Here is a 62032-nt window from a genome sequence, read left to right on the forward strand (position 1 = left end):
CGACGGCATGCTTCGGCATGTGTAACAGTAGAACTCCTCCTGGTGGGCCTTATGGCAAGCCCGGAATTGCTTGTGTTCCTGATGGGTGCCAATGCACGTACTGCAGCTAATGGTTTGCAGAAATCTTCACAGCCGGGCCATGTAGCCTAGAGCATTAATATAATCAATAACTTTGTATGGATGAATTACTGGGCATATTGATCTGTTTTTTTTCTGCCTTTTAAACTGACAGATAGGCTAGGAGACATAATACAAACTCTTTTTTTTAGTAGATCCTCCAATGACCAATGCAAATTCTCATGCTTACAAGTAGGCTTGAAAACTTAGACTGCACTGAAAACATTCTGCTCATTCTGAGTATCAGCGTGTCCACAAGCCGATTCAGTGGAACTTCTAGCATCAACATGCCTGTAAAACTTCTTGTGTATAAAATTGAGGCCACATCTTTTATGAAAAGCCACTTTACCTAAACTAGTTGTGATGTAGCAGTTGTTGATCAACCGAACATACCCTTTGTCTCCTATCCAGCTTGTCTCAATCGGAGATGGTGAATTTTATTAGAGCTTGGCTCCTTAACAACCACAGTTTGTTTTTCTTTGTGGGACTATTAGGACACAGTATCCTTTACTGCCCGTGTTGGATAATAATAAGTTGAAGATCAGATCATTTGTTTGGATGTCCACTCAATATCATTATTGATGTTCTAAACATCCCCTCCGCTTCTTTTAATTCCTTTTATAATTTTAAAATTTAATTTTGTAGTTTTGACTAACAACTGCGCATGTTTACTGTACAAATAAAGAGATGAGTTATGTAACAGTACTATCTGATTTCAAAATGTTTGGCCACACCATGAAGGCATGAACAATGCCTGTAAAAAGTTATTGCATACATGTGTTTGCAAAACAAGAGAATGTGACGTTGTAGTCTGCTCTAGGTACTTCGTTCCTTTGAGTGCATTATTTGTTGTATGGGTTATCCAATTTCTTCACATTGTGCTCTGTTTGATTCCCCATCCTACGCAGATGCATTATATTCAGGAGTTTCACAGTTTAGAACCAGCAAGCCAACGGCTGTAGAAAGCCAATGCTTCCTTTGGTTTATACTCAGGAACTGTGTGCCCAGCACCCTGTGAAAGGAACAACAGATAGTTAAAGGCAACTTAATTGCAAAAAGCTTTGGTCGTGTTTTATTAATGTATTCAATCATAAATCAATGCACCACTAGATAAAGTTTGAAATAATGTTCACCTTAATAGTTGCAAAAGTGAGACCATTTTCGTATACTTGGGTGTACCTGAGGAGTGTAGGGAAATATGTGAGTTACATCTCCTTTTAAAAGGAAAATATGTGAGTTATTAAGAGATCATTAATTATCTGAAGATTTGCCTGACAAAAGAAATTGTAACTTGTTTATGAATTCATATCTATGAATAATCTAATCTCTAGGATATAGCAAATCAAATATCATCGGACAAAAATTGCTGAATCATTGTTTTTACAAATACCCAGAAACTTCTTCATCGACGATCCATGGTCGCCATGAATCAATGACTCCATAGCCCAAAGATGCAGTCCATGCTTCGGTCCCAGTGTAAGGCACACACATATCATGGTCACCGCTGAAACAAATGGAATTAAATATATAATTATAATATCAGCTTCTTCTAAGGGTTGATTTAATGTTGCAAGGGCTTAAAAGGATATTATAGGTTTGTAAAGTCAAGTACCTGTAAATGAGAGCACGATAACCCTGGCTTGTAAGGTTCTTGTGATAAGTGACCATACTCCCGGCATCATGATCAAAATTCAATAATGCATTTGTGCATAAGACCCATGGTCCAATTGAACTGACCTGACATGTGAATGGTAAACTATGGTTAGAGAAGACGGATAGTTTTGAAACTCGATGTCTTTAATGCAACATGGTTAATATATGACTATCATACTGGCTCGGCATGAATTGCAGATCTGACGCTATCATTGTTCAACCATGCTGTTGCAACTTCATCATTCTGAAAATTTAAGCAAACGAGATACGATAAGAATTGGCACAAAATGAATCATGCTTCTCATGGGAGTAAAATTATCTCCTATGCATTTCAAGAATAAAATCCATGCAATGGAATGGGAACTGGATAAAAACCACATAAATCTTTTAGTTGGACAATGTGCATTTTTCATGCATGATAACTATAGAAGATAAAATAACTCGACCCATATGAGAAGACAGCCTAGCAAGCCACCAATGACTTCTGTTAAGGAAGTGTGGAGTGTAAAAGATCTAGCACATTTTTGTAGTGCAGAAATAGAGCAATATAATATCTCCAGAAGACTAACACTCTGACAGATCACAAGAGACAATAGAGCTAATGAAAGGGTGCTGCGCCTGTGCTCACCGTACACGGAACAGTAACGGCAAATTCCTGCCATGATGGAACACGCCCGGCTCTTACAGGAGCTCTCAAAGGCCAGGCCCGTCCAAGCATTCTTGTTCTTACTGGAAGGGGCTTGTCAGTTACACCAAGATCTTTGAAACTTTGAGGCGTTCTGCTATTTTGTGGGGTTACTTTTTTGGTATTTTTGCTGTGGTAGCATGGCTCAAGAATGTCATAAATATTTAATCCCGCAATTGCCTACACAAGAACATAGGATAAGTTACAAGAATGGCACTGATTTTTACCAGATAGTGTCACTGGTTTACCGCATTGACATTCAACAGTGCTGTTTGGCATTTAGCACTGCTACAGTCATTCCAGTAATTTCCTTGACATGCAGAACTGGCATCCTGCATTGTGAATAATAAAATTGGTGGTGAATTCAGTAGGCAGTTCAAACCGAAACCAATGTTCTTGGCATTTTTTTTGAAAACAATGTTCTTGGCATTGTTGATTATATTTTTTCTATTTGAAAGAACATAGCCACAGGATGATATTCTAAAAAGTATACATTTACATTAGAGGTGATAAGATATGATTGTATCACTAAAAATCCATGGTGGAAGGAAAAAAAATTGGTACGGGGATTTCAGTTGGAGTACAGACGCACCTTGTACATATCATCTGAAATCAGGCCCATTCCGTGTGCGAATGGTACAAGAGCATTACCATCAAAGACGGTGTCACATACACCATTGCCAACCATGTAGCCCTACAATAAGAGTACAGAATAAAACATCAAACTTTAGATTTCCTTGGTACACGCAGGCAGCATTATAAGAAAATTCCTTAATAACCTTAAAATTTATACTTGGCTTGACTTCTTTGTGAATTCCTGTGTAACATTTTGTCAGCAACAAGAATATGAAAACAATCAAAGCTGTTTAACGGTGATTACGATCCCAAAGCAAACACCTTTGACAACTTCATGTGAAAGGGTAGGAACATAAATGCCGGCGTATGATTCTCCGGCTATGTAAAATGGATTTGTCTGGAACTCAGGGTAGAGCTGAAACCACTGGTTTAAAGTAAACAAGAAAGAAAAGAAAAATAACTCAGTTTCTTGTTCCACAAAACAGATGATAAAAATTGACATCACCAAACATGATGAAGCTCTATATATACCTTGAGAAGAAAAGTATGAGAATCATTAGCAGTCCGAAGGTCGCCAGTTGTATAAGCTTTGGACTTATCCTTAGCATATGACAGACCAACACCAACAGGGGAGTCCAAGTATATCACACTAGACACCTAAAGTGAAATGAAACATCATAGCTCTCGTTCAGATTGAATGAACAGATGGTTTATGGTTATTATGTAAATGGATCCAACCTTGGACCAGCTATAAGGGTTGAGATGAAGCTTTGGTAGGCTTCCAGCTGACCCTCCTGACTCAAAGTTGAATGGCCCTGAAACCAGTGATGTAATGTGTCTCAACATTGAACAATAAGATGAAGTGTATGAAAAGAACATCAAGTTCAGCACATCCAACGATAGAAACTGGCCCTTCAATATCTCTGATTCCACAGGAAAAAAAAAGAATGTACTTATAACTGAAAACCGCTACAGTAATGAACAACACTCCTCTGCAATCTTAGTCGTTTAGAATAACAAAGTACCAGTAGTGTGCTCATGAGTCATGACCTTTGTCACGACAAGTAATGGACGCACCGTGCTCGTAGACGAAGCCGTCGAAGCTGGAGCATCCTGGCCCGCCGTTGAGCCAGAGCACGAGGGGGTCGCTGGCCGGGTCGCGCTCCGACTCCACCAGGTAGTAGAACATCCTGCTCCCGAGCTCCTCGTCCACCATCACGTACCCGGCGTAGTGCTTCGACGGGAGCCGGGCGCCCTCGAACCCCGGGAGGCGAGTCACCAGCGCGTCCGGCGGCGCGGCGCGGCAGCAGCAGGCGAAGGATGCCAGCAGCTGCAGGAGGACGAGGGCTGCGGCCGTCGGAGCCGACGACGACAGAGCAGAGGCAGACCAGGCCATTGCTGCCGGCCGGTGTCGGAGAAGACTCGGAGCTCGGCGTCGACGGATGATGTGGTCGAGCCCGGCCGGGCGCGTGCTTAAATAGAGCTAGCTCTGCGTGCCTGCAGATACTGCACAAGGGTCAAGGGATGTGGTGGTGCCACTGACACGGCCGCAACGCCTGCACTGTCTCAGGCTCTCAGCATACCCATTACCATTAATGCTCCAAGAAATATGCAATCTCAGGTGGATATCCCGAGATTTCTCAGGATCTGACAGATACGCCATGTTTTGGAGTGGGATACTGGGATCCCCTCAAAATCTACAGGGTTTAATTTAGTAGGGAAATGTATTCATGACGGTACCTAGGCCGCGTTTAGTTCCCAAAAATTTTTACCCAAAAATTTTCACCTCCCCTTTAAACACATGTATAAAACATTAAATGTAATTAAATAATAAAACTAATTACACAGTTTGGATATACACGACGAGACGAATCTTTTGAGTATAATTAATGCATGATTAGCCATAAGTGCTACAGTAATCCACATGTGCTAATGATGTGGTCAAAGGCCTCAAAAGATTCATCTCGCGGTTTCCAGGTGAGTTCTGAAATTAGTTTTTTAATTAGTGTCCGAAAAACCCTCCCGACATCCGGTCAAAGGGATGATTTGACATCCAAAAATTTTTGCCTGGGGAACTAAACGCCCCCCCTAATGGGATTTTTTTTTAAAAAAGGAAAGTTTCCGACCTCTGCAACAGCACACAGTCAATTCTTACAGCAATCTCAGCTCCGAAGCTAATCACAAATAATAAGTGAAAGTGTACAGCAACTAAAAGAAGTAATTAAAAGCAAATTCTCTTATTGTTTCTCTATCCATTTTTGGTGAAGATATCTAAAGCGATGACCTAAAAGGATTGGATGATCTGTTTGACTGTTTCTAAAAATGAAATCATTAGGTTGCAAACAATTTGTTGGTCACACCCTTTTTGCCAAGCCACTTGACGCTGCTAGTTGCCTTAAAGTTGTTGATCATCCAAGCATACACTTTTGGTGCCTACTGCCAACTCAAGCTTGCCTCGAGACTAGTTGCAGTTTGTAGAGGCTCGCTGGAGCTTAGGGCCGTGCTGGCGTAAATAGGGACCAACTCTAAAGTGAGACATAATAAACTAGTGAAATAAAATAATTAAATATTAAATATAATACTACCTATTATATAGGAATGAAACATATAAATAATAGTATCTATTTAATCTTAGTTGCATATATAATATTTACTTAAACAACTTTATTTCTATCTTGTTCTTTGAAATAAAATCTTCAACATTTGGACCAACAACTGACAAGACTCGAGGGTAATTGAGCAAGCTTTTAATCAGGAGCGCACGTCCAGCGTATGTCAGGTACATTTAGACTGGCCGGTTAGAAACAACATGCTCCATCAGTCTCATGAAAAATACAATTCTATGTTTGAAATATTTTTTCCCACAAAGACTAGCTAAGTGGTGAGATTTGATTTGCATGCCAAGACTAACCGCATGTAACAAATAAATGAGAGTATAAAAATACTTTCAGACATCACTAATCTGTCTGAAAAACTAGAATTGCACTATTTATAGAATGAGTAGGAGCTAAATAATAATTTTTGGGCTAATGGTCGTGATCGTGATGAATTTTGGGGGCCCAAAAAATGAGGGCTCTGTGCTGCCGTACGGGTAGCACGCCCTTCCGCCCAGGCCTGCTAGAGCTTCTCTCCTTTGCAATCATAGTACTTTTTTTTCTTTGTGGAAATATTAGGAGAGCATCCTTTACAACTCTAGGTGCATAAGTTGAGATGAACATCATAGGAAATTGAACCCCTTTTTAAGTTGCTTTGGCACTTTCTTCAACCATCTCTTCGACCAATCAGCAAAAGAAAAGGACCTCATGTTAGGGACCAGAGTTCCAAAGTTCAGAGGTTATAAAACTTGAAACAAGAACGAATTGTCAGGCGAAGACACATGTAGTGAGGATGTGCTGGATTGTCTCATCCTCTTGGTCTAGAATTAGAGCAATCCTGTTGTGCATGATCCATAAACTCTTTGAAGCCTTCAACAACAAGATGTTGTGACCTGATATGAACAAAAAGAATCATCAACATATGATCAGCGAGCTGCAAGCTATTACAATCATATAATGTTGAGAAGAGTGCAAGGCAAACTTCTAGAGTGTTCTTCACAATGCAAGAATGAGATATTTTCTATAGAGCACTCTAGAATTAGTAATAAATAAATCTAAAAAATGTTAAGAATGTTTAGAAATTCTCTAGAAGAGGACATTTATCTCAATATCATATTCCGTCTACAAATAGAGACATCCTCCCTTGCCATGGCATCCATCCATGAGCATTAGAAGAGAGGTGGTAGTGCTAGGAGAGAAAGGTGGGTGCTAGGCTAGCCACTAAAAGAAGAGAGTGTTGTATGCTCGTGTAGTATTGTTGTGTTGCAATAAAATCTTATTCTTATAAGTGTTAGTCTCCCGGTTAAGCCATAAATTACATAGTGCATAAGTTGTGATCCATCGAAGGTTGGCTCTGTCACCCGGGATCACAAAGGGTTTGGGCTTTATTGTTGGTTGGATCTGCCACTCGGAAGCCAGCTTCATCTATTGATAGGCTCTACCACCCGGAAGTGAAAAGGCGGCTCTGCCGTCAAAAGGACCCAATACACTAAGTAACTAGAAATTAGTGAGTTGGTGTGTCATAGGTGTGGGTCCTCAGCTAAGTGGGTATTAGGGCCACCTCAATTAGCAACATATAATTCATGACAGAGATCATACATATTTTATTTCATTCATTTATTGGGTGTTTATTTTCATATTAGTAGCTACACAAGGTCACTCCAAGACATAAAAATAGCTTCTTTAGATAATTATAACTACCAACTCCAAATCACGAGAAATGCCAAACGAGGTTGCTTCTATTAGTTCTGACTCACCTTCCTAAATCATTAACAACAAAGTCTGCTAGCTCCGGGTTATTTGATGGCATAAGAGCATACTTTTTTAAGTGTTGAAAGTTCAAACGAATCTTGGAATTTACATTTGCAGCCATGGCCAAGAGCTGTGCCTCATAGAAGGGCATCATATCACAGGCGCCCTCTTTGTACCTAATCAATAAAAAGTAAATGTGTCGGTAATACAATAGAAAACAGGTAGAATAAGGAAACACATTACTCACAAAACACTTTTATGTATAGCTATTTTAGCCTCATACATACAGATAATTTTGAGACAATGTACTGTATGGTGGATTATAACTCAGGTGGAATGTTGATATTAGCCACCTATTGTTTTGGATCAGAGCAAAGGGCTCATGACAACCTCTTTTTGATAGTTCAAGATATACAACACATTGGGCTGCTTAAAGATCAGATTGCTGATGAAGATTGCCTGCCATTGAATTAAATTGATCTTATAAAAGTGGAATATGCTGGCTCGTGATTATCTTGAAAAACCTGATGCTGGTAGAGAAATGAGGAGTTGTTTGTTAGAGATGAAGGTTACTAAGAAAAAGACATATATTGATATACTTATAAGCAAGAATGAACTTGTGAAGTTCATAAAAGACAAAATTAATCAGTAAGGTACGCTTATAACAAAGAATGAACTTCAAGTTCACTGTCCTTTATTTAGTTGTGATCTTTTCTTGTTCTATAGTTATGAGTAATCAAAATGTTAAGATAGACCTTGTGATCACCTAGTTACAGGAAGTCTTGGGTGACATGCTCATCCAAAGACTTGGCATCTTGTTGTATTTTATTTCGTCTATAATCATGCTTGTCTTTTCTTTGTATTTCATCATCAAACATTTGTTATTTAGAGCTCCTAGCTTTACTATGTTCATAGTGTGGTCATCGTTGTCTCTATTGTCAGCAGCCTAATTATCTCTATCTTCATAGTCATCTTTTCTTCGGTTATGTTTGTCATGTTGCTTCTCTTTTTGATGAAAGAATCAACTTAGTAACATATAGAAAAAAGGAAACCAAAACATATAGGGAGACATAATAGAAGCATAACTACATTTGAAATCCTTACTAGGCCACAAGTTAATGTGTTGCATAGACATGGAAATTCCCTTTCGTGAACTTAGTTCTTCCTCCTTATGCATAAGCTAGACCTTAACAGTGAGCAAGAATAGTGGGCTTATGTTGATCCTTCTATTGGACTTATTAATTGTTCATGCATCTATAATCCATCAATTTGTTGGTCACACCCTTTTTGCCAAGCCACTTGACGCTGCTAGTTGCCGTAAAGTTGTTGATCATCCAAGCATACACTTTTGGCGCCTACTGTCAACTCAAGCTTGTCTCGAGCCTCACTAGAGCTCAGGGCCGTGCTCGCGTAAATAGGGACCCACTCTAAAGTGAGACGTAATCAACTAGTGAAATAAAATAATTAAATATTAAATATAATACTACCTATAATATAGGAATGAAACATATAAAGAATAGTATCTATTTAATCTTAGTTGCATATATAATTTTTACTTAAACAACTTTATTCCTATCGTGTTCTTTGAAAGAAAATATTCAATATTTGGGCCGGCAACTGAAAAGACTCAAGGGTAATTGAGCAAGCTAGCAGGTGGCCGGCCTTTTAATCAGGAGCGCATGTCCAGCGTATGTCAGGTACATTGAGACTGGCCGGTTAGAAACAACATACTCCATCCGTCTCATAAAAAAAATGCAATTCTATGTTTGAAATTTTTTTCCCACAAAGATTAACTAAGTGGTGAGATTTGATTTGCATGCCAAGACTAATCGCATGTAACAAACAAATAAGAGTATAAAAATACTTTCAGACATCACTAATCTATTTGAAAAACTATAATTGCAATATTCATATAATGGAGAGAGTAGGAGCTAGTTAGTAATTTTTGAGCTAATGGTCGTGATTGTGATGAATTTTGGGGGCGCCAAAAAATGAGGGCCCTGTGCCACACGGGTGGCACGCCCTTCCGCCCAGGCCTGCTAGGGCTTCTCTCCTTTGCAATTGTAGTACTTTGTTTTCTTTGTGGAAATATTAGGAGAGTATCCTTTACAACTCTAGGTGCATAAGTTGAAGATGTGACATTTTTGTCTGAACGTCCACTTTACATCAATATTTATTGGCGAAAGGGCATCTAGCTTACTTTGTTAGATGGCTTCGGTAGCACTGCTTAGGTCTTGAGTTTGACTTCCGGTAGAAGCGAATTTCATGATGAGGTAAAAAAAATCCCCCCCACTGGCTAGAGAAGCTGGGTTCAGGGGGGTTTCTGGGTCGGGAAGCCAAAACTGCTTCCTCTCACTGAAATATGGTGGGGCCCGTCATACCTCGCTTGAGTTTTTTCACATCACTATTTATTGATGTTATAAATATTTCCCCTGTTTACTTTTATAGAGCATCATAGATTTTGCAAAGAAAAATCAAACTTCATAGTATTGTCTGGCAAATACCAAATTCCTCTCTAGGGGCTAGCTGAAAGTGATCGGGTGCTCTAACCTAAGAAGAGAAGAGGGTGAATTAGGCAACTTAAAAACTTAACCTAAGGCTCCAACTAATTTTCACATAAATTTAAACTAAAATATGCTATCTAGATGTGCAACTACGGTTCTTCTAGTGTAAAATCCTCATCCCAAAAGAGTTTTGCAACCTATAGCCAATCCTAGCTTGATCTACACTAAGAAAGTAAAGGCACACAAGTTGCAAAATGAAATGCGGAAACGTAAAGAGAGGATGAGAGGAAGCAAACTCTCGACACGAGGATTTATCCCGTGGTTCGGCTAGCCACGAAGGCACACCTACATCCACATTGTTGAAGCACTCACGAAGAGTATTTCTTCCGGCAATCAAGTCTCTTCCGTGAACACAATCACGGTCACCTTGACACTGCTTTCCACTAAGGAGCTTCTCCACAAAGGGTGGGGGTTCTCCACGTCCCCCGCATAAAGTCGTCAACGCGACTCCACACCAAGCCGGAGGATCGAAGACATGATGGCGAGCCACCAAGACTCCAAGGAGGCCGGCGCACCGAGATACAATAGTGGTTCACTCTAGAACCAGCTCACAAGGCACAACACCTTGCTCTCACACTCTCTCAAGAGCTAACCTAGCACTAATACTCTCAAATGTGTGCTAAGGACTAAGGATGTGATCACTGAGCACTTGGGTGGCTTGGAAAACTTCTTTACTGTGTCTAAGACTTCACTTGGACTCCAGCAACTCCAAAATGGCTGGGGAAACTCATATATATAAGCCACCAACTTGAACTAGCCGTTTGTAGCCGTTGTCCAATTTTCTGCGTAGACGTTGGTTCATCCGGTGGTACACCGTCAGTTAAACTGGTCTCTCACAGCCCGAAACTAGCCATTGCCCTTCTGACGCACTGTCCGCAGCTGACTTAGTACTCATTGGTTAAACCGATGCATTGCACCGACGCCCCGTCGGTTCAACCGGTGCTAAAGACACTGTTGTTGTGCCCTTGACATGCTCTTTGGGCAATAGTTTGGTGCATGCACCGACGCCCTTTGTTGTACCGTCGGTTCAACCGGTGCTGAAGGATCTTCTGCAGTCCACAAAAAATGCTCTCTGGACAATGCTCCGATGAATGCACCGACACCCTTTTTCTTCACGTCGTTCAACCGGAGTCACGGAGTTTCTTCACTTGATTCCGTCTGCACAGCCATATTGGGCCAATGACTGGGCATCGGTGTATCCGATGACCTTCGGATGCACCGACGGCTAGGCTTCGGTGTATCCGATGACCTTCGGAAGCACGGACGGCTGGGCGTCGGTTTAATTAGTGCAACAGACTATGCTTTGGCATCTCGATGGTGGATTGGACTTATCATCTCGACGATGGATTGGACATGGCGTCTCGACGGTGAATTGGATATGTTGAATTATATCGATGGGACGTAAAAATTCTACAAATGTGATCTCACAAACTTGTTAGTCCCATTGATTATGTTCTCACTCAATCACCAAAATCACAAATAATGGCTTAATGGGGCCATGTTCCTTACACCAGCACAACAATATACTTTTTCTTTTAAAAAAATCAAGTTCTGTGCACGTTTATGGTACAATCTGTCAAAAGATCCGTATTCCACATATCTTTTATTGAGATTTGGCACCACAGCTAGAAATCTTGTACGGATCAAAACAAAATAGTATACATTGATACCTTTGGGATTTCAAAATGTTAACGAATTTTTTCACAAATGTTTGTCACCGCGAAGGCATGAAAAATGCATGTAAATAAAACAGCTGCGTTGATGTAATATTTGCAGAAAAGAATACAACACTGTCCAAGGTTGGCGCTAGGAACTTTGATCCTCTGACGGCCTTATTGTTCCATGGGTTATCCAATTTCTTCATGTTGTGCTTTGTTGCACGGAAATATGCCTCCCATCAGCAGCAGCATTCATGACTCAAGAGCTTCACAATTTAGAACCAGCAAGCCAACGGCTGTAGAAAGCCAATGATTCCTGTGGTTTATACTCAGGAACAGTGTGGCCAGCACCCTGTGAAATGAATGAACAACATGATAGTTAAAGGTTACTTAATCTCGTTTTTTTTTGTGCGGTGTTTCAGTAATGTATTCATATCATTAAACATATTTTATTTTTGATTTGGAAGGCTACAATCCTGCTTATTTGCAAATTATAATGGATTAACAGACATAGTTAGAAACTGTGTTTATACCTTAATAGTTGCAAAAGTGAGGCCCTTTTCATATCCCTGGGTGTACCTGATGAGCATAACAAGCAAAAAAAGATGAGGCACGTTTCTTTATGGATAACATTTAAACAAAAATTTGAAATCATGAAAAAAATGTCATCCTATTGATTGTGAATACATAAAAAAGAATAATTTAATCTCTAGGATAAAATCTTACTATTACTAATTGGAGGCTCCTTTTGAAGCCTCCAGGTGAAGCCACCTAGGATCCTAGGTGGACAGTCTAAAAAAATAGAGAAATTCTACAAATTCTCACAAAAATCAAAAACATCCGGTCATCAATTGGGCAACTCTAATCATAATAGCCATTGGATCTGTTCTCTTTTTTAATAAATTATCCACTTTTGCCATTATGAAAATAGACTAAAGTAACCCCCTAAACATGTATCTAAATTACCCACCTTTGCCATTATAAAGAATTAATCTAAAGTAACCTCCTAATCTTCATGTAAATTATGCCATTATAAAATAATATCAAATAACTCCCTAAATTTTTATATATATTATCCAATGATAACATAATAAAAAGTTAGAATGAACTCCAAATCTGAATCAAAATTATGTTATTATAATAAAATTTTAAAGCGCATCAATATAAAATTCTAAATTACTATTCCTATCATTATTAATATATTATTTATATAAATATACTAACCATAATGTGTTTGTCACCATATATTCATGTATAAGAAAAGAGATAAGAATACCAATTTTCATGTTGTTCACATAGCTCAACACAAAGTATTCAATTACATGTGATGTGAAGTGAGAATAAACTGTTAGTAAATAAACCTATCATATTTATTACAATTACATAATGATAAATATATATCTTGCAGTATTGGATTAGAATATTTAGTTGGTTAAATAGAGTGTGAGATAAATAATTATTAGATATCTCTAACTAGCCCGTGCGAAAGCACGGGTTGATAGACTAGTGATTAATAATCTAGGACAAAAAAGTGCGAATAATTTTTTGTTCAATACCCAGAAACTTGTTCATTGGTGAACCACGGTCGCCACGAATCAACGACTCCATAACCTAATGATACGGTCCATGCTTCACTCCCAGTGTAAGGTACACACATATCATGGTCGCCACTGAGACAAATGAAAAATAAATATCATTGATAATATCAGCTTCTTCTGAGACTAATTAAAGAATGTGAGAACCGAAAGAATATTACACTTAATAATGTACCTGTAAATGAGAGCACGGTAGCCCTGGCTTGTAAGGTTCTTGTGATAACTGATCATACTCCCAGCATCATGATGAAAATCCAATTTGTCTGTGCATATGAGCCATGGTCCTATTGAACTCACCTAACATTGTAAGGTTAGAAGATGGAAAGTTAGAAACTTCGATCAATCAAATACAATGCGATCACTATATGACTGTCATACTGGTTCGGCGTGAATCGCAGATCTGACGCTATCGTTGTTCAGCCATGCTGTTGCAACCTCATCACTCTGAAGATTAAGCAAGCAAGACGCAATAAGAAATAGGGCAAAATGGATCATTCTTCACTTGGAAGAAAAAATAACTCCTATATATTTCTAGAAGAAAATGCATGCAATGGAATACAAACCAGATAAAATTGAAATAAATCTTTTAGTTGGAAGAAGTGGCTGCATTATAAACGAAATGAAAAAAAAAGTTTTGGCGCAATTATTAATTAGTATCAGTGTATTACTACACTAGCATACACATATGATGAATTTTAGCTATGCAATCTTTTGTCTATAGTAGATTGTTTGACACTGATGACTAGTAAATATAGAAACATACCTAGATAGATTAGCCACATCATTCCTAGATTCATGATGATTTTTTTTCACTGCTTTAATATTTTTGTAGCTTTCAGTATTGTGATAAAAACTGCTGGTCAAATCTGTAGATAAAGATGATGGAAACGACCAAAGACTTCTGTTAAGGAAATGAGTGAGCATAAGAAATCGAGCACATTGTTTTAGACATTTCGTGAAGATAATTAGCAATCTCTCCAGAAGATTAACATTCAGACAGATCACAGGAGAACACAGAGCTAGAAAAAGGGTACTGCGCTTGTGCTCACCATACACGGAACTCCACCGGCAGCAGCAACGGCAAGTTCCTGCCATGATGGAACACGCCCATCTCTTACGGGAGCTCTCAGAGGCCAGGCCCGTCCAAGCATTCTTGTTCTTACCGGAAGGGGCTTGGCAGTTGCACCAAGATCTTTGAAACTTTGAGGCGCTCTGCTCTTCTGTGGGGCTACTTCTTTGATACTTGTGCTGTGGTAGCATGGCTCAAGAATGTCATAAATATTTAATTCTTCAATTTCCTACACAAGAACATAATATAATATGAGAACAGCACTGACTTTTACCAGATAGTGTCACTGGCTTACCCTATCGACTCTTGATAGTGCTTTTTACCAGATAGTGTCACTGGCTTACCGTATCGACTCTTGATAGTGCTTCTTCGCATCTGGCAGTGCTACCATTCCAGTAATTTCCTTGACATGCAGTATTGGCTTCCTGCATTATGAATAGAGACGGTAGTTAATTCAGTTGGGCTCTTCAAAGCCATAGTATTTATCCTTCCAGTATATATAGTTGATTCTATTTGAAAGAACATAGCCACGGGTTGATATATACAGATAAACATTTCAAAGGCCTCATGATCTTTAACAGATATTGGCTACTTGATATTAATAAAATTTCCCTTTTTGAAAAAAATAAAGTTTAACAAATACTACGCATAGTCTTAGGGTATCAAGGAAGCATTCTAATTTCATTATTATTAGGAAAAAGTTTACTTTACTCCCCTCAACTATAGCCAAAGTCTGGATAACCCCCTAAACTATAACTTGATTCAATTTAACCCCTAAACTATGTCATTTAGTTCATTTTACCCCATAATACAATTTGTCTTTTTTATTACTCCATACAAAAGTTGTATTTTAATTTCAAATTTTGCAGGGTAGTAGTGGACATCACAATGAATATTTAGAAAAAATTTATAATTTTTTACATTAGTTTTAATATGATTTTGAACTCCAATGAATAATTTATTATTAAATATTCTAACCTATCAAAATAATGATAAAAATTTGTGATATATTTTTCTAACATGCGTTATGTTGTGTACTATTATCTTGTAAAATTTCAACTTAAAACTCCACCTATGTATTGAGAAATAAAAAAGACAAATTTTATTAGGGGGTAATTTGAACCAAAAGTCATAGTTTGAGGGGTAAAATGAACCAAATAATAGTTTAGGGGGTTATCCAGACTATGGCTATAGTTGAGGGGAGTAATTTAGACTTTTTCCTTATGTACTAAAATTTTGTGATGGAAGGATACTTCAGGTCGGTGATTTCAGTCGGCGTACAGACATACCTTGTATATATCATCTGAAATTAGACCCATTCCATGCGCAAATGGTACAAGAGCATTACCGTCAAAGGCGGTGTCGCATACACCATTGCCAACCATGTAACCCTGACATGAGAGTAGAGGACAGAACATTAAACCTTAGATTTCCTTGGCAACCATGTTCAGAGTTCTCATGGAGGGCAGCAATAATATAAGAAAATCTACTAACCTTAAAATTTATAGTTGGCTTAACTCCTTCGTGGATTCCTGTGGAACAATTTGTAGGTAACAATAATGGAAAGCAATTAACGGTTGTTTAAGGATAATTGATTACAATCCTAAAGCCAATACCTTTGACAACTTCATGTGAAAGGGTAGGAACATAAACCCCGGCATACGATTCTCCAGCTATGTAAAATGGATTTTTCAGGAACTCAGGGTAGAGCTGAAACCACTGGTTAAAAGTAAAAAAAAAACTCAGCCATGTGTTCCACAAGCAAATGATAATTCACTGCACCATCATGACAGAACAACTATAATATACCTTGAGAAGAAAAGAATGTGAATCAGCAGCAGTCTTAAGATCGCCGGTGTCATAATCTGAAACATTCTTCGAGTATGACAGCCCAACACCAGCAGGGGAGTCCAAGTATATCACACTAGACACCTACAAGAATAAAATCATTACTCTCAATTTTGATAAAATACCAGATAATTTTGGCTTATCATGTAGGACCAATATTAATGGAAATGTCCAACCTTGGACCAGCTATATGGATTTAGATGAAGCTTTGGCAGGCTTCCAGCTGACCCTCCTGACTCAAAGTTGAATGGTCCTGAACCAAAAAAAAAACACGCATAATATTAATTGGCATGAAAAAGGTAGCCCACCTAGCTAGGATATTTTGCGCAAATGATTAATAATATCTAAATTTTGGACTATCAATTCTCTTCAACTCTTTTTTTTTCCTCTAGACTTTTGCATCACCGTTCCAGTGCCAGACAATCTGTTGCTCCCAACGCTACTTCTTCTCGTCGTCATATGTAGGTGGATCCATAGGTCAATGATACGTGGGGCCCCACTGCACTTGGGTCCACATGTCAGCGGGTGAGTCCTTGCAGTATTATTGCAGAGGAGACTCATCCCTGGGGAAGATTCTGATCTCGTCGATGTTCGGACAGAATGGCCAAATTGAGTGAGAAAAAAGAATGAGGTGACGAAATGGAGCAGGAATAATGTCTTGTTATAGTAGATTAGTAGTTCGCTTTCCCAAGACAAAATGGGCGGAAAGACAGCGACGGGGCTCCTTTACGCGGTGCGTAGAAAGCAACAGCGCAGCAGCCAACAGGCGGGCCTAGCTTCTTGCTCCGCCGCTCTCCCAGCCCAACCTCGGCCACTCTCTCCGTGGTCCGGCGACCGGCCGGCGACAGCAACTCAACAGAGACCAAGCAACGGCGACGATGGTTTCGTTCAATTCCTTGGGCAAATAAAGAAGAAAAATTCGCGGAGAAGAAAAGGATCGGAGCTAGTAGGGGGATGGGATCAACGACGGCGGAGGATCGGACGCGACGCACCGTGCTCGTAGACGAAGCCGTCGAAGCTGGAGCAGCCCGGGCCGCCGTTGAGCCAGAGCACGAGGGGGTCCCCGGCGGGGTCGCGTTCCGACTCCACCAGGTAGTAGAAGAGGCGCCGCCCGTGCGCCTCGTCCACCGTCACGTACCCGGCGTAGTGCTTCGACGGCAGCTGCTGCTGGGCGAACCCCGGCACGCGCGTCACCAGCGCCCCCGCCGGCGCGGCGAGGCAGCAGCGGCAGGCGGCGGAGGCGGCCACCACCACCGCCACCAGCAGCAGGAGCGCGGAGGCGGAGTGGCCGCAGGCCATTGCTGCGGTGCGTAATTATAATTAACGGTGGTGGCAGCTCTAGGCTGTAGCTAGCTCGATCATCGGCGGCGGAGGATATATATGGCCGGGACAGGGACGACGACGGGCGGGGGCGCCGTGTCTATATAGAGCTGAGCTGCGTGCGAGATGGGAGGAAGATGCCGGCGGAGGCGTGGAGTATATGATGTCGTGGAAGAAACGCATGGCTCGGTGACGCCCCGACGTTGACGGCAAAGCAAGCCGGCCGGCCGGTGTGGAGTCTCGGTCTCGGCCGTAGTGTGTATCAGCCTACCGTACCCGTCCCACTCAAACCAAAGCGCCCAATCAACGCTCATGGCAGGGACACATACATGGATCGTGTTCTTTCCTTTCCCCGGCCCCTTCATCAATCGTGTTCTAGTCTTCTAGATATATGTTTTTTTTCTTGCATTGAATCGTGTGCCGGATATTTCACACTGTGTTATAGAGGCCGGAATATTGAAATATTCTTTTATCTAAAATATATGTTGACTGCTAATGAATGAATTATATTCCTCGCAAAAAAAAGGAGAATGAATTATATAGATTAGCAAGGGAGGAATCAATCAGTTGAAATTTAATTTATTTGTATCATTTATATATATGGATTCATTATCTTCTCCGGAGAGGTTAAGCTTTGGTGGATAAAAAGATTTGGCAAATATTTAGCCGTAGAATTCTTGTGGAACGATCCTGAGCAGAAAAAATAAAAATAAAAAGTTGGATTGGAGATGCGAAGAATTGAACCCCGAACCTCTAAGAAGCTTATCTTTAGTGCTCTACTAGTTGAGCTACATCCCAATTTTTCATTAAATATTCATTGTAATTATTTTTATAATTTATTATCATCCTTTTATATGTTGACTGCTAATGAATGAATTATATAGATTGGCAATGGAGGAATCGATCGGTTGAAGGTTAACTTAAGGTTTGGTGGATAAAAGATTTGGCAAACATTTAGCCTTCAAATCCTTGTGGAAAGATATCTTGAGCAGAAAAAAAGAAGTTTGGTTGGAGATGCGAGGAATTGAACCCCGTACCTTTGATAAGCGTATCTTAGTGATCTACCAGTTGAGCTACATCCCCAATTTTTTGTTAGAAATTCATTGTAATTAATTTTGTAATTTGTTATCATCCTTTTAAAACCAAAATCGGTACCGGAACAAATCGGTTGAAATTTAATTTATTTGTACCATGTAAGGCTACATTATCTTATCCAACGAGGTTTATTTGTACCACGTAAGGATACATTATCTTCTCCAACGAGGTTATGTAAGGATACATTATCTTCTCCAACGAGGTTAAGGTTTTGGTAGATAAAAGGTTTGTCAAATATTTAGAAAAAGTTTGACTGGAGATGCGAGGAATCGAACCCCGGACCTCTAAGAAGCTTATCTTTAGTGCTCTACCAATTGAGCTACATCCCCAATTGTGGTTAATTAAATATTCATTGCAATTAATTTTATAATTTATTATCATCCTTTTAAAAACCATAACATGAAAATGGACACTGTAGCAAATCGTGTGCGGTGCATCAAGAGTGTGCCAATTAATGTTGTTACTTCATTATTACTCTCTTCATTTTCACAATGTATGCCTATGGCATCTGGAGTACCATATATATGATGACCAATTACTACTGTATGTTGTTTTTCGGAATTGGCAAGAATTAAGCTACAAGAATATACTAGGAAATCATTTACTAAGTGACTGTATTATTGCCTACCTAAGAAGGCTCTATTTAGTATGAAGGGAAAGTAATCATGATACTAATTAAATCATGTTGAATAATATCTCAATTTGTTTCTATCTGGCACAATTTTTTGGGCCGCAATACTAAGTTGACCAGATTGCACTTTCGCAGATTCCTTAAATATGCATGCGGCCTCGGCATATATATGTTTCACAGATTCCTCTTTTTTTTTTGCGATTACACGATACAATTCGGACACTCACAATACATGCACACTAACCCCTATAAACACATGAACGTAAACCTACCCCTATAAAAATCTTCGAAAAGGGAGCTGGCAAATCCTCTCGTTTGACCACAAGCAACCCATATGTCCAGTTATACAATGCCTTCAATTCTATTTAAGATTAGCTCCTAAATTGTTCAAGGGCGCTCAACCTCGGCAGAATTTGCTACTCCATCTAGTCATCAATACGTTCTATACAAACATAATTTCTTGTTTAGTTCAAGGCCTTGTTTAGTTCGCAAATTTTTTTTGGGTTTTGGTACTGTATCAATTTCGTTGTTATTTGGCAATTAATGTCCAATCATGACATAATGAGCCTTAAAAGATTCATCTCGTCGTTTACAGTTAAGCTGTGTAATGAGTTATTTTTAGCTATATTTAATGCTCCATACATATGTCCGAAAATTCGATGTGATGTGTACTGTAGAATTTTTTTTGGAAACTAAACATGGCCAAGTAAAACATTATTTATGACTTGAGGGAGTATTTTAGCTTAGGCAATCATTTATTATTGCTACTCTACCAGTTCCAAATTATAGGTCGTTTGACTTTTTTGACCCCAAATTTGACCACTTGTCTTATTCAAAAAATTGTATAACTCAGGCTTGATGTTTAAGTTCTATCATTTGATCAAATAATTTGCATGCTACTTGAAACTGTACCCATTCATGAATCATGAGCACTGTGTGGCATCAGGAGAACGACCTCGCCCAACCATATCGTTGAGTTGAACCATACAAGAGCAGTGCTCATATCTCCTGTCTGACAATAAGCTGACATGAGATCGGTATATGAAACCACATCAGGATCAAGTACACTGGAGGTGTTTGATAGTTCCTCCTCGTTGCATATGCACGAATGAATTACCAAGAAATTACTTGAAATCCCCCAAATCTGAATTACTTACCGTGTGTTTGGTTGGAGAGCGGAGCGAGCCGGGTCGGAGCGGACCCGTCCTCGCGGCTGTTTGGATGGAAGACGAGTGGGTTGGGTTGGCTCCAGGAGGGAATATTCCGCCCAGATGTGAGTTGGCTCCGTCCTCCGAAAAATGGCGGACAGAGCCAACCCAGCTGGGTTCCGTCCCTCGCGCGTCGTCGTCTCCGTTTCGCTAGGACGTCTCGGCTTCTTTTGTTCCGAGCTCTAGCCATGGAGGGTGGGGGAGGGAGCGGAATCGGTGGACGTCGACGCCCGTGCCTGCCAACCATCCCCGCCCGCCCCCAGGCCCCAGCGCACGCAAGCCCGCCCGCCTCTCGCCGCCGCTCCACGCGACCCCGGCCCGTGCTCGCCGCCGCTCCAATGCCCGCCCAGAAGCGCCAGTCCGCGCCCTCCCCCTCCGCGGCCGCTGGCGCCGGCTCGCCCCCTCCCGCGTCCTCCCCGCCGCCGCCCGCGGCCGAGTCCGCGGAGAAGAAGCCCAAGCGTGAGGAGAACGGCGCCGAGGCCAACGGAAACGCCAACGGTGAGCGTGCCCCCCGCCCCGCCCCGCCCTCTCCGCTCGCCGACGGCGTCCTTCCTCCTCGATCTCGGCGCGCTGATTCCGGCGCGAAGGCGGCGGCGGCGGCGGCGGCGGAGTCGGAGGCGGCGGACGCCGTGAACCAGGGGCACCCACGGGCAGCTCGCAGGGCGGCGGCGGCGGCCCACGGTGGCCCGAGCAGGGAAGCTCACGGGGCAGCGGCGGGCGGGAGGCCGGGCCGGGGCGGGCGGACGCCATGGCGGGCGGAGGAGACCGGGGTGGAGACTTCGACGGAGAGAAAAAAATAAAAAGAAAAAGAAAAAAGTGAGAGGTTGACAGGTGGGGTCCATTGGTGGTAAGTGGGACCCTCGTTAACGGTGTTATCATGCCATCCAACCCGTATTCCCAATTCCTTCAACCAAACATGAAATGGGTTCACTCCGTTCCCAAAATCAGAAGTACAACCAAACAATGGATGGGTCGGCTCCGTCCCCAAAATCCGGATTGGATCCAACCCAACCCATTGATCCCGCAACCAAACACACAGTTAGTTCGCTCTGCTCACCTGCTCTGTTCGCTCAGCAACCTACCGCCTCTCTGCTCACTCCGGCACCGCGCTACTGCCGCTGCCACCTACGGCCTCCTACAGCGCGGCGGCCCCGGTGCCAGGCGGCCGCCCTCCTATCCTATCCGCGTCGCAGCTGCTTGCCTGCTTGCCCCGCCGCCGGAAGCAAAGGCGTCTTGAGCTTGGGCCGTACCAAGGTTTTCCTTACCGGTAAGGAAAAAAAACCGGAGGTCAGCGAGAAACGCGTTTATCGGATTTCTCGAAAAATTATCGGATTTGCCATTTTGGTTTCGGATGAAATTTAGAAAAAAATTCTTAATTTATGCAGGAAGTAACCTAGATTATTTCCAAACAATCTAATAGTATAAACAAGATACAACAATGCATATAAATATGACTTTCTTGCCACAACAAACAGTCTGCTTAATATGGCCACCGCTATCGCCATGGCTTCCTATGAAGTCGTGGAGGGACCGAGAGAGATGGGGAATGGAATATGAATAAGATTTAGTGTTAGGAGGCAGCGGGGTGGCCTGATATTTGGCTGCACCAATTTGGTTTGGGCGGAGATTCAAAAGGGCCGAAAATTTCGGGCGATAAGTAAAAAAACCGGACCCCGCCTAGAAACAGGATTTTCGGTTTTCTCGGAAAATTCTCGCCGAGAAATTTTTCCTTGGGCCGTACATCATTTTCAAGCCCACTGGACCAGTTACCAAATGGACCCAAATTCAGCCCGTGTTGGGTATTTGGGCTTCTTCAGTGTGAAATTGCCTGGTAAGCTGATTGGGCTGTACGGAAAAGGCTGGAACTTGCTACGGAGAGCCGGAGAGGGAATTTATTAGATAGAGAGAAGAAACAGCTGACGATATTACGGAAGTGGAAAACAAAACGTATATAAATTCTAAGGAGTTAGTAGATTTTGGGTGATGAAATTTTAACAATTATGGACGCTTGCAACATAAAATGTGAATTTTAACATCACTAAATTTTAACAAGTATGGACTCCTGTGTACCAAAAAAACCCAACTACTGCATCAGTGCATCATCATCACCCTATTGCTGGCCGGCCCACCCGCCCGCTCCTTGTCCTTTTTCCCAGGTGGACTTCAGCCACCACGCTTCCTTTCTCAGAAGTCACCGCCGCCACTTGACACCGCAGCTTCTTCCTTTCTCCAATCCGAGGCAAGCAAGCATTCTTCGTCCATTACTGGCCTCACCCCGCATCCAGCTGGTGCTTCTGTAGTGTCTGAGCAAGAGCCGAGAGGCGGCTGGCGGCCATGGCGGCGGCGAAGCCCATCCTGTACAGCGCGTGGATCAGCTCCTGCTCCTTCCGGGTCCGGATCGCCCTCAACCTCAAAGGTAACTGGTTCAAGCTGCCGACTCTAGTTTCTTGCTCCACAGATGATGGAAAATCCGTGCCTATAATAGGGTCTCGTTATGGGGGAATTGCATTGGGTGGCTAGATATTAATTAGGCCACCCATTCTGGCTAAGAGTTTGTGTATTTTAGACAGGCTATCTTTGGGGGTTGTCAGAATCTCTGGAGCGATATGCCAGATGCTTGTTATTTAATTATTGCTTTTCCGTTGACTAATTGTGCCGATTTCTCTATAATAAAGGTGTGGATTATGAGTACAGGGCTGTGACACGGACTGATCCAGGTTAGCAGTAACATATATCTTGCATTACATTACAATGCATCATCTTACTGCCTGAAAGGTGTGACATATGAAGGAAAAGAAATGGTGATCATGGTCACAATTGATGGACTTGGTTAGTTAACTAGTAACATGTTAACATATAGTGAGTCTTCCAAAAAAAAATCAAACATAAAGTCAGCCTAGTGGTTCTAGTGTCAGGTTGGGTCACCTCCCAAAATTATGAGTGAATTTACTTGCACCATTTAATAGTTGGTCACTAGTTTCCCAAAATATTGGGTTCAGGCAATGTTTGCACATAACACTGGCAGTGTTTCGGTAGTCCTAATAGTAGTTTGAATGATTTTCTCCCTTCTGATAATATTGTAGATTATGAAAATATCAATCCAATCAAGTATGTCCCAGCATTTGTAGATGGGGATTTTGTTGTTTCTGACTCCCTCGCAATCATATTGGTGAGATGCTCTTCTGTAATTTTTTTAATATATAGACACCTAAACAGTATTGACAAACTTCTTGCTTTTTTGTTTAGTATCTTGAAGACAAGTATCCTCAACACCCTCTTCTGCCTCAAGATCTCAAAAAGAAAGCTCTTAATCTGCAGGTACAAGTCTTACCCAAGAGTTGAGAAGTTTCATGGTATGAAGCTAAGTATTCTTATGGTTTTGAAACTACAGACTGCAAGGGGTTCAAGTAATGAATAAGTTTTTATCAATGTATATTTTGCACATTAACACTTGCTACTAACTAGCACATAAAGGACCATATGATCAACAGTGTTCCAAGATCATTTGAATTTACACATCTCTCTGTAATATTGTAAATTGCCAATCCATGTGGATGATTAATGTTTTTTTTATACTTTTTCTGCAGATTGCAAATATAGTGTGTTCAAGCATTCAACCTCTTCAATGTTATGCTGTAGTTGTGGGTTCTTCCAGAACTAGCAAATGTTGATGAAATATTGTGCTTCCTATTCAGTATGATGCAATGACTTATCGGATTTTATTTTGTGCCACTCCCATGGCAGGGCCTGGTTGACGGCAAGTTAAGCTCCAACGAGAGCGTTCAGATAGTTCGGCATTACATTGACAAGGGATTTAGAGGTCTGGTTCATTACACTCTGTTATTCAACGGTTTTTCTGTCACCGCTAATTGTTTCTTTTCACGTGCAACATAATAAATGGTATCTCCTTGTAACACATAATAAATATGACTTGTGCACCATATTTCCTACTCTTGTTCCCTTATCGTTTATGCATTTTGTGTTGGCCTACTCTGACTTTCATCTGGATCTGATCAGCAATCGAGAAACTTCTGGAAGGTTGTGACAGTAAATATGCTACTGGAGATGAAATCCAATTGGTTGGTACATGAAATTCTATTTTTTTTCTTGAAAATTAACTGCATGGACTGTACAAATTACTCTACAACAAAGGTGCAACATCACAAATTCACAATCAATGCAAGGATAACCATGTTCACTGCATATTGTTTCCTCCACAGTAGATGTTTTGATGTTGCTTATCTTGTCTGTAACAATCTCCTGCTGCACTGATTCTGCTTTTTGTTTATAGGTGTGATACATGCATTTCTATACTTGATGGTCAATTTAATGTGAACTTTGATACCTAAATACTTCATTGCATATTGCATGTTCGCTGAGTAATATGCTTTGTGCTCATGGGCAGGCGGATGTGTTTCTTGTGCCACAGATCCATGCAGGCGTGACACGTTTCCAAATTGATATGGTACACAACCTGTCTTGCCATCTGTTATTCCTAGATGCATGTAAAATAATACTCCCCTCAATCACAAAAAGGGAATAATGTGGAATGTCCATCTTGATTCAGTTATTGATAGGATTAAGGAAGGGTAGACTGGAACAAACAAATAGGGCAAATTTGCCTAGAAGTTGTAGAACTATATACACTTTAGAAACAGTGAAAGGGTACATCGAAATATATTTCCAACCAGAGTAATTTCTTTATAGCAAATTCCTTAAATAGGCAATGACGAAACTTTTTTTTTTGCAGTCGAACTATCTGTAGGACCGAGAAATGCGACCAGAGGGGGGGTGAATGGGAGCCTTCGAAAATTATCGCGATCAAAAACTTCGGCTCACAATTCAAGAGTGCACCCCAACCCCAGAGTTCTAGGCGATGTGCAGAGTAGCTACAAGGGAGCTACACTAACACAAAACAAGCCTAGGAACCAAAGCGATCAAGCGCGGAAGCAATTGCATGAAAGCAGTGGAAGAACCAAGCAAGGTATATATCATCGGTTGATCCGACGCACACGTTTGAACGACGTCGGTTAAACCGGTGATACAGAGCCTGCAGCAAACAACCAGTGAGCACCGGTTGAACCGACGCTGGGTTTTGAACCTCGTCGGTTAAACCGGTGATCGAACGTCGGTTAAACCGACAAAATCGCAAACTCACGTCGGTGCAGTTGTCCAGAGGATCAACAAAATGCACCAAACCAAGCAATGAACACCGGTTAAACCGATGCTCAAAAACCTCGAGCGTCGGAGCAGTTGTCCAGAGAGACAACAAAACCAAAGTAATTGAACGCCGGTTGATCCGACGTAGGCAAAACCCTATACGTCGGCCAAACGCCCAAAACTGCGAACCAAGATAGTAACGCCGGTTAAACCGACATCGGGGAGATCAAGGCACCGGTGCAATCACACATAAACCCCAAAAACCCTAACCAGTGACAAAAGCACTCACCGGTTGATCCGACACTCAGGAACGCCAGCGTCGGTTCAACCGGCGTTTAAGGAAAAATCCTGCCCGAGCGGAGCAGAGTTTTTCCAGCCCGCGACCTGAGAGAGATTTGACGTTTGAAAGCCCAAATCAAGTCGAAATCTAACCAAATTTTGCAGGCACGCTCACAAAGACCTTGTGAACCTACCCACCAAAGGAATCGACGATCCACTCCATGGATTGTGAGGAATCGACGAAGAACGAGGCAAGAACGGGGTTTTCAGAATTTTCCTAAAACTGAGTTCTTGAAGGCTCGCGATCTAGATGAATTCTAGCACTTGGTTAGGATAATTCTAGTCGCCAAGAAAAACCTTAAGAACCACAGCAGCAAGTAGTAGAAACACCAGAACAAGGAAATCAAGAACTAGGATGATTCATGCATGTAGAGCTCAGATGAACATGAAACGAACCTTGATTTCAAAGCCCCGAGGGCACAAGGAGGGATGGGCCTCCTTTCCCACAAGATCTCCTTACAAGTTCTTCAAAAATCCATTGCAAGAATCCTAGAGATGTAAGGGAAGAAGAAGAACTTGAGAGAGAGAGGGCTGGGAGGAGGTGGCGCCTGGCTCTCTTCTTCTGTTATGTCCAGCGCACACCCCACCCAGGGAGGGGCGCCTTCCTTTTTACTAGCCAGGCCAGCTGCCCTCCCACTTTTCCTTTCTCTCCAAGCCATCCTCTAATGACTAGACTACCCCTAAGTGCTGAAATTAAACTACAAGGCCCTTAGGGGCAAAACTGGAAAAGATACATTGAAGATCATCCGACGGCTGCGACGACTTGGAGTAGTTTGCTTCGACCCGACGCAATCTTCCCGATGTCGCCACGCGTCCTTCTGGAATCTTCGCGGGGGCAGTTTTGGGAAAACTGCCAAAACCGAGTTCGGGTGCGGTTTTGGAGGAACCGCGAAACCTTCCCGCGCGATGTTTCCGGGCACACCCGCCAAGCCCGATGGCGCCACGTGTTCGACCTCCCGCCGAAACCTCTTCGACTTGGCCGACGTCGACGCATCCCGCCGTTGGTTTTTCCCGAGGTACCAACAAACTCCACGCCGTCCCGCCTTGGCGCCAGGAGTGGATCGCCTCGCGGCCCAGCAATGGCCCAAGCATCTGGGCCGCCCTTCTCCACCGCACGGTCGTCCGGTTGGGCTTCCAACGCCACCGCAAGGTCTCCCGCCTCCGCATGGTCGTCGAGCTCCCACCACCGCAACGCCGCCGCATGGTACATCGGCACGCGCCACGCTCTTGTCAAAACCGACTCGCTGCAACCGCGCCATCCGTGTACCTGCACACCACAGACCAAGAACTGGCGCAATCTCCACAGAGTCGCGACTACACACAGTTAGTCCACTCCATGTGTTGGCAATCACTCATCACACCAAGGAGCAGGCCTCCACTGCCTCTCAATCTCCCCCTTGATGAGTGCATTGTCAACACCATACCCCACACGGGCACTAGTGAAAGAAAAGGGTAACCAAAAAGAAATAGAAAACAAAGAGAGCTAACTCAAGTGATCAAAAGCGAATGAAAGCCAGAAAAGATCACTTGAAGATAGCAAAGCCAAAAGAGTCAGCCCCTAAGACAAGGGCAACGGCTCGACGCACTGACTCCAAAACATGCTTGACCCCTCAAGAAGGAGGCAAGGCTCAACACAGCCAAGCATGTGCAAATCTGGTTCCTCCAGAAAGAGGCTAAGCTCAACGCAACCAGCAAAGAGCATGAAAAAGCTCAAAAACTCCCCCTGAAATGCAGCTCCCCCTCACTATGCAACTCTCCCCCGATGTGTGCACACTCAAAGTCTGAATCTCTCCCTGAGATCAAACAAACAACCCCTAAGGTGAGACAAAAACCACATTCTCTCCCCCTTGTTGACAAGGCACACGTCAAGGAAACTCCCTCTGCCTAGATGCTCCCCCTGGAAATATGCCATGAAGTGCATGCGTGCCTAAAAGCTTCCAGGTACAGAACAAGAGCATTTGCAAGGGTCAAATCAGCACAGCCTATGAGAGTGCATATACAAAGACAATGCATGAAGAAGCTCATAAGAATATATCTATACAGATCATGAGCAAGCATTTGTCGTTTGTAAAAGAAAAACATCACCATAAAGGACCTAGCATACTAGAAGGCAAGCAAGCATGCTAGAGCTAGCAAGAACATACAGGTGAGCTACCCAAACCATATCACAGCAACTGCCACTCAAGCAGCCTTGATACCAATTGAAAACTTTCAAATTTCGGTGCCTGGGGTTGAAAGCTTGCAGGCGCTTAACTTAACGAATGTGCCAAGTCTAGGTCAAGGACCATCAGAAGCTTAAGACACCACTCTCAGTCATCCACAGCCTTGTCCAAGTTCTCCAGAGTAGCAGTCTCGATACAAGAACAGTGGTGCAAGCAATCCCACCTGGATCTTTTCACTCAAAGCAACCCAAGATAAACCAAATTGTTGGACTTTTTGAAAATAGATACCAATTAAACTATTCCAACAGAAAAGAGGGCATCTTGTTGCATGTGAGAGCAAGGGACCTAGCCACTAAGCATGATCAAGATAGCATAAGCATACAAACCTACACATGCTAGTAGCAGATCCAGAAGGTGACCATGTTTTATGATTTTCAAAGAATAAAATAGCTAAGCTCAGAGCCAATATACAACATATTCAAAGGAGCTAGCTACTCATGGTCAAAGCATATATACAACTCATAGCATAGCACAAGGCACAAGCAAATGCAGATATCATACATGAGAAGCTTAGTGCAAGTGTAATGCATATGAGCAAATGCAATGCAAGATGGTATGTACAAAAAATGCAAGAAAAAGCAAAAAGAAGGAAAAACAAAACCTAAACTACAAAAACAACTACCCAACTCAAAATGGGTAGCACACACCAAGCTCTCCCCGCAAGCGAGCATAGGTGGCTAGTTCTAGGGGCTTGGTCAAGATGTCGGCTACTTGATTTTCAGTGGACACATAGGTCAGCTCGACATCACCCTTCTCATAGTGATCTCTCAGAAAGTGGAACCTCACGTCTATATGCTTGGAGCGAGAGTGTAGGACGGGGTTCTTGGCTAAGCTTATGGCTGAAGTGCTGTCAATGAAAATGGGAACTCTGCCATAGGTTAGGCCATAATCACTGAGAGTGTGTCTCATCCAAAGGATCTGGGAGCAACAACTAGCAGCAGCTATGTATTCGGCTTCTGTGGTGGAAAGGGCTACACTAGTTTGCTTGCGGGCAGACCAAGACACAAGAGAAGTTCCAAGAAACTGGCAAGTGCCTGAAGTCGACTTGCGATCAATCCGACACCCACCATGATCAGCATCAGAGAAGCCAACCAACGCAAGAGAAGAGGAAGAAGAGTACCATAAGCCAAACTCAGGAGTGTATCGAAGGTACCTGAAAATCCTCTTCACAGCGTTCCTGTGAGAAGTGCGCGGAGAAGCCTGGAACCTCGCGCAGAGACAGACCGCGAACTGGATGTCGGGTCTGGTGGCCGTCAAGTACAGGAGCGAGCCGATCATGCTCCTATACTCCTTCTGGTCCACAGCAACACCTTCAGTGTCCTCATCCAGCGCCGTAGAAGTGCTCATGGGAGTCGGCATGGGACTGAGGTCCCCGAAGTCGAACTTCTTGAGCATGTCCTTGGTGTACTTGGCCTGGTGGACGAAGGTGTCATCCCGGGTTTGCTTGATGTGCAACCCGAGGAAGAACTGAAGCTCACCCATCATAGACATCTCGAACTCCCTGCTCATGTCATCAGAAAACTAGAAACAAGAGAGTGAGAGGAGCCACCAAAAATAATGTCATCCACGTAAATCTGAACCAACAGAAAATCAGCACCACGCCTGAGGAGAAACAAAGTCTTATCTACCGATCCCATGACAAACCCCTGTTTAAGCAAAAAGGCTCTCAATCTCGCAAATCAGGCTCTAGGGGCTTGCTTCAGACCATACAAAGCCTTCTGAAGCTTGAAGACTCGGTCTGGAAACTTGGGACTCTCAAAGCCAGGAGGTTGCTTCACATAGACCTCCTCCTCTATAAACCCGTTCAAAAAGGCACTCTTAACATCCATCTGATACAGCTTGAACCCCTTCGAAGCTGCAAAGGCTAAAAGGATCCTGATGGCCTCTAAACGAGCTACAGGTGCAAAGGTCTCCTCATAATCTATCCCCTCCTGCTGGCTGTAACCCTGAGCTACTAACCTAGCATTGTTCCTCACAACCATCCCATCCTCACCCTGTTTGTTCTTGAAAACCCATTTGGTACCTATAGGGTGGCAATCTGGTGGAGGCTCTACAAGGACCCAGACTTGGTTTCGCTCAAAGTTTTCTAGCTCCTCATGCATGGCATTGACCCAGTTAGAATCAGATAAAGCATGTCCAATATCTTTGGGCTCAAAGGAGGCAACAAACGCTGAATGAGCAAAGCCAGCGATACTTGTTACCTTGGACCTCGTGGTTCGTTTGTTGAGGTCACCTAACATTTGTTGAGGTGGATGACGACGCTGAATGTGTCGTGGTGCTTCTCTTGACGAAGTCGCCTCGCCACCGCCCTCAACATGGGTCCCGGAGGAAGAACCTTGAGCTGGACGTGGATCGGCCGTAGTCGAAGCTGTGGGAAGCGGGCCGCCATCGTCGTCAGAACTCGAATCTCCAGGAAGTGGGCCTGCAGCCGGCGCAGGGACACCACCATCACCCTCAAAGGCCTCAGGCTCATCCTCATCCTCGAAGATGTCCTGGCCAAACTCATCATCACCTGCACACTCCAAAGAAGCAGACAAAGAAGGAGTGGACTCGTCGAAGGTTACATTACAAGTTTCGACGATCCGGTTAGTCTCAAGAATAAGAACACGATAGCCTCTGGATTGAAGAGCATAGCCAAGAAGAATGCCATCAGAGCTCCTAGACTCGAACTTATCAAGATTTCCCTCCTTCAGAACAAAGCATCTGCAACCAAAAGCACGCAGGTGGGACACTCTGGGCTGTCGACCAAACCGCAACTCATACGAAGTCTTTTTCAAGAATGAGCGAAGGAAGATGCGGTTGGCAACATAGCATGCGGTGTTGATCGCTTCGGCCCAAAAACGCCTAGGAGTCCTATGCTCATCGAGCATCGTCCTGGCCATTTCCACTAAGGTCCGGTTTTTGCGTTCAACCACGCCATTCTGTGGAGGAACATAAGGAGAGGAGTATTGGTGATCAAGACCAAAGTCACGACAGAAGTCATCAAAACGAGCGTTCTTAAATTCAGTTCCATTATCACTGCGGATAGCCCTCATGGCATGTGGAAGCTCGTTCTGTAACCTCAAAGCAAGATCACGAAAGTGCTGAAAAGTCTCATCCTTAGTCTCCAAGAAGAAAACCCAAGAGTACCGAGAGAAGTCGTCAACGATCACAAGAATGTACCACTTCCCACCGACAGAGCGCACGCGAGCAGGACCAACGGTGTCCATGTGAAGAAGCTCGCCAGGGTGCGATGTCATCACCTGATTTACAGGTGGGTGCGGAAGGGAAACCATCTTCCCGTGACGACACGGGTGACACACAAGGTCCTTGTCCATCTTCAGCTTGGGCAATCCTCGGATCAGACCAAGTGAGCTGAGCCTAACTAGTAGATCAAAGCTCAAGTGACCGAGTCTCCTATGCCATCTCCAGAGCTCAGAAGACTGACCAGTCACCAGACAGTGAGAGGTGCTAGAAGAAGATCCAGAAAAGTCAATGCGAAACACACGGCCAAAAGGAACAATGCCGCACACAAACTCTCCTCTGGAATCAAGAACACGCGAGCAACCTCTCTTAAAACTCACTTCAAACCCATCATCAAGAAGTTGTGAAACAGAGAGCAGATTAAAACCCAGCTTATCAACAAGAGCAACTTCTCTCAAGGTGAAGTCATCTGAAATCCGAATAGCGCCAACTCCACGTACCTTTCCTCTGCTGTTATCCCCGAAGGTGATGTACTCTTTGTCCTTCATCGGGGTGAGGTTGGAGAACCATCTGTGACTTCCGGTCATGTGGCGCGAACAACCGGAGTCCATGAGCCATATGTCCTCCAGGCCTCGAGTGTCCTGCTCAGTAAGAAGAGAAAGAGCGGGCAAATGGCCCGACACTGGGGTTAGCACAGAAAGAAGCAAACCAGTGTCGTGCCATCTGCTCGAAAGCAGGGTAAGTATCCTCAAACGAAAACTGTGGCTGGCGACCACCACGCTGAGGAAAACGTGGTGCGCCTCCGCCACCAAAGCTTCGGCCACGCTGACCATCACCGAAAGCACGGTGTGGAACGGGGCCGGCGAAACCACCAACAGGAGCACGGTAACCACCACCGCCTCCCCCTCCTCCACCTACACGACGTGGCCTGGCATCCCGCCTCTGCCCACGTCGAGCTGGAGTGTGTCCACCTGTAGCCTGGTGAACCACTTCCGGAGCGCGCCTCTCAGACTGCCTGCGCTCAAACCTCAACCTCCGGAAGCAAAATTCTGCCAAGTGACCCTCCCTTTCGCACCACTCACACAGGTAAGGCTCTCTCTTGTGTGTAGGCTGTGGTGTAGAAGCTGGGGCTCTCTGAGGAACTCTGGGGGGCTGAGTCCTCACCTTGGGCTTAGGAATTGGCTTACCACTAGGAGGGAGTGTATCCAGTCGGTTCTTGAGATGGTTAGGCTTGGGAACCCACACTGGATTTTTAGGTGGAGCTTTAGGTGGCTCAGTGAGGATTCCGTCCTTAACTGGTGCTGGCTTAGGAACTGGTGAAGCTGTGGAAGAGAGTACATTCACACTCGGCTCAAGTATCTCACCAATCTTACCATAGGGTTGGACAAAGTCAGCAGGAGTAAAAGCAAAACCAACCCCAACACCATCAGGACGCTTAAACTGCTGAACCATCATGCCCAACTGAGGCTCGCGGGCGGACACCCAACTGAGAATCTCCCGAAGGTGGGAGTTCTCCTCCTCCATCCGGGTCTTGTCCTTCCGTGCCTCCTCAAGCTCAATGATCAGGCTTGGGCACACAGTACAATCAGCAGAGCAAGAGCTAGGAACTGCGGATTTCTCCAACTTCCTCAAAGCAACATTCCTCTCCTTAAGCTCTTCTCTAAGTGCTGGGCACTCCTTGCAAGCACCCAAGAGGGTAGGCCGGAACTTGAGCTCATCCATGGCCTTCTTGCCCTCCTTGAGCTTGAGCAAGTTCTCATCATACTTACTCCTGAGCTCGGACAGGTCAGACATCAAACCGATGCACTGACTGCACTCATCCTCCTCAACACAATCCTCCACTACGGGGGCAGACTGAGCAATCTCTAAAGCTAACTTAGCTTCCTTCAGCTCCTGTCTCAACGCCCTAAACTGCCTCTTAGCATCCTTAATGATCAAATCCTGATTATCTAAAGCAGTGTAAAGATCCTCCAACTCCTCAGGAGTGGGGTGCTCAGGACGTACCTCAGAGCTTGACTCTAGCTGAGGTGCAAGCTCTGCAGTAGTGGAAGGAGTTCCGTCGGCGTCGGAGTCGATGGCCATGGTGCAGAGACCGGCCGCCTTCCCAGCATGGAGGCAAAGGCCAGTGAAGCCCTCTGTGGCCTTCTTCTTGGAGCTCCGCTTCTTTTCGCCGCGGTGGTGTGAGTCGGAGTCACTGGAGCTGGATGAGGACGAAGACGTCGAACTCTGGCTGGTGGAGGAGTGATCCTCGCTCTGGGCGACGAACGCCTGCTTGTCCTTGTACTTGCCGACGTTCTTCTTCTTCCGCTCGTGGTGCCGCTTGGAACGTCCGCCATTCTTCTTGTGGGAGTGCCCACTCTTGTGCTTTTGGCGGTGCTCGCGGTACTCGTGCTTGGAGCGGCCGTCATCATCCCTGGAACTCTTCTTCCTGGGGCACTCGGCGGCGAAGTGGCCGGTCTTGCCGCAGTTGAAGCAGGTCTTCGCTCGTGCTTGTCTGTTGTTGAAGGCACGCTGGAACTTGTGGATGATCAATGCAAGCTCCTCGTTTCCCAGCACCTCCAGCTGCTCATCTGTCACAGACACAAGAGAAGACAAGCAAAAACCTCCAAGAGAAGGATCAGGGTTAGCTCCAGAGTTGCCTACCAGGGCCATAGACTTGGAGGCGGAGGCATCAGCATGATTGCCTTCCATCTTAGCTCGAGAGAGCTTCTCCACCTCCGAAGCCTTGAGCTTACTGAACAGCTCGTCCACAGTGAGGGTCTCATAGCTAGCAGACTCTATGATAGTCTGGACCTTCACCTCCCAGACCTTGCGATCAAGAGCATAGAGAAGCTTCATAGCCTTCTCATGATCGGAGTAGGCCTGGGTGCCCTGTGGCTGGTTCGCACGCACCTTGTTCACAATCGACTGAAAACGACTGAACATGGTGTCGATGCTCTCACCCGGCAACTGAGAAAAGTTCTCGTACTCCCGCCGGTGAGTCTCATACAGCCTCGACTTGACATGGTTGGTTCCTTCATGGAAATTGGCCAACCGTGTCCAGATCTCCCGAGCTGTGAGAAGGTCGCTAACACGATCGAACTCAGGACGAGAGAGACAGGCTATGAGAGCGTTGTACGCCTTGCTATTGACCTCATGTCTCCTAACCTGAAGCTCGGTCGTGCGAACCGCAAGGTTCACATAATCAGGGTCCACGCAAATCTCCCAGACCTCGGAACCTAGACTCAAAAGATAGGCACGCATGCACACCTTCCAATAGTCGTAATCGGATCCATCGAAGATCGGGGGTTTGCCCGGTGAACCCATGGTCGCACAACGGTTTCGAACCGGAGAAGGCTATAGAGAAACCGTCCCGGCTCTGATACCAATTGTAGGACCGAGAAATGCGACCAGAGGAGGGGTGAATGGGAGCCTTCGAAAATTATCGCGATCAAAAACTTCGGCTCACAATTCAAGAGTGCACCCCAACCCCAGAGTTCTAGGCGATGTGCAGAGTAGCTACAAGGGAGCTACACTAACACAAAACAAGCCTAGGAACCAAAGCGATCAAGCGCGGAAGCAATTGCATGAAAGCAGTGGAAGAACCAAGCAAGGTATATATCATCGGTTGATCCGACGCACACGTTTGAACGACGTCGGTTAAACCGGTGATACAGAGCCTGCAGCAAACAACCAGTGAGCACCGGTTGAACCGACGCTGGGTTTTGAACCTCGTCGGTTAAACCGGTGATCGAACGTCGGTTAAACCGACAAAATCGCAAACTCACGTCGGTGCAGTTGTCCAGAGGATCAACAAAATGCACCAAACCAAGCAATGAACACCGGTTAAACCGATGCTCAAAAACCTCGAGCGTCGGAGCAGTTGTCCAGAGAGACAACAAAACCAAAGTAATTGAACGCCGGTTGATCCGACGTAGGCAAAACCCTATACGTCGGCCAAACGCCCAAAACTGCGAACCAAGATAGTAACGCCGGTTAAACCGACATCGGGGAGATCAAGGCACCGGTGCAATCACACATAAACCCCAAAAACCCTAACCAGTGACAAAAGCACTCACCGGTTGATCCGACACTCAGGAACGCCAGCGTCGGTTCAACCGGCGTTTAAGGAAAAATCCTGCCCGAGCGGAGCAGAGTTTTTCCAGCCCGCGACCTGAGAGAGATTTGACGTTTGAAAGCCCAAATCAAGTCGAAATCTAACCAAATTTTGCAGGCACGCTCACAAAGACCTTGTGAACCTACCCACCAAAGGAATCGACGATCCACTCCATGGATTGTGAGGAATCGACGAAGAACGAGGCAAGAACGGGGTTTTCAGAATTTTCCTAAAACTGAGTTCTTGAAGGCTCGCGATCTAGATGAATTCTAGCACTTGGTTAGGATAATTCTAGTCGCCAAGAAAAACCTTAAGAACCACAGCAGCAAGTAGTAGAAACACCAGAACAAGGAAATCAAGAACTAGGATGATTCATGCATGTAGAGCTCAGATGAACATGAAACGAACCTTGATTTCAAAGCCCCGAGGGCACAAGGAGGGATGGGCCTCCTTTCCCACAAGATCTCCTTACAAGTTCTTCAAAAATCCATTGCAAGAATCCTAGAGATGGAAGGGAAGAAGAAGAACTTGAGAGAGAGAGGGCTGGGAGGAGGTGGCGCCTGGCTCTCTTCTTCTGTTATGTCCAGCGCACACCCCACCCAGGGAGGGGCGCCTTCCTTTTTACTAGCCAGGCCAGCTGCCCTCCCACTTTTCCTTTCTCTCCAAGCCATCCTCTAATGACTAGACTACCCCTAAGTGCTGAAATTAAACTACAAGGCCCTTAGGGGCAAAACTGGAAAAGATACATTGAAGATCATCCGACGGCTGCGACGACTTGGAGTAGTTTGCTTCGACCCGACGCAATCTTCCCGATGTCGCCACGCGTCCTTCTGGAATCTTCGCGGGGGCAGTTTTGGGAAAACTGCCAAAACCGAGTTCGGGTGCGGTTTTGGAGGAACCGCGAAACCTTCCCGCGCGATGTTTCCGGGCACACCCGCCAAGCCCGATGGCGCCACGTGTTCGACCTCCCGCCGAAACCTCTTCGACTTGGCCGACGTCGACGCATCCCGCCGTTGGTTTTTCCCGAGGTACCAACAAACTCCACGCCGTCCCGCCTTGGCGCCAGGAGTGGATCGCCTCGCGGCCCAGCAATGGCCCAAGCATCTGGGCCGCCCTTCTCCACCGCACGGTCGTCCGGTTGGGCCTCCAACGCCACCGCAAGGTCTCCCGCCTCCGCATGGTCGTCGAGCTCCCACCACCGCAACGCCGCCGCATGGTACATCGGCACGCGCCACGCTCTTGTCAAAACCGACTCGCTGCAACCGCGCCATCCGTGTACCTGCACACCACAGACCAAGAACTGGCGCAATCTCCACAGAGTCGCGACTACACACAGTTAGTCCACTCCATGTGTTGGCAATCACTCATCACACCAAGGAGCAGGCCTCCACTGCCTCTCACTATCCTCTTCTGGAGAGATTGTACAAAGCCTACATGGAAATTCCTGCAGTTCAAGTTGCTGTTCCTGAAAAGCAGCCAGATGCACCATCATCCTAGATATGAAAACTTCCGCCAAGACGAGTACTGTAATGTGGGAAATAACAGAGTTGCTGGTTCTCCCGGTAACCATGGATTATACAAGAGCGGCCTCCTGCTCTTGTGCAGCACGAATAAAAGAATAAGTGTTCACAATACAAAATTTAGCCTCTCATCAGTGAGAATAATGATCATGTCGCAGTTGAGTTTTTGCATGTACGGAACATGTGTCTTGACTTGGAGAATGTATAACATGACCATCTGCATATACATGAAGTGTGTTGTGTATAAGCAAGCCTTGACCTGGAGAAAAAGTGCCTTCAGGAAACTAAAGATTGCTCTTGCCCGTTACCATGCGTGATCACTGCCTGCGATCGAGCTGCTGCTGTTGAGTTGGGCAGGGATAAGGAGGAGATGCGCAGGGATGAGGACTCTGTGGTGGTGGGTGCCTAGGACTAGGAGAGAAGGACCAGAGGTGGGTGGAGGCCAGGCCAGGTCGAGCGAAGCTGCCGGATGGCCGAGCACGAAGCATTCTTCGCCTCCTGTTGGTTGCACGGTGTCCATCTCATCGTGACTGTCATCCACCTGTCATCCTCCTGCGGACACGGAGGTCGGAGGCAGCTCGCCGCCATGGCGACCGCAGCGAAACCCGTCCAGTACAATACAATGCCTGGATCAGCTCATGCTCCCACGGCGTGTCCGCACTGCACTCAACCCCACAGGTCTGCACCATCATCCATCTCTGAGGTCGGCGTGTGGGCTGCGCTGCCACTGGTCCAGTGCCAATCAGCTAATGCATATCGCTTTCATGTTTGCAAATGGAAATTTCTAACCATTGCTTTATATCTGCTGTTCAGAGTATCTTCCTTGGACCCGCCCTCCCATTTCGTCTCTTGTGTCTCTTCCTCCGTTTTCCTCTGCGCACACCTGATTTCCTGGTGGCCCCACGCCCCCACCTGCCAAACACTCGGACTTGGCAAACTAGGACCTTTCTTCCCTGCTGCATTCGGCTCTGCTCTATCCACTCTGCTCACAAAGGGGGCTAGGAGTAGACTGGAGATTTGGGGCTTCACCTACTACTGTATCTCATCGTCATCTGTTAGTTCAATTACCCTGCTACTGCTGATTGAGGAGGACGAGGAAGCAGCGTCCATGGAGACAGCGAGGCCCATCCTGTACAACGCCTGGATCAGCTCCTGCTCCCACCGTGTCCGCAGCGCTCTCAACCTCAAAGGTGAATTACTACTAACTCTTCATACTTTGGAGTCTGGTTGGTTCTTAGGCCTAGCTGAGCATCTTATCCAATAATAATTCAGATAGCATAGGCGCAAGGAGGGAACCTATGTCAAACTACTCTTATCCTTCAGTACAAGTTGTAGTCCAAAGCTTTGCAATAAGCAGGTTCAGAGTTACCTTTGTTGGGTCAAATTCTGAACTTTTTTCAGATAGGGATGACTGCAGATGCTAGCAGTTATGTGTTTCTTGATCTTGATGACTTTCAAAACTTGTGAATAGTTGAATAAATTTGACACGCCAAGTGATTTTTTGTGATGATATCCTTGAGCAGTACTGTTTAGTGATAGGATCAGACGGTTTTACTGCATATTTTTTAGCTGCTCAGGTGCTCCAACTGGTCTTGGGACTTGGGAGTTTTTCTTAAGTTTAGAGAACCTGATGTGTGCCAACCGCCAATGTGTTGGAAACTCCGATGAGAATTGACCAAGTTAGATTGTGAAATTTGAGGTCCATTGATGGTGACTAATTTCGTCATTTTTCTTAACTGTGAAGGTGTGGACTATGAGTACAAGTCAGTAAATCCCAGGACAGATCCAGGTAACGGCAACACCTTGACATATTTCTTGCATTGCAGTTGCCATCTCATTCATGCATTCACAAGAAATGAGAACACAAGGACCGCACGGTGATAGAATTAGAGTTGTATTCTGAAGTTAATGTTTAATCATGTATAAGTGGATTTCCTTGCAGATAATTATTTTGTTCTACTTTTCTTGTGTTAACTATGAATTCTTCTGCTATCATGGATTTTCCTAGTACCTTTAATTGTATTCGCACATGTTCTTGTATGTGTATTTTTTTGTGGAAAGTTCAAGATTTGATGGCAATTGCATCGCTATGTGTTTCCTTTTGTAGATTTTGAAAAAATCAACCCAATAAAATATATTCCTGCACTAGTAGATGGGGACATAGTCGTTTCCGACTCTCTTGCCATCTCATTGGTGAGTTACAAATGTTGCTTCAGCAGATTTTCATTGTGCCGTCAAGTAAATATTTTCTTTTGACATGCCATTGCATGCATTACTAATCACTAACAAGTGTCTTTTTATTGGGTTGAACAGTATTTGGAAGACAAATATCCTGCACATCCTCTCCTGCCTAAAGATCCGAAGAGGAAAGCTCTTAATCTTCAGGTCATTTCCAGATCAAAGCCTATTTGTACCTTGTTCACAGAACTAAAATAAAAAAATCTGAATGACAGTTTGTATGTGGGGAATTAAATGGTATCATGTATTTAATTTTTCGGTATGGTATTTGGCACATATACCTGATATAAATTGGTCACGTTGTTATTTGAAGAGATCAACCATTCCTACTGTCACTTGGCACCTATTTCCTGCATCTCCATTTCAACAAGTCTGTCTCTTGTTGCAGATTGCTAGCATAGTTTGTTCAAGCATTCAACCTCTTCAAGGCTATGCCGTTATTGTGGGTATTACCAGCTGCTAGCTACCATTCATGATACTGTGGGTATGTTCAGCATTATTTACAGAACAACTTTGCAGGGTTTGCATGAGGGAAGCATGAGCCCTGATGAGAGCCTTCAAATTGTTCAGCGTTATACTGACAAGGGATTCAGAGGTCTGATTTCCTGCCAGTTTTTTATTGCAAGTAGAATGGTCTTTGTTTGTAATCACAAGATTCAAGTTTTCAAATTCAGCAATGTAATTTTGTTAGCGATGATGCTACTTATTGTAATTGGGATGAAAGTTCCTAATATCACTAAACACATGCATCTTCAGTACGAAAATATACAAAAATGTCTTTTTTTTTCTAGCAATAATTCTTACTGTGATACCATCTTGATTCATCTCTCTGTGCCAGCGATTGAAAAGCTTTTGGATGGATGCGAGAGTAAATATGCTACTGGAGATGATGTCCAATTGGTTTGTTTGGCTACCCCAAATTTATATATTATGCGTGCTGCTTTCCCTTATCCAATCACATTGAAATGATCCACAAAGCTGAATCATCGCCTTGATCATACATGAAATTTTCTCCAAGCTACATTTAAAACTTCTTGATTGACTCAATCCTCCCTCAAACTTTCCTGATCCTGTCATCTCACTTGCATTTACATGATAATTCACACGCAGTGAAACAATTTCTTATTTTTGTTGCCTCTGCAGTGCGATTTGAACTAATCTTCTGGTACACATATTTTGCATATATCAACAGGGTGATGTGTTTCTAGAGCCGCAGATCCATGCCGGCATAAATCGCTTCCAAATTGATATGGTACCCAACAATCATCTGCGATTCCCTGTAAACATATTAAATACTAATAAGAAGCACTGTGGTGCTGTTTATTCATATTCAGAAAGTAGTCTCAATACGTGCTTTCTTTCCTGCAGTCAAAGTACCCGATTTTGGCAAGACTTCATGATGCATACATGGAAATCCCCGCATTTCAAGCTGCGCTTCCTAAAAATCAGCCAGATGCACCATCGTCGTAAAGAATCAAGATTACCATGCTACATCGAAATGCATGCTTTTCATTTTCAATAATAAGTTGGAAGAGTTTGTTTAAACAATAATAATTTGGAAGGATGGTAACTGCTTCAGCACTGGGTTGGATGTTAGCTTACCCATTCATGAAGACTCCGTCATATGTTTAAGTTGTTTCTTCTCTTCATTGATAGGTTGTGTGCTTTTCTAGCAGAGGGCAGTAATTTATTCAAGTATCACCTCGATGTAACACTACTTGATATTAATAAGATTTCTCTTTTCGAAAAAATATATGTTTAAGCAGTTCGCTGTTTCCTGTGTGTAGTTTGGATGAAGCCTTAATGCTGCAAATTCTGAACGCTCAATCACTACATAAAAGTCAAGCAAGCATGCAAAGGTCTGTAATAGAGATTTGCAAGAACAAGTACTTGACTAAGCATGCAAAGGTTAACAAGCAATAGCAAGAGAAAGTACTACTAGCTAAGCAAGTGAAAAAATATGAAAAAAAAGTCATTTTTGCCTCCATGAACTTTGGGCCGAGTCCGCTTTTCCTCTCTGGACTTTAAAACCGGCTGACCAGCCTCCTCGAACTCCTGAAAAAAGTCACACGACCTCCTTGAGCGGGTTTGAGGGCGGTTTTACTATTTTTCTTTTATGTTTATTTAGCTGAATATTTGAAAATTCATAATAAATCACAAAAAATCATAAAATCGAAAATCTAATTTTGTTGGACTCCACACGAGTAGATATACGTAGTGAACATATTATATGGTATACTTTAATACAAATTTTTTGTTATATCTTTAGATATATACTTTTCTATAATTAATTTATAGCTACAATTTCCGTCATCCAATTGTTATGAAATTTGTATGGTGAGCTAATCATTATATGATTGAGCTACAGTAAAAATTTTATGATTATTGGATCATGTATGACTGAGTTATAGATTTATCTAGGTTTATCTATAGATTCGTCTAGATTTTTCTATAGATTTATCTAGTTTATATATATAAATCTATAGATCAGTCAAATATTATCCAATAATTATAAAAGTTTTACTATAGTTCAATCATATAATGATTAGTCCGCCATAAAAATTTCATCATAATTGGATGATGAAAAATGTAGCTATAAATTAATTATAGAAAAGTATATATCTAAAGATATAGCAAAAAAATTTGTACTAAAGCATACCATATAATATGTTCACTGCGTACATTTACTCATGTGGAGTCCAACAAAATAGAATTTTCTATTTTATGATTTTTCAAAGTTTCAGTTAAAATAAATATAAAAGAAAAATAGTAAAACCGCCCTCAAACCCGCTCAAGGAGGTCCTGCGACCGGTTTCAAGAGTCCGAGGAGGCTGGTCGTCCGGTTTCAAAGTTCAGGGAGAAAAAACGGGCACGGCCCAAAGTTCAGGAAAGCAAAAATGACTTTTAAAAAAATATTAATAGCAAGAGAAAAGAGGCTGGCTTGGGCTGTTTTGGCTGGAAAGTCCCTACCAGCGGCAACTGCACTGTTCCTACAAGGCTACAAGCCATGGTCCCCAACAAGCCCAGCCATCCGAACAGGAGTTGGGCTTTTTTTCATTTTTATATTAAAAAAAACAAAAATTCAAAAATATATGCCGAATAGGAAAATTTTCAAAAATGGGTGCCTGTCGACAGGGTGGCTGTCGCCCATCCAGTTGGCGACATGACCTAAATGTAAAAAAAAATTACATTTAGGTCCTGGCGCCCAGGCGCATTAAACAGTGAACTTGTAAAATCGATATAAAATCGTAGAAAAAATTAGAAAAAATACAAAATCAACTGTTCTTGATTCTATGAAACAAGATCTACAACTTTTGTTACATAAATTTTTCATTTTATCAATGTATCTTGCTCTATTTTAAATACCAATTTAATGCACTTTTATTTAAATCTCAAGATCCATCCTTTGGATGCATGTCATCTTTGACCAGAGTGTTGCATATGGTGAGCATAGGCTTGTACAAAATTGGTAGGCCCAGAAAACATTTCTAGAATAAGTTTTTAAATTAGATCTTGCAATATGTCTAGTTTAAATGGGTTATTTATCCATGATGCTATACTGAGTATTAGAAGCCATAACTTTTACAGTACCATTATTTTATTTTTTAAGATCTATAAAAAAAATTTGGTAATTTTTAGATAAGCACAACTAGACCAAATGAATTATTTCAGATTTTTCTAGGTACAAGAACTATTTTTCTTGATTTAGATACATTGATCAAATGAAAAACTTTATGTAACAAAAGTTGTAGATATTATTTCATAGAATCCATAACAGTTAAGTTTGTATTTTTTCGATTTTTCTACGATTTTATATCGATTTTACAAGTTCACTGTTTAATGCGCCCTGGGCGCCATGACCTAAATGTATTTTTTTTACATTTAGGTCCTGTCACCAACTGGATGGGCGACATACACCCATTTTTGAAAATTTCTCTATTCGGCATATATTTTTGAAATTTTGTTTTTTTAATATAAAAATGAAAAAAAGGCCAGGAGTTGGTCTAGCTGTTGTTGCTTCTTGTGCTACTGCTGGTCGGAGCAGCTGTGGCTCCTCTTGGGCTGCGAGCCCAGGTGCTGCTGGTCGGTGCAGGCTTGGTGGCCGCCTGGGACGTGGGCAGCAGCTCGTGGTGGCTGGGCCTGCTCCACGCTCCCTCCGCCTGGGCCGAGCTGGGCCAGGAGCCTGCTAACCATGACAGCCTGTCGCGTGTGCCGTCCTGCCCACGAGCGCCCCGCCTGGGTGCTGATCTTATCTTTTTTCTTTCCCACCTTCTCCGGTGGCCGAGGGCGGCCGGTTCCGACAGCGCTCCAGCGTGGGGAGGCGCGGGAGCCGATCCCGGCGGCGCACCGCCGCGGGAAGGCGCGAGGCCGGCCGCGGAAGTGGCGGCGCAGGCGGGCAGTGGCGGCCGGCGAGCACGGCGGGTGCGGGCAGCGACGGCGCGCGCCCGTGCAGAGTAGTAGCGGCGGCGAGGAGGCGCGACGCGGGGCAGGGGAGGCGCGGTGGCGGGGCAGGGAACGCCGGCAGCGGTGTGCGCGCTAGCCTGCGTAGGGTGGCGGCGAGGACACGGGAGAGAGAGGGTGAGGGTTAGAGTTTGGGCGCATTGATCCAACGTTCGTGGATGGTTGCACGAATCTCAAATACCTGGAAGGTGGAAAAAAAATCTACCGAATCATTTCTATATATCAATTGTGCACCGCTCGGGCCGCAGGGAGACTATCCACGACATCAAAAAAGACATACACCGTCCGATCACCATCTTACGTCGTGCAAAGCCGCGCTTCCCCCACAGCTACTGCCCCGCGACGTGTCATAGTTGGATTTGCTGGAACTTTCTTGGCTTCGCAGGCGTTGCCCGTGACTCCGTGACCTTATCGTCTCGGCTCCCTCTTACTGCCTCTTCCTCCCTCAATTTTTCCCTGCATTCGACGCCCTCCTTCCCCATCGACGAAGCTGCTATCGCTGCAGCACGCTCTCCATCTCCCGACGCCCTTCTTCCCCATCGACCAAACTACTGACGCTACACCACGCTCTCCCTCCGAATGATCTCTAACACGGCGCATCCGCATCCCTAGCAAGTGGATCCCCACTGACCGAGCTCCAACATGGCGCATCCCCAACCCTAGCAAGCGGATCCCCATTGTTTAAGTCGTAGATTCAGTTCCATCAGTAAGGTATGTCCTCACAATACATCTGCACCAATCTACCCAGATGAATTTGTGTTGCTTTCCCTATAGCCATTTCTACAAAGCTTTCTTAAACTTTCTTTGGCTCATTCAGATCTGGATCCACAAATGCTAGTCCAATGATTACCTTCTGCGCCTGTTGCTTCCCCGTGTGTGCTACCCATTCATAGGTAATTTCTGTGTTTACGAATCCGCCCAGATCTAATCTAAGTATCCTGAGATCTATTCCTCATTTATTGTTTACGCAAACAAACTGACCTAATGTGACCTGCTACACCATAATGCACTATCTTCTTAGTACTAATGGTCCCAAGTATGCTTCTGATTCACAGATTGTCGATCTCACTACACATTTGTTCAGAACGGGTTAAAGCCCTGTTGCTTCCCCGTGTGTGCTATCTGTTAATAGGTATGTTTCCTTCTTATTAATCCACCCAGATTTAACTTAAGTACCCTGAGTTCTATTCCTCATTCACTGTTTTCGCAAACAAACAGACCTAAAATGACCTGCTATAACATAATGCACTACCTTGTTAAAACTGATACTTCTAAGTGTACTTCTGGTTCGCAGGTCGCTGATCTCACTGCACATTTGTTCAGAACTACTTAAAACCTGGCAAACCCCAGCTGCTTAAACAATGAGGTCCGTCCTACAAATTTTTAGGGCAAAAGAAATATTACTCTTCTAATTTTAGCTATGAACATAATGTCTCTTTTCTTCGATTTACATCATACTGTTTCCGCTTAGATGTCGCTCCTCATAAATAGTGAATTTGTTTACAGATATACACTTCACTAAGGAGTACACCGGAACCCTTGTGACTTCAACGGAACACCTAAGACATTGCTGGTAATTATTCATTAACACCACACTTTCTTCTCCGTTCTAATATTTATTGAACTTGCCATTCGCTCATGCTTGGACAAATTATTCTCTAAGATATAGCGAATTAATACGTATTGGTATATCAACACTCCTCAACCAAACCAAACTGCGTACTGTTACATAGACACTACTCCCTAACTAAACTACTAAGATCACCATTGTATTGGTAAATACTATATATATGTACCCCGGACTAGCTATTATATCAGGCATGTTGTCTCATATTAAACAACTAAAAAAATTACTATCGGCTACTATACTAGTGTCACACCCGGTTTTAAGGACAAAACCGAATGCATAGCTATATATATGCCAGGATTAAGTTTCATACATATAGAGACATCATAAGTGAATAATCAGTAATAGTATCACGAAAAAGAGAAATACAACAAATAAAAGACTATCAAAGTTATACAGCTTATCCTGAAAACGAAGGCTCCAAACTTCACAGGCAATCGACTGGGGGTTGCGCACGCCTAGAACTCAGCATCATCTTCAAAAGACTTCACACATCTTTCCTTCTGAGTAGCAGTAAGCAAGGGTGAGTACACTTATGGTTGGTACTCAGCAAGGCCACAAGAAATAACCAGAATATGATTTCAATCCATCTTTAAGTTTATTAATCATGTGAGGGTCCAAGCCGCTCTTGACCGTGAGCACGGCTAACCGGTTAGTTTTAACTCTGCAGAGGTTGCACACTTTCACCACAATTCGCGTAAAAGTTCCGAAGAACTTTGAACCCAACCACGCAATGTGCTAGCTAGGCACAATACCACACTTCCGAGGTGTGATTGCATAGGGACGCTACGAGGTCTTTCCAAAGAATCACTATATGTACGCACTGGTCCCTTTTTCTGCGGTACCTCAGAAGACGAAGCTTCCTTCACCCGCTCCTCAAAGCACGATAACCCAAAAAATCCACCAATCACCGCCCCAGCACGATATATAGATCATCTAGTTACTTAGCCAAGACCAGAGCCATATAGTATTGTGGTTGTACGGTTTTCTTGGGTGGTTCTCCATGTTCCAATAAAATCATAACATCTTGTAAATAAAGCATAGATAGAAGTATGGTTAGGGTCACTTGCCTTTCTCCAACGAAAAGCTACTCTTACTGCTCTTCAGCTCTGGCTCACTTGGAAATATTGATTCTTCAATCTTCAAACAACGATCCTTCTACTTGGAACAATCATCGGGCAAACATACAAAGCAAACAAGAAGATACAACTAAGAACATTACACCATAACAAAAGAAAGACTTTAAAAGAACGCACTAAAGGATAGGGCTCGCTGCTAGGGTTACGAGAGCTCAAGAAACGCAGAAAACGGAACTAAAACGGTGATTCTATAGACTAAACGGTGCTTCAGGGATCTAGTCGCGTTTAACTAAAAGGTTAAGGACTAACAGAAAAGATTCGTAAGACACAACAAAGTATGCTCCCAGAGGATAAAAAATGTTATAAAGCTATTGCACACATCACAAGGATCACGTGAGCGCAAGAATCGCTGAAAACGGAGTTGAAACGTGAAAGATATGGCTAAAACAAGGTTCTAGGGGCTTATTTGTAAAGAAACAGAGCTTCCAGGGGTTAGATCTGAAGAAACCAGAGGCTAAAACGAAATTAAACCTAAACTTCAAGGGCTAGCTTGCAAAAGAAAGGGTCCTGGACGGCGGGTTCTAATTTGTAAAAGCACAGGGTTTAAAACAGAATAAACAGGGCTGATTTGTGAATACTTTTGAACTAGTTAGGACTGCGGGATGATTTCCTATAAACTGAGGGGCTCTTTTGCAAAAGGCCAAGGACGGCTCAGATTTGGCTTGGTTCTGGTGGATCGGATCCGTTGGATCTCAATCCAACGGCGGACGGCGGCTAGGCTCAGCTGGAGGGCGACGGCTCGGCTTGGTTGCGCGGCTCCAGGCACAGGGGAGTAGCTGGCGGCTCGGCGCCGGCTCGGTAGTGGCTCGGGGCGGGCGAGCGGCACGGGGTCGCCGGCGGCGTGGGGGGCGCGGCGGCGGAGCTCGACGGCGTTGACCGAAATCACGATTCCGGCCACGATTTCGACTCGGGTTGGGCTTGGGAGCGAGCTGAGGCGACGGCGAACGTGATAGAGGGGTCATCTCGGGGCGCAGATGCGGCGGAGGGCAAGCTCGGCGGCGAGGGGTGGTCGGGGTGCTCCAGCGAGCAAATCCCGGCGATAGTGAGCGAAAGAGTGGGGGGAAAAAGGGCCGGCGAGTATCCTCACCACAGATCTGAGCTCCTGCGGCTGCTGGACTTCGAAGAGAGGCGGCGAAGCGGCGAGTTGGCGGCGGCACCGAGCTCAACGGGCTCCAATGGCGCGGCCGTGGCACGGGCTAGGGTTTTGGTGAGCGGAAACAACGCGGCGGCGTCGATGGAGGTCAAGGGGGGCACGGGAGGCGCCTTTTATAGGCTGGGCCGATGCCCTTGGCGTGCGGGCCACGCCGAGACGATGCGGGCGACGCGAGGTCGAGGCGAACTCGGCAGAGTCCTGCCCGCGCACGAGGGAGGGGATGACCCCGACATGCGGGCCCCGCGCGGCAGTGAAGGGGGAGAGAGAGAGAGAGAGACGGAGCGGACCGGGCTGCCGGTTGGGCCGGGGAAGGGAGTGGGCCGGCGCGTGGAGAAGTTGGGCCGGGAGAAAAAGAGAAGGAAAAAAAGAGGGCTGGGCCGGCTGGGCTGAAATCAAGGGGAGGAAAAAAGAAGAGCTTTTGCATTTTTGAACTAATTCAAACAATTCAATTCAAACTCAAATTCAAAGAATTCAAATTTGAACCGAACAACAAACAATAAAACAATGCATTGCAGCATGAATGCAACCCTAAAAAATAACCTTATTTAATTTAGAAAACAACCAATTTTATTTATTCTTACTAAATTCCCTGTAAAGAAAATTAAATATTGCGAAAATTTTAAAATTATGAGAAAATTGTTGTTTTATTTTTAATTTTAATCACATCCTGAAATCCAAAAATTTCAAGGTGTGACAACTAGAGAGACCACTATGTGTCTCTAACTCTTATCCCTTTCCTCGCTCTCCCTTACTGTACATTTGCTAAATAATTACACTATTTACTACTAATTTTACATTAACCACCATTATGAGTAATTACCTTAACTAACTACCTTTTCCCTTGTGCTTTTATTTTATTTGATTTCGTTTATTGTATCTTCTTTTCTCTTTTCTTTTATTTTTTCTCTTTTTGTAAAAAAGCCCCAGGAAGCAGCACTGTCACATTGTATCAAGCACACCATGATCATAAAGGAAACTTCTCCAATAGCCTTGCTTCATGCTGCGGCCTCGGAATGCCACCTACAATATGTGTCCCTCATCACTGAGATAGCAAGTTATCAAACAGTCCTATGCGGTGGTCGAATTGGAACTGCCACAGAGAGAACTAATAGGCCCACGCCGTGAATTTTTTTTCTGGGAACCTGTTATTACCGAACCCTCCTTAGCATATGCAAAAGCATGCTTAAAAGCAGTGTCATTCCTGCAGATCTTTTTCAACTTAAAAATAACAAACTATTATTGCGCTGGCATGCTTATCTATAGGGAACTGAACATAGAACATCAATCTGCAATCATGGCATATAATTTTCCACTAAAAGTAAATGACTTGCTTAAAACTAGCACAACACCACACTACAGAGACAGCCACAGTTAGCTTGCTATTTTTTTGAAAAATTTATCCTAAATCTATTGCACACTAAAGATATCCATAGACACATCTGCCCTTTTTATTTTTGCCCCTCTCTTTAATGTGTATGCTATGTGTATTTTATTTTTGATTTCCCAAAACTATGTAATATGTAATTCGATGAGAGAAGTTTTACATATTCTTCCCTCCTGTTTTATATTTTTCCCCCTCTACTTCATATTTCCTTTCTATACTACTACTTACTTTCCCTCTTCTTTTACATTAATGATAGCTTCTTTCTCCTAAATACATATTTACATAGACTATTTTAAAAACATATATTACTACCATCTACGTACTTTGTACTGCCAATTATAACATTCCAGATGTTACTAATGAGACATAGCCAATATATGCCAGTCCTAACAACATATCTAATTGCTACTTATGTGCTTGCACCACTTGCAGTTTTTATACTCCACAGGAGTTAGAGACTGCAAATTAAAAAAAACTTCATAAATATTCGAACAATGGCCACATCAAAGAATACATATACTGGAAACCCAAATGATCGTGGATGTTCCTCAAAACGACCACGAACACTTGCCGATACAGGTTCTTATGATCCTGTAATATCAACACCATCTGAATGCCGTGCCAAAAGGATTAAAATCTTAAAACAGAAACGTGCTGCTACAAAAGGTATTGGTTACACACTTTCTTTATCGGACATATAATTATATTCACCATTATTGACCATACTTACACTTGGCCTACCACTAGATCCTACATCTGAACACAATCTATCTCGGAAATGTGGATATTTCACACAAGAATACATCAATGCACTGAAAGGTATTAGATACTTTTCTATCTAATCTCCCATCAATTTCTTTAACAAAAACTAATTTCAGCAACTAACCATATTTATTTCCTGACTACTTCTTCTGGCCTTCAATCCTAATTCAATACAACAATGATATCCTCATGTCCTTCACGAAAAAAAATAAAAATAGCATCCTATCCTGAAAGGTCTTACTTGGGATCTCCTGATTATACATGCAAACATTGCCATGCCATATTCTGGTACAAAGAACGGATCAAGTCAGATTCGTCACGTCGGCAAAATAGAATTACTTATAACTCTTGCTGTAAAGGCGGAAAAATAAAAATACCACGGCCACCTGACCGTCCTGAACCTTTGGCTTCACTAGCAAGATTTGATGGTGATTCCAGAAGCATGAAATTTATGCGTAATATCCGTCAATACAACTGTTTATTTGCTTTCACATCAATGGGAGCAAATATAGACAGATCTGTTAATGATGGCCGCGGTCCACCTATATTCAAAATACATGGCCAAGTACATCATCGTATTGGATCTTTGTTGCCTTGTGATGGTTCTCCACCAAAATTTCTTCAGCTCTATATATATGATACTTCCAATGAAGTCCAGAATCGAATACAAGCTTTGCATCCAACTGATCAAGCTAATGAATCTCTTGACCCTTCAATAGTTGAGAGTTTGATACAAATGCTTGATGAACATAATCCATTTGCAAAGCAATTTAGAGCTGCTCGAGATAGATTAAAAGATCATGAAAATGAGGAATTCATTATTAGAATTATTGGTGCTGCTGAGGGTGATCCTATTCAATATAACTTGCCAAGTACAGATGAACTGGCTATTCTTGTTGTCGGTGATTTCTCTCTTGATAATTTCAAAAGAGATAATAATACAGTCCAAATCTGGTAATCTACACCAGATTTCAAGTTTACACCCAGCTTACATGGCACTGCAGTACCCACTTTTATTTCCATTTGGGGAAAGAGGCTTCCAGATTGGAATTTTATATAACACTACTGAATCTGGAAGGCGCAAAAAAAGATGTACCATGACAATGCAAGATTATTATAGATACCAATTCCATTATAGAAAGGGACAACCAAATCCTTTTTTATGCTATGGACTTCTTTCCAGCCAAGCTAAGGTTGATGCTAGAGCTGCCATAGATGAAAATAGACTTTGGTACATATTGCAAAACCAAGATAAATTTAGGATGGAAAATCTCCAAGGCATAGCAGATGCTGTTGGCCGTGGTTGTATTGATGGCAGTGAGATGGGTAAGCTAACTGTACTACCAGCCTCACACACTGGTGGCCGTCGCTATATGATACAAAACTATCATGATGGTGTCGCAATCTGCCGAGTTTTTGGTCCCCCAGACTTCTTCGTTACATTCACATGCAATATAAATTGGAATGAAATAAGCTTGGGGATTCTAGAACCAGGTCAAAAACCATCAGATAGAGCTGACATAATTGTTCGAGTATATAATATGAAACTAGAAGAAATGCTTGATGATATTCGCAGTGGCGGAATATTTGGTCCCGTAGCAGCAGGTACGTTTAAAAATTCTTCATACTTACTAATATTTATTTACAGTAAGCTACAACCTAACTATACATTGTCTACATCTGTCTGTATTCCTGATCCTTACTAACTTATACAAAAATAAACTATGACAGCTCTGCATACAATTGAATTCCAAAAACGTGGATTGCCTCATGCTCATCTTATATTCTGGTTAATGGAGGACACCACTAATCCAACACCATCTTTAATCGACCGATTTATAAGTGCTGAAATTCCTGATCCAAATGAAGATCCCTTAGGATATGCTCTTGTAGCAGAACATATGATTCATGGACCTTGTGGACCTCTCAATCCTAATGCCCCATGCATGAAAAATGGTAAATGCTCAAAAGGTTATCCCAAGCCATTTCAGACTGAAACATCAATTGATCCAAATGGCTTCGCCACATACAAAAGGCCTGATAATGGTCACTTTGTTCAGAATGGTCCACACAGATTATCTAACCAATGGGTTGTACCTTACAATATGTATTTACTTAAGAAATTTCAAGCACATATTAACGTTGAATGGTGCAACAAAGGAATATTCATCAAATATTTATTCAAGTATGTCACTAAGGGACCAGATTGTAGCAAAGCTTACTTCCAGCGCCTTCAAAATGGAGAAGACGTACCTGAAGATGAAAACACAAAGACAAGAAATGAAGTCAAATAATATCTTGATTGCCGTTACATATGCGAACAAGATGCTTGTTGGCGAATATATGGTTTCGATATTCATCGTCATTATCCTGCCGTTGAAAGATTACCAGTACATCTACCAGATGAGAATAATATTCTTTACCACATAAATGCTAACATGGCTCAAATTGCTTCAAATGACTTCTTGAAAAGAACTATGCTTACTGAATGGTTCGCAGCCAACAGAGCAAATGAAACAGTAAGAACTTTAACATATCTTGAATTCCCTTCAAAATGGCGTTGGGATTTACAAACAAGAACTTGGGAGCCCAGACAATCATCGAAAGGCAAAATAGGCAGACTTTATTATGTACATCTCTCCGTTGGTGAAAGATATTACCTTAGAATTCTACTTATGACTGTCAAAGGTGCACAAAGCTATGAAGATGTCAGAACATACAATGGAATAATTTATCCTACTTTTAGAGCAGCTTGCAATGCTAGAGGCCTACTTGGTAATGATCAAGAATGGTATCATGCTTTTGATGAAGCTGCAGCATGGGCCACATCAGCTCAACTTGGACAGCTTTTTGTCACAATGCTTCTTTACTGTGAAGTTGCAGATGAATTTGCCTTCTTCGGAAAAGTTTGGAGGTTAATGGTAGATGATATTCAATACCAACTTAGAGAAAACATCAACAATAAATCATACACAATACCAGATTCCACACTAAGAGATTTCCTTCTTGATGATTTAATAATACTTTTCGCCCGTAACGGCGGAAACATTAGAGACTACAACATCCCTACAAGAAATAATCCATCTTCTGTTTTTCGGGGCAACCGTCTAATTGAAGAAGAGTTAAGTTATGATGCTGCTGATCTATTAATAAAATCTGAAGAAATGATATCAAGCCTAAATGACAAACAGTCGTACGCCTTCAAAACAATTACATCTGCTGTTAATGAAAGCAGGCCAGCCTTCTACTTTGTATCTGGATATGGTGGGACTGGAAAAACTTATCTATGGAACACTATTGTTACTTACCTATGAGGTAATCAGAAAATAGTACTAACTGTTGCATCTTCTGGTGTTGCATCATTGCTTCTTCCTGGTGGTCGTACAGCCCACTCCAGATTCAAAATACCATGTGATTTAGATGATGACACTGTCTGTGATATCAAATGAGGAACTATGTTGGCAGAGCTTATTCAACAAACATCACTCATAATATGGGATGAAGTTCTTATGACACATAGAAGAGCCTTGGAAACACTTGATAGAACACTTCGAGACCTATTATCTGTTACCAATCCTGAACTCCGTCACATTCCATTCGGTGGTAAAGTTGTTGTCCTAGGTGGTGATCCACGACAAATACTACCAGTTATAGAAAATGGAACGAAAAACCAAATCATAGATGCTGCTATCATTAACTCTCCATTATGGTCTTCAATCACTATTCTTACATTGCACAAAAATATGAGGCTACAAGCAACAAATTCAGATGCTGAATCTCAAAAAGAATTATCCGATTTCAGTGAATGGGTACTATCTATTGGAGAAGGAAATGTGCCATCACAACTTCCAATTGATACTCCAGATGAAATGCTAGTGCCAATACCACAAGACTTTCTTATAAACGGTTCCACTGAGCCCATTCCTGCTATAGTTGATTCTGTTTATGCTGACCTGCCAAATCAATATAAAAATGTTGATTATTTAAAGACCAGAGCAATATTATGCCCCAAAAATGACGCAGTTGAAGAAATTAACACATATATAGTCTCGCTGAAATTAACACATATATAGTCTCGCTTCTTCCTGGGGAGATCAAACAATATTTAAGTTGTGATAAGGTTCTCAAAGCACCGGACAGCCACGAATCGTATGATATCTTATATCCAATTGAGCTCCTTAACTCATTACATGGTTCTAACTTTCCAACTCATGAACTCAATCTAAAGGTGGGCGTACCAATCATACTTTTGCGCAATCTAAATCAATCGATTGGCTTATGCGATGGCACAAGACTAATAGTAACAGCTCTGGGTGATATGGTTATACAAGCTACAATTATGAGCGGCTCATTCGCTGCCCATAGTGTTCTCATCCCTAGGATACGACTAACACTAAAAAATCATAAATTACCATTTGTTCTTGAACGAAGGCAATTCCCAATAAGAGTATGTTATGCAATGACCATCAATAAAAGTCAAGGTTAGACATTAGCCACGGTTGGAATATATCTGAAAACACCAGTTTTCACTCATGGGCATCTCTATGTAGCAATCTCCAGAGTTACATCTAAGAAAGGATTGAAAATTCTTATTGAAGATGATAATGGAAATTATTGTGACACAACCAAAAATATTGTCTACCGTGAAGTATTAGCGGCAATGAATTGCCAAACAAACTACTCAGCGATATGAATGCCAAATTTATATATATACTAACCTCCCTTTGACACAATATTAACTAGGTAATTACACACATAACCATATTTATGAACCTATTGCAGTTCATTCATTTCAAACTGTACATGTACAGGAGACGAAAAATATATATATATACATGATACAATATCTAACCTATTCTCACAGTTATAATTTTCTCTCTTTTACAGATCAAGATGGTTTTCAGTCCACTCTCAAGTTTACAACCCAGAGACTGGCACAAGACAATCCACGTACGTGTTTGCAGAAAATGGGAATTCCATGGAAGCAATGAAAATGGTCCATTACAACACATTGATATGGTTCTTGTCGACAACCAGGTAAACCAGTCACTCATCATGGTAGATGCATGCTTTTTTACCCCTCTAGAGTTGTGGCAGATGCATGCCTGATTTGGTAATGTGGATTATTTATGGCAACACTGTTGCACCACGTGGTCTCAAGTGTTATTGTTTTGTGTTGTGTACCTATTTTATCTGCTGCCATCAAAACTTTGCATGGATTCCGTCATATATCAGTGTATTGCAGACTTGGCTTAGAATCTTGTAGTGTCAGCAAGATCAAGAGCCTCCTCACAGCCTGTTCGGCTGGGTACAAGTGCCTGGAGCAGCAGCTCCAGCCCAGCCAGAAACGCCCTGCCTGTCCCTCGCTGCCCGCCCATCAGTCGGCTCCAGCAGCAGCTTAAGGCCAGCCATTTATGGTGAACCGAACAGGCTGTCAGTCCTCACCCATAGATCATTGAGTTAGATAACCCCTTATCCATAACCCTAGCAGCAAACAGTTGGCTGTTACTATAATAGATGAATATAGGATAAATACATGTAATCAGCTGCACCATTGTACATTCCCTCATTCCAGATCATGATCTAGTGGCTCTATTCATCTGACCTAGCTGATATCGTGCTAAGCCATCCTCCATATGCTATTATGGTAATTAATCTATTTTTTTTGGATGAGGTCATGATATACCTTCCTGCATGCGCAAATGCACTTCATTTAAGGAAAAAAATTGTTACAAGACATTTCCAATTATACTGTGTAACAAAATATTTGTTTTGCGTATTTTTTATTAAACAAAATCCTTCAGAATCCAAAACTAGAGCTTCAGTTTTTTGTTGTAAGGAAATTTCTTGGACTGTTCTTTGTTTGGGATTTGAGACATCTGTAGGTGATTCTTCCTATTTGCAATAATTGAGCAACATAATTTACTTTAAGCAAACTTTAACACAAATGGACCTTTCAGATCCATTTTTTTTGTGAGACATAGACACATTGTGATGCCAGAGCTGTTTTATGAAGATGTCCCTCTAAGGTTCTGTTTGATATTATGGTGATATTTCCAAAAATATCTCTTTCTAGGACAGATATTTGAAAAGATGTATGTTTTCATGGATACTTTATCATTATGGAGATGGAATAAGCAGAATTGCTCAGCAAAGCATATTTAGATGTTTACAGTTGATTCTGTCATTTTACTTAGTGAAATAGAAAACATAAGGCTATTATCGTCATAAGCAATTTGATGACCAAAATCTTTTTCTGAGATAGGTGAGTGACCCCAGACATATATACCAATTGTTGTCTATCACAGACCTAACTGCTTGCATGTCTTAAAGTTTTGTGCTCAGTGTCAACATCTTGACAGTTAATCTCAAACCATATTTTGTGTCTCCAGATATAAACTAGGAATATAGATGTTTTCAGAACCAATGCTGTATTCTAACAAAGTTCATCCTGTTATTTTGTGTACATCTTAGAGTGGATCATTGCTGCTCTCTACATTCCAAATCGTATCGTTTTAGCTTTTCTAGATTCATAGTGTTTGCTATGCACCTAGTTACAAACATCATAAATCTTTGTTTTATGATATCTTTATCAACTTAAAAAAATAAAATAAAACAGACAACCAGTATTTAGGGAAAAAAAAGAAAACTTCTTGAAAAATCATTAATAATAAGCTCAAATTTTATACAACACCAAGAACTAATGCCACTATATTTTTTCGCTCACTTACTGGGAAATACCATGTACGCTGAGATACCCGCAAAAGAAGCAGACAAGTTAGGACCTATGATACAAGTGGACAGAACCTATGTTATAGCTCGCTTCAAAGTTTGCAATGCAAAAAAATTTTGAAATCTGTCCCAGGTCCCTATATGCTAGAATTCACTTGTCATACCAAAATTAGTGCTGCAACCGAGCAAATAACTGGGCCTAAGTATATCTACAACCTGACTCCTTTTGAAAAACTCCCAGAATTCATCAATGACACAAAAAAATTCCATGGTTAGTGTCTATACTAAATTATCTGCTCTACTTTATAAGATACATTTATATCCCAACTCTAATTCTAACTTATTTTCTATTGTCAGATATCCTTGGCATTATAACAGAAATCAATGAACCAGAGTGGATTCCCTTCTCCAATCAGCCTAATCCTTCCCTACGACGTGACATTAGATTGACAGATGGATGGTAAGCAACTTATCAAACACAATATATGGCATTGCTAATTTCGTACATATTCTACATTAAAGAAAACATAAAGTAACACATTGTCATCAGTGGCCAAGAGATAAAAATGGCAATTTGGGGTTCAAAAGCAACACAATTTAGTCTGCCTGAAGATCCAAATATGGAAGACAGACCAATTATAGTGCTATTCACAGGATGTCTTGTGAAATACTTTCAAGGTATATCATTCTCCAATCCTACAATATTTATTAAATGTATTTGTCAACATAATATTTGTATTACTAAATAATATTGCCCAAAATATTATCACTGCAGAAAAGTTCTATGTTAGTGGGTACTCTGCATGCCATTGGTATATCAATCCTGACATACCAGAAGCAGCGAATCTATTAAACAGGTATAAAAAAAGATATTACTTTCCCCTGCACATATACATATCAACTTATGACATTGTTCCATAATTACTTACTTCAAATTCTGTTTGTACACTATACTGTTGTAGAACACATGGACAATCTTACAAGATCAAAAGATCTGGTATTCCAATTGCTGAACAGAGCCAACCAGAACCTCCACCTGTACCTGATTTTCTCATGCTACAGGAAATGGAAGCTATAGACCCATACGAGTTTCCGGTAATATATATTCTGATATACAATTCCAGCAAGAAATACTTACCTCTGAACTCTATTGTTTAAACTAAAAGTTAAATGTAATATCAACCAATTTCTTATGCAGACAAGTGGATGCCGCTGCACTGTTACAATTGTCCGTTTAGTTGAAACACAAAATTGGTGGTACCCAGCTTGCAACTTATGCAAAAAATCATGCTTACCAGAAGGTTCATCTTTCAGATGTCCAAAATGCAACATATTGGACATGTACACATACAAGTAAGTTTACACATGTCACTGCATACTTTTTCATTCCAATTACCACTAATACTTCCTCTCCCTCTCGAACAGCAACATGTTATTACTTATTTTAATAGATACTATATAAAAACATAAATATTTATTGCTACCACACTAAAATACAATTGCAATTAGATACAAGCTGTCATTTTTTGCTTCCGATGGAACTGAAGAATCAGAGATGATTGCCTTCGCTGCTGTTGCTCAAGCCATAGTTGGCAAACCAGTTGAAACTGTGATGAGATCAATAAGAAATAGAGACAATATTCCTCCTGATATTGCTGCCATTGTATCTTCGAAATTCACCTTCTCTGTCGCAATGGCAGAGTCTAGCTTCAGCAAACCAAAGAAATCCTACCAAATCAACAGCATATTGCACAATTATGGGAAACAACGTGCTCTACCATTCCACGGTCCAAATCAAGCTGAACTGTCAAATGAACATAACCAGTTATCTGCCTAGCCTAGTGCAAGTACTTCTCCATCATACATTCCTCCTGGTAGTTCTCAAAATCCTCTCCATGAAACTCCAACCAAAATACTACCACTAGACCAGATCCTCCTGCAAACTCCACCAAAAAACATAGAGCTTCCTAAAAACAGCAAAGGAGATGACAATATCATGTAAGTTCAGAATTTTCTCCATGTTTTCACAATTTATATATAAATTATATAAATTTTCTGTTATTGACAAGTTGCATTAATCTGAACATAAAACTTTAACCAGTGATCCTACACCATCAACTGAAGCAAAGTCAGCAAAGAAAAGACTGCACATTTCAGAAAGAGATGAAGAAAAGGTATGCATCTACACAATTGTATTAGAAGAGCATCAAATTTTAGTTGTTCTAACACCTGAATTTGGCAACAAAAAAATTATTTCATCCCTGTATTAATAATTTACTAGGATGGAGAAGAACCGTATTCTGAAACAACTCCTGACCAAGAGATACCTCAGCAAACAAATCTTAACAGGCAAAGGTACTATACAATTTAGAACTATATCAGTTCTTGCTTATATTTTTTACAATTACTTCTATTCTTAGAATTAAATTTAATGTATGCATTTGCCATACAAGGATAGCCACTAACAATCGTTAGTATCAAACTAGAGTGTCTATATACCTAACAAATCCACATAGACAACCAGCGCTTACAAAGATTAGAAAAAAATAGCAATTATGCCTCCTACTGACTATGCAGAAACAAATTCATATTGGTCTCAACCATACTAACTGGATTACATCTGCAAAACCTTTAGCTTGCTAGATTCTACTTACTTAATGCATGATCTATATTAGCACCATTAACTATTACCGTACATTTTTTTTACCTTGCCTTCGATTTTCCCCTTTTATATCAATTGACATAAACATAGCTTGTGATATGAACGTAGTATAGTCCAGACTTAGTGTTCTTTAGATCTATGACATATTTATAGTGAGAGCTTATATGACTTTATGTTTACATACTATTAAGAGATCCTATGGTTTTAAGTTATTAAGAGCTCCTATATCATTGTTCTCAAAGAAGCTAACTGCATCTACAGATAATGAGATTCAAGGATCCATTCATGGTAACCTCAGCTTTGGTTGCCCTGGTTTTCGAAGCCTACATTTTAGCATGTTGCACAGTTGGTCCATTCAATATATAGATTGGTCATACTTTTACGTCCTGAAAATTCCAACATTATTTAGAACATTCTAAATTTAAAACTCTAGGGAAAGTTTTGTACAGTAAGTCTATTTTATGTGTTTAATTGATAAGTCACCAACATATACGTGATAAATTATGTTAACCCTTTATCAATTAATAGTACACAAACAAATCACCGGTCAGCACTGAGAAGTAAAACCATAGTTATGAACATTCAAAATTTTGAATTTTATACTACTGATACATTCTACTCCATAAATCACCAGCAACGTGCAGCGAGCAGCGACGTCACCTACAGAAAAGATCAGTTCCTCTAGAAGCTCAAAGAGCCCTAAGAAATGACAAGATCAGCATTTAGTCAGGTATATTACTTTACACTAGCAAACTACACAATAACGTACACAAGATTTCCTTCTTAATTTCTTGACTGATAACATAAATGCTTTATTTCAGCTTTCCCGGCCTTACCACCGGACACTACCTACCAACCAAAACTCGACGAAGCAGTGGTAGCGCCAGCACTTTGATCTTGCCAATCAAAATTAAAAATAGAGTCCTTATATATAAACTAATGTCTGCCAAACCATCAATATGGTAGTCGTATATTGTGTACCTAACTATTTGCAGAACTGAACACCTTGCAAACACTAGCTGTAATGAGACATACTACTTTTATGTGCTTCAGGCTATCTAATTATAGAATTATATTACATACTACATGCACCTACTATTTGGTTTAGATACGCACATTTCCATTACACGATCAAAATTCAAGTTATAAACACACAACGATAGCGCGCCAAAGGCGCGCGCAAAGTACTTGTATATAAGATTGGCGGGCCATCAAGGAACCAACGCCGGCCACTGTTGCTCTCTTTGCACAACTCGAGCGCCTGGAAGCACGCTGCACGCGAACAGAGGAAGAACAAAGAGCACCACTAAAAATAAATCCGAAATTTTAATCTTAAATTACTTTCTCAAAATCTTATAGATCCGAACAAAATCTGAACTGTAGATGCACGTCTACCAGATCTAACAGATTAAAAAAAATTGTGAAAAGATGAAATAAATCTCGCAACTCGAAAATCATCCGAAAAAATGGAGAAGAAAAAAAGCTCGGGATGCATAAGATGATCCCAAAGATTTATCTTTGAATTACTTCAGAGGTCCAATTACAAGCCACTTCTAATCTAATCAAAACTATAATGCCGTAAAGCTCAAAGCAAAGAGACTCTCCCTCTCATACGCTAACACAAACTCTAACAAACCAATGAGAGGATCTCCCCCAAAGAGACGACTGCCCCAACAGCCATGTGTGCCTGTTACATGACTAGAACACCTTTATATGAAGCACATTATCCAAATAAAATCGTCCAAGTTTTTACCCGAGCATCAGATAGATACACTACTTTCACGACTTTGTTTAACCTCAACGCAAGCTTCGCGATGATGCCACGTGCCCTCCAACACCGCCATCTGACGGCACCGAACGCATTCCCGATTTTGAGACCCAAACTGGTAAACCCGTCACCTCCGAAGTCGACGCGTGTTCGGCCTCCGCCAAGCTTTGACCCCTTCAAGTATTCCGCACTCCCGCCCCACAGTCAGCCTACTCGAGCTTGCCATTGCCTTCCATCTTGACTTGATCGACGCCGACTTCATCGCCACCTCACCATCCATGTACTCTTGGGCAGATCGTGATCATGTGGAGATCACTCATGACTCCGTTCGGACTTCTCGGGCCCCTCGGTGCCAAACCTTCAATTATCCTTCACTACCGCATGATGCATCAATGCCAAGCCTCTTGCTTGCCCGTCATCACCGCATGGTCCATCACACCAGCTCGCTCTTCACCACGTGTCGTCGATCGATATATTGCATCCTACATATGCACATCACGAGCAAAGAGATGCATTAAACCAACTCAACATTGTGAATCACTTGTCATCGGGTGACTCCCATTGGTCCTTAAAAAGCATTCAAGTGCATGCCAAATCCACGGCTTTGGTTAGTCTTTACTTAGGACCACTTCCAATCCTGCCATCGTCAATAGTGACATTGTTACCAATCATCTTTACGTAGGCACATCCATATTGAAAAGAATGATAAAAGGCACATCCATATTGAAAAGAATGCTAAGGATGACTTCACCACCAAAATTTCCGTACTATTGGAGGAGATAATAGACATTGGACAATGAGAAAAGTTCTCGGAGTACTACTAACAGAAATCAGACCGATAGTCCTCGAAATAAAACATACGTTTTGGACTTTGAAATAAGTACTCTGACTTGCAGTGAAATTATCTCATTTACTTCCCTTCAAAAGAATTTGCTCATTAATTAACACTAAAAAATACAAAAATTGGGACGTAGTACACGTTAAAAACTATCAACTGGACCACTACCCAAAGGGCAATAACGTCATGAAAGACACTTAATCTGGAATGTGACATGGCATATCTCATTTCACTGCCTTTGAACAATTCTTGGAGTTGGATGTAACACATGTTATATAATCAACCCACCTCCTTGGGCAAAGACCTGGCCTAAAGCTTGAGGCACAAGTGTCAATATCGGAGCAATTTTCTATGTCTAGTGACATTAATTGTGGAGATGATGC

At 42.5% G+C, this 62032-nt stretch overlaps 4 protein-coding genes and 2 long non-coding RNA genes across 9 annotated transcripts; 4 read left to right on the forward strand and 2 right to left on the reverse strand.

Annotated features, from left to right (window-relative positions):
* Positions 1-820: 820 nt before the first annotated feature.
* On the reverse strand, positions 821-4508 carry LOC120700814 (serine carboxypeptidase 1-like). Its single transcript, XM_039985034.1, has 13 exons — positions 4109-4508; positions 3770-3846; positions 3563-3688; positions 3353-3455; positions 3235-3272; positions 3048-3149; positions 2704-2787; positions 2399-2635; positions 1949-2014; positions 1730-1854; positions 1508-1621; positions 1251-1296; positions 821-1129 (listed from the first exon to the last, which is right to left on the reverse strand). The coding sequence occupies exons 1-13, from the start codon at positions 4425-4427 to the stop codon at positions 1046-1048; spliced, it is 1521 nt and encodes a 506-aa protein (XP_039840968.1). The 5' UTR covers positions 4428-4508; the 3' UTR covers positions 821-1045.
* Positions 4509-11520: 7012 nt separating this feature from the next.
* Positions 11521-17609, reverse strand: LOC120696949 (serine carboxypeptidase 1-like). 2 transcript variants are annotated; one of them, XM_039980021.1, is made up of 14 exons: positions 17490-17507; positions 17104-17427; positions 16288-16364; positions 16073-16195; positions 15880-15982; positions 15758-15795; positions 15553-15654; positions 14608-14688; positions 14244-14492; positions 13573-13638; positions 13370-13491; positions 13156-13269; positions 12133-12178; positions 11521-11951 (listed from the first exon to the last, which is right to left on the reverse strand). In XM_039980021.1, the coding sequence occupies exons 2-14, from the start codon at positions 17408-17410 to the stop codon at positions 11868-11870; spliced, it is 1512 nt and encodes a 503-aa protein (XP_039835955.1). In that variant the 5' UTR covers positions 17411-17427; positions 17490-17507; the 3' UTR covers positions 11521-11867. The 2 variants fall into 2 exon arrangements, with proteins under 2 accessions (XP_039835955.1, XP_039835954.1); XM_039980020.1 differs by having other exon boundaries at positions 17104-17609.
* Positions 17610-22503: 4894 nt separating this feature from the next.
* On the forward strand, positions 22504-37155 carry LOC120696951 (glutathione S-transferase-like). 2 transcript variants are annotated; one of them, XM_039980024.1, is made up of 9 exons: positions 22504-22781; positions 23041-23082; positions 23449-23534; positions 23612-23683; positions 23953-24006; positions 24110-24185; positions 24383-24444; positions 24771-24830; positions 25116-25145. In XM_039980024.1, the coding sequence occupies exons 1-9, from the start codon at positions 22700-22702 to the stop codon at positions 25128-25130; spliced, it is 549 nt and encodes a 182-aa protein (XP_039835958.1). In that variant the 5' UTR covers positions 22504-22699; the 3' UTR covers positions 25131-25145. The 2 variants fall into 2 exon arrangements, with proteins under 2 accessions (XP_039835958.1, XP_039835957.1); XM_039980023.1 differs by lacking the exon at positions 25116-25145 and adding an exon at positions 36761-37155 and having other exon boundaries at positions 22507-22781.
* A 173-nt stretch (positions 37156-37328) lies between these two features.
* LOC120696950 (glutathione S-transferase-like) lies at positions 37329-40898 on the forward strand. The gene is made up of 10 exons (XM_039980022.1): positions 37329-37563; positions 37699-38075; positions 38630-38674; positions 38993-39078; positions 39199-39270; positions 39512-39565; positions 39643-39718; positions 39962-40023; positions 40316-40375; positions 40492-40898. Exons 1-10 carry the CDS (start codon positions 37355-37357, stop codon positions 40591-40593), a joined length of 1143 nt encoding a protein of 380 aa, XP_039835956.1. The 5' UTR covers positions 37329-37354; the 3' UTR covers positions 40594-40898.
* A 15616-nt stretch (positions 40899-56514) lies between these two features.
* LOC120696953 lies at positions 56515-56963 on the forward strand. The gene is made up of 3 exons (XR_005684330.1): positions 56515-56652; positions 56739-56841; positions 56932-56963. It is a non-coding gene; the product is annotated as an uncharacterized LOC120696953 (long non-coding RNA).
* Positions 56964-57533: 570 nt separating this feature from the next.
* On the forward strand, positions 57534-60125 carry LOC120696952. 2 transcript variants are annotated; one of them, XR_005684329.1, is made up of 6 exons: positions 57534-57734; positions 57807-58379; positions 58483-58555; positions 58663-58736; positions 59678-59773; positions 59865-60125. It is a non-coding gene; the product is annotated as an uncharacterized LOC120696952 (long non-coding RNA). The 2 variants fall into 2 exon arrangements; XR_005684328.1 differs by having other exon boundaries at positions 57538-57734; positions 57891-58379.
* The last annotated feature ends 1907 nt before the right edge of the window (positions 60126-62032 follow it).

Source organism: Panicum virgatum, chromosome 3K (assembly GCF_016808335.1).
Source record: "Panicum virgatum strain AP13 chromosome 3K, P.virgatum_v5, whole genome shotgun sequence".
NCBI classification, from domain to species: Eukaryota; Viridiplantae; Streptophyta; class Magnoliopsida; order Poales; family Poaceae; genus Panicum; species Panicum virgatum.

Coding starts and splice junctions, on each gene's coding strand:
- LOC120700814 (XM_039985034.1), bottom strand. CDS start 4,427: ATGGCCTGGTCTGCCTCTGCTCTGTCGTCGTCGGCTCCGACGGCCGCA. Junction 2,788..3,047: donor TTTCAGATGATATGTACAAG/GTGCGTCTGTAC, acceptor TTCACAATGCAG/GATGCCAGTTCTGCATGTCA. Junction 1,297..1,507: donor GTCGATGAAGAAGTTTCTGG/GTATTTGTAAAA, acceptor TACACTCCTCAG/GTACACCCAAGTATACGAAA.
- LOC120696949 (XM_039980020.1), bottom strand. CDS start 17,410: ATGGCCTGCGGCCACTCCGCCTCCGCGCTCCTGCTGCTGGTGGCGGTG. Junction 16,365..17,103: donor CGGCTTCGTCTACGAGCACG/GTGCGTCGCGTC, acceptor TTTTTGGTTCAG/GACCATTCAACTTTGAGTCA. Junction 14,493..14,607: donor CACTATCAAGAGTCGATACG/GTAAGCCAGTGA, acceptor GTTCTTGTGTAG/GAAATTGAAGAATTAAATAT.
- LOC120696951 (XM_039980023.1), top strand. CDS start 22,700: ATGGCGGCGGCGAAGCCCATCCTGTACAGCGCGTGGATCAGCTCCTGC. Junction 24,186..24,382: donor CATTGACAAGGGATTTAGAG/GTCTGGTTCATT, acceptor GGATCTGATCAG/CAATCGAGAAACTTCTGGAA. Junction 24,445..24,770: donor CTGGAGATGAAATCCAATTG/GTTGGTACATGA, acceptor GCTCATGGGCAG/GCGGATGTGTTTCTTGTGCC.
- LOC120696950 (XM_039980022.1), top strand. CDS start 37,355: ATGGCCGAGCACGAAGCATTCTTCGCCTCCTGTTGGTTGCACGGTGTC. Junction 38,675..38,992: donor AAATCCCAGGACAGATCCAG/GTAACGGCAACA, acceptor TTCCTTTTGTAG/ATTTTGAAAAAATCAACCCA. Junction 39,271..39,511: donor GGAAAGCTCTTAATCTTCAG/GTCATTTCCAGA, acceptor CTCTTGTTGCAG/ATTGCTAGCATAGTTTGTTC.